The sequence below is a fragment of the Papio anubis genome, chromosome 14 (assembly GCF_008728515.1).
Source record: "Papio anubis isolate 15944 chromosome 14, Panubis1.0, whole genome shotgun sequence".
NCBI classification, from domain to species: Eukaryota; Metazoa; Chordata; class Mammalia; order Primates; family Cercopithecidae; genus Papio; species Papio anubis.
The window spans coordinates 25,616,697-25,687,934 of NC_044989.1; the positions used below are offsets into that span (position 1 = coordinate 25,616,697).

General features: G+C 48.6%; 1 protein-coding gene and 1 pseudogene across 1 annotated transcript; one reads left to right on the plus strand and one right to left on the minus strand.

Annotated features, from left to right (window-relative positions):
• Nucleotides 1-2,847: 2,847 nt before the first annotated feature.
• Nucleotides 2,848-59,627, minus strand: KIF3C (kinesin family member 3C). The gene is made up of 8 exons (XM_003908364.5): nt 57,259-59,627; nt 32,325-32,426; nt 31,524-31,646; nt 30,231-30,349; nt 27,851-27,967; nt 6,201-6,309; nt 5,553-5,725; nt 2,848-5,319 (listed from the first exon to the last, which is right to left on the minus strand). The coding sequence occupies exons 1-8, from the start codon at nt 58,801-58,803 to the stop codon at nt 5,226-5,228; spliced, it is 2,382 nt and encodes a 793-aa protein (XP_003908413.1). The 5' UTR covers nt 58,804-59,627; the 3' UTR covers nt 2,848-5,225.
• Nucleotides 59,628-70,227: 10,600 nt separating this feature from the next.
• On the plus strand, nt 70,228-71,138 carry LOC101014103 (annotated as a pseudogene).
• Nucleotides 71,139-71,238: the final 100 nt, after the last annotated feature.

Sequence of the window (71,238 nt, forward strand, 5' to 3'; positions counted from 1 at the left end):
CTGGCTGCCCAGAGCCCATTCAACTCCACTCCTACTCCCATCATCTTTTTTGAGAAATACTTTTATTTCCACCTCATCCCTCCCCCATCTACATCGTTACAGCCTTGGGACTCTTGGAGGTTTTGTTTGTACATCATATTCCCACCCACCTGACCCAAACTGCTAAATCAGAGTCCCATTCCCATGAATTTGGCATTGGGACCGAGATGCTAAGTCTCTCCGGATGGCTGGATCATGTACCCAGAGAGCTGCTAGCAGACGTATTTCTTACATCACGAACTGGAGCAGCTGAGGACAGAGTGCGAACCCCACACAGAAGGAGGTGTGATGAAACAGAGAGGGTCTTTGTGGTGTTTGAGTCCCTGGTACTAGGTCATTCCTGAGACCTGGGTCTGTCCTTGCCCTTGCGTGCGACAGCACGCCTCTGGGTCAGGCCAGCTTCAGTGATTCTTTAGCGGTGGCCAAGAATTCTAACTCACTCACCCCATCCATCCTAAGCCAAGGGGACAGAGGGTAGTGTTTTCTACACCCCAGCTCTAGGTTCTGAGAACAAAAAGAAGCAACTCTGTGGAGAGCAGGTGTCCAGTTTTGGAGGAAGAAGTGAAACATGGCAGTTTCCTTATCAACGAACTATCAACAAAAGACCAAGAGGCCTGGGTCAAGGGAGAGTTTCTACCCTCTGGCTGTTTCTGTGGGGCTCAAGAAAACCATCTGCTGTACAGGTGATCCCACTCCTAACGGAGGAGTGAGTGGTTTTGTGTTTTTTTGTTTTTGTTTTTTTTTTTGAGACAGAGTCTCACTCTGTCACCGAGGCTGGAGTGCAGTGGCACCATGTCGGCTCACCGCAACCTCTGTCTCCTGTGTTCAAGCAATTCTCCTGCCTCAGCCTCCCGAGTAGCTGGGATTACAGGTGCCCACCACCACACCCGGGTAGTTTTAAAAATATTTTTAGTAGACATGGGGTTTCACTATTTTGGCCAGTCTGGTCTTGAACTCCTGACCTCAGATGATCCACCTGCCTCGGCCTCCCAAAGTGCTGGGATTACAGACGTGAGCCACTGCACCCGGCCTGAATGAGTGGTTTTACAATAGGACCTCTAGGCAAGGGTCTGCAGATCTGGTCTAATGCCCAACCTTGCCCTTTGAGATAAATCACTCTGTCCTCTGTCCCTGGCTGTCACCACTTGGGAACCATGTATAGTGCCTGTCAGTTTTCCTGAGGCACACATGGGCTAGAGAAGTTAGTGTGGTAAAGAGGGCGAAACATGGGTTCTAGAGTCTGTAAGTCCAGCTTCATCACATACTGGGTCTTTAGCCAGTTAGTTAATTTCGCTTACTTCCATCTCTTAATCAGTCACCATAACCCTCTCACTAGGAGAATGAAATGAGTGTGAGTGTGTGTCTGTGTGTGTGTGTGTAAAGCATCTTACACAATACCTAGCAAATGCCCCCGAAGTAGCAGAGCCACTCCAGCCCTGTAACCCTGTTAGAGATCGGGGGAGAGCCTGGCAGAGACAGGACGTCCCTCCAAGAAAACCGTCAGAATAGTTGGTTTACTGCCTGATTTTTGCAGCAAACTTCAGTGCTCCCCTAGGAGTCAAGGTTCAAAGCTTTTTTTGTTCGTTTTTTTAGCAGTAACTAATTTTCATTTCCTGTAAGACCTCCACACTACAGAGAGCTAGTGGCTAGAACCCAGCAGGAGGGAAAAGAGGTCCTGAGAAGAGAGGATAAGGGAAGCTAGTCTTTCTTTTCTTTTTTCTTTTTTTTTTTTTTAAGACAGAGTTTCGCTCTTGTTGGCCAGGCTGGAGTGCAATGGCACAATCTCAGCTCACTGCAACTTCCACCTCTCGTGTTCAAGCGGTTCTCCTGCCTCAGCCTCCCGAGTAGCTGGGACTACAGGCGCCCGCTACCACGCCCGGCTGATTTTTGTATTTTCAGTAGAGACAGAGTTTCACCACGTTGTCCAGGCTGGTCTTGAACTCCTGACCTCAGGGATCCACCTGCCAAAAGTGCTGGGATTACAGGCATGAGCCACCGCACCTGGCCTAGTCTTTCAAGTTATTGTAATTCAGCACCCACCAGGGGCCAGGCACATCTATGTGGTTTACATGCATTCTTTCCTCCTTTAACCCCTTTGGTGGATCAATGACGGCACAGGGAGTATGACATCGACAGCTAATCTGGACACCACTGAGGCAGTTCTGAAATCTGCTAGTTGCTCAGAATTAACTGGTTGGGGACGACCAGCCTAGAACACAAACAGCTGCTGCCACAGCCCTGGCACAGACTTCCGACTAGTGCCTGGGACCTGCTCCTCAGCCCTATTGGGCAAACAGATCTCCATTTATTAAGCAACCAGTTCTTTTCCAAAGTGCTGATAACTACAGCTGGAATCCATATGCTCTTTTCTTCTTTTTTTTTTCTTTTCTTTTCTTTTTTTTTTTTTTTTTTGAGATGGAGTCTTGCTCTGTCACCCAGGCTGGAGTGCAGTGGCACAGTCTCGCGTCACTTCAACCTCTGCCTCTAGGGTTCAAGCGATTCTCCTGCCTCAGCCTCCAGAGTAGCTGAGATTACAGGTGCATGCCACCACACCAGGCTAATTTTTATATTTTTAGTAGAGATGGGGTTTCACCATGTTGGCCAGGGTGGTCTCAAACTCCTGGCCTCAGGTGATCTGCCTACCTCAGCCTCCCAAAGTGCTAGGATTACAGGTGTGAGCCACTGCGTCTGGCTGATACACTCTTGAGTCCCTACTGGAAAAACAAGGAAGAGAGAGAAAGGAGAAAATGAAAAAGGAAGGGAGTAAAAGAAGGAAGAAACAAAGGGAAGAGAAGGCAGGCAGTCAACTCCGTGACGATACTCATTCCTTTATTGTCAACTGTGTTGATTGGAACAGGGCTGGGGCCTGCAAGCTGCTGGCAGCACCCAGCTGCAGGTACATTTCAGCTCAACAGAGAGGCCTCCATCCTAAGCCAAGGGGACAGAGGGGAATGTTTTATATATATATTTATATATTACATATGTCCCGTATAGTCATATGTATAGAGTGACAAGAATGGGCCACTGCATTGTTAACTGTTGTCCTAAATAAAGACCATAGCAACACACATGAGAATTTGGTCCTAATCAAGGCCCTTACTTTGTCAATCAAATATTTGATACACCAAAAGGAAAAGGAGAGAAAGAGAGACAGAGAGACTGAGATCCAGCCACCCCTGGTGGCCCTGTTCCCAGCAGATCTTACGCTGAGTGTAGAGTGTCCCCTGTGGAGGTAAACACGCACACAAACACGCACACACATACACACGTACACAAAACCGCAGGCAGGAGCTCCTCCTCCGACCATACCTTGGGCCCAGCCCTCGGACTGGGGGTGCTGATTTGGGTATATTGTGCTATAAGACTGTGAGCAAGGAGTGACAAGACAATGCAAAGGCGATGTGTCCAAGTGATGAATGGGGTGATACGTGCTGCTTCGTCCACAAACGAGAAGGAGGTCAGTGGGAGAGGCTGCTCAATTCAGCCCTGGAGGTCCCCCTGCACTCAGGCCACCTGGTGGATCTCTACACACAACTCCTGTCCCAGCCACAGTCGAACCTCTGATCTGAATCCTGAGTCTCAAATAATCTCTTGGGCTCTGATGAAAATTGTGATTTCCTGGAAGGACAGGAGCAAATGGCAACTGGGTGGCTCAACCCTCTAGTCCGGTAATGAAGCAGAAATGACAGTGTCGCTGAGTTAAATCGGACCCAAGCTTGATCCTCAGAGCAGAACTTGAACGATGTAAGAAGGGTTCACTTCCTGAAGGAAAGAGAATAACCCCTGCCACCACCTCCCACAGCCCCCATTTCAGGCAGACTTGTCAGTCTCACGGCTTCACCCCAACGACAGCACTCTTTATATTCTAGGAGCTGGAGACTCACACTATTAGGGCACTTTGAAATCCTAACTCACTTGCTTTTGTTATTACCTCTTTACCCCTCCACCAAAATAAACACTTTAAAAGCCAGTCAATGAACATTAACCATTTTTTTTTTGGTAGAAATTTACTTATCACTTGAGATACCGGGAAACATTTTGGGCCATCACAAAGGAAGGTAAGGAGCATCCCCCAGGAACCAATTTGCATAACTAGTGAATAAAGGATCTATTTTCAACAAAATAATACCTTAAAAATGCAATTCAGAAACAGGGGTAATAGGCAAAGCTGGAAAAGATTGTGCCTGGGCTTCTGTTTCCTGTGACAGATGAAGGGAAAAAGCAGCAGATGTTAATATCTTCGTTTAGACAGGGGTAGAATGACGTTGACTCCTCCCTCTGTGAATGGGGTCTAGACAGCTGCAGGGAGAAATGATCAAAGCAGGCAGGAGCAGCCTCTCGAAAATGGGGAGTTGCCTTGAGGGCCTGTCGATCAAAATGACTCCTCAGAGGGGACAGAAACAAAGGGATTTGGTGGAGGGACTTCCGTTGATGACTGTTCAAGTTGTCTCAATTGCTGTTCCATTTCCTGCAGGTTCCAAGGTGATGGTCACTGGCTGGTCCACAGTTCCCATCCAAGGTGGGCAGAAAGCAGAGTCTGGGCAGCTGTGAGTTCTTGCCGAAGCTGAAGAGCATGAGCTATGTTGGCGAGGTTATTAATGTCCTTGAAAAGGAGACCAAGAGGCTGTATGAGGTTGTCTGAGGCTCAGAAAGTGGAGAGTAGGGCTGTGTCCACAGGGAGCAGAGGCCCAACACTGTCAGGATGTCTCTTGTCCTCAGGGAACACCAAGCAGTTTCCTAGTCCCAGAAAGTGCTCAGGGGCTGCTCGCCATCAGTGTGGAAGAAGATGGAGGTTATGGAGTACGGTGGGTAGAAAAGGGACTGTCTTCTCAGGCACTGGCTACCTTCCCTTCTGGAGGCAGCTGACCGGGGAACAAGCCTGAGGTCTGACTGGGGGAGCTCTCAAGTCAGAAGAAAAGGAGGCTATGCAGTGACCATGGTACGCCCAGACGGCTCAGGCGAGGGCATCTCCCCAACATGAACTGAGCTCCACGAATAAATAACATGAATTAAATAAAGGAGGCAAAGAAGAGCAGGCAGAGGCACTGTCTGCCAGATTCTCACCCCTGCACACACGCACACGCACATGCACGCACACACACACGCACCAAGCGGCAGATGAGATGAGCCGGGGTGGCTGCCCCATCCCAGGAGTCTATTGGATGGGCAGCCTGACGTGATGGTTGTCACTCATGGTCCGCCACTGCTGCGGGTTGCAGAGAAGCAGAGGCCAGGGAGGCATGTGTGGTGGAAGGTGGAGGCCTCTGAGGACTCTGGCACCTGCAGGGGAGATGAGGCAGGCGAAAGGGGAGGTTAGGGAAATGCAGGAAACAGGAAAGTAAGTCCTCTTCTTTGCCCCATCCTGCTGCTGCAGGAACCCCTCCAACATCCCCAGTCACCCCTTGCCCTTCCTGCCCTTTGGGCACCAGCAAAACCCTCTTTAGCATCACCCAGCCCCTGCAGTTCCCCTGCCTCCTGGGTCCAGTGCTGCCTTGGACCATGGAGGTACTGACCAGGATCTGGACTTTCGGACTTTAGACGTGGAAGGTCTCTCCAGAAAGCTGTCCAGCCGCATGAGCCTCTCCATGTGTAGCGCACGAGGGTCTTGTTCTTGGTCGTGAGAGAATTCCATCTCAAAGACAGCTGGAGGGGACACGTCCAACTCCAGAAACATTATATTTTCAGCCTGTGGTGGGAATATCATGCCAGAATTGAGCAGTGCCCGGTCACTGTGCCTTCTAGGGACACAGCCAGTCTTGGGTGTAGCAGGGCTGATGAGGTGGTTAGGGGAAACAGAGGCTGTGAGCATCCCCTCCCGTAGGCTCTTTTCTTTTTTTTTTTTCTTCTGAGATGGAGTGTCGCCCAGGCTGGAGTGCAGTGGTGCAATCTCGGCTCAATGCAACCTCTGCCTCCCGGGTTCAAGCAATTCTCCTGCCTCAGCCTCCCAAGTAGCTGGGACTATAAGGTGCCCATCACCATGCTCAGCTAATTTTTGTATTTTTAGTGCAGACAGGGATTCACCATGTTGGCCAGGCTGGTCTCGAACTCCTGACCTCAGGTGATCCACCCGCCTCAGCCTCCCACAGTGCTGAGATTACAGGTGTGAGCCACCTCGCCCAGCCTTCCTCCCATAAGCTCTTTCTCCCCTCTCCACTTCTTACCCTGTACCTGGGGTGGGACCCCATTGCCATGGCAACCCGAGCATACTGGCTGATAGGCCTCTTGTAGCCCACTGCAGATGTTGGCCGCTTCTTCATCTGGCTGTTATTGCTGTAGAGAAGAGGCTATATTAGAAAGGATTTCTGTGGAACACAAACAGCAAATGACATCATGAGGATCTAAATATCATTCAGGTAACCAGAAGGTCCTACAGACTGCAAGTTCTGGAATTTTCTTCTCCTTGTTCTAACACAGCTTGACAACTGAAGCTAGTGCAGTTGTCCCCTTCATCCGTGGTTTCGCTTTCCACAGTTTCAGTTACTGTGGTCTGAAAATAGGCAAGTACAGTATAATCAGATGTTTCGAGAGAGAGACACCACACCTGCATCACTTTTATTAGAGTATATTGTGTTTTTGTTGTTGAGATGGAGTCTTGCTCTGTCACCCAGGCTGGAGTGCAGTGGCGTAATCTCAGCTCACTGCAGCCTCCACCTCCCAGGTTCAAGCAATTCTCCTGCATCAGCCTCCCGAGTAGCTGGGATTACAGGTGTGTGCCACCACATCTGGCTAATTTTATTTTATTTTTTCTTTTTTTGAGATGGAGTTTCGCTCTTATTGCCCAGGCTGGAGTGCAATGGTGTGATCTCGGCTCACCACAACTACCGCCTCCTGGGTTCAAGTGATTCTCTGTCTCAGCCTCCCGAGTAGCTCAGATTACAGGCAGGTACCACCACGCCTGGCTAATTTTTTGTACTTTTAGGAGAGACGGGGTTTCTCCATGTTGGTCAGACTGATCTTGAACTCCTGACCTCAGGTGATCCACCCACCTCGGCCTCCCAAAGTGCTGGTATTACAGGTGTGAGCCACCGCGCCTGGCCTAACACCTGGCTAATTTTTGTATTTTTAGTAGAGACGGGGTTTTATTTTACCACGTTGGCCACGCTGGTCTCGAACTCCTGACCTCAAGCGATCTGCTTGCCTTGGCCTCCCAAAAATCTGGGATTTATAAGGCATGAGCCACTGCACCCGGCCTTATTAGAGGATATTGTTATAATTGTTTTGTCTTATACATCTCATGTACCCCATAAACATATACACCTACTACATACCCACAACAATTTAAAAAAATTAATAAAATTTAAAATAAACCTCATAGCATATATAGGGTTTGGTACTATCTGCAGTTTCAGGCATCCACTAGAGGTCTTAAAACGTATCCCCTGCCAGGTGCAGTGGCTCACGCCTGTAGTCCCAGCACTTTGAAAGGCCGAGACGGGTGGATCACCTGAGGTCAGGAGTTCGAGACCAGCCTGACCAACATCAAGACACCCTGTCTCTACTAGAAAGGTACATATTTACCAAAAGAGGTACATATTAATATTTCTTCACTCCTGTTGCTTTAAATTGTTTCTGCAGTAGAAAGGACTGATTGAAGGCTGAAATGAAATTCAGTCTTACTTTAACTTGTAGCTTTATATACTTTTTTTTTTTCAGACAAAGTCTTGCTCTGTCACCCAGGCCGGAGTGCAGTGGTGCAATCTTGGTTCACTGCAACCTCTGCCTCCTGAGTTCAAGGGATTCTTGTGCCTCAACCTCCTGAGCAGCTGAGATTACAGGCACACACCACCACGCCTGGCTAATTTTTTTTTTTTTTTTTTTTTTTGGAGATAGAGTCTCGCTCTGTCACCCAGGCTGGAGTGCCATGGTGCGATCTTGCCTCACTGCAACCTCCGCCTCCTAGGTTCAAGCAATTCTCCTGTCTCAGCCTCCCGAGTAGCTGGAATTACAGGCAGCTGCCACCGCGCCCAACTAATTTTTTTTCTATTTTTAGTAGAAACGGGGTTTCACCATGTTGACCAGGATGGTCTCGATCTCCTAACCTTGTGATCCATCCGCCTCGGCCTCTCAAAGTGCTGGGATTACAGGCATGAGCCACCGCACCTGGCCTAATTTTTGTATTTTTAGTAGAGGACAGGGTTTCACCATGTTGGTTGGTCTTGAACTCCTGACCTCAAGTGATCTCCCTGCCTTGGCCTCCCAAAGTACTGGGATTACAGATGTGAATCACTGCACTTGGCCATTTTGTTTTTTGAGTCACAGTCTCACTGTCACCCAGCCTTCGTCTTTTTTTTTTTTTTTTTGAAATGGAGTCTCACTCTGTAGCCAGGCTGGAGTGCTGTGGCACAATCTTGGCTCACTGCAGCCTCCGACCCCCTGGTTCAAGCGATTCTCATGCCTCAGCCTCTCGAGTAGCTGGTATTACAGGCACATGCCACCACATCCAGCTAATTTTTGTATTTTTAGTAGAGATGGGGTTTCACCATGTTGGCCAGGATGGTCTTGATTTCCTGACCTCGTGATCCACCTACCTCAGCCTCCCAAAGTGCTGGGATTACAAACATAGGCCACCATGCCTGGCCGGTAATTTTTAATTTTTAGTAGAGATGGGGGGGTTTCGCCATCTTGGCCAGGCTGGTCTCAAACTCCTGACCTCAGGTAATCCTCCTGCCTTGGCCTCCCAAAGTGCTGGGTTTATAGGCATGAGCCACTCTACCTGGCCTATTTTTCTTCATAGGAGTTAGCATAATAAAAAGGTTAAAAACTCAGGCTTGAAATGAAAAGGAACAAAGTTAGAAGGCTCACATTTCTCAGTTTCAAAATTATTACAAAGCACCAGGTGCAGTGGCTCATGCCTGTAATCCCAGCACTTTGGGAGGTCAAGGTGGGTGGATCACCTGAGGTCAGAGTTTGAGACCAGCCGGGCCAACATGGTGAAACCCCGTATCTACTAAAAATACAAAAATTAGTTGGGTGTGGTGGCACACGCCTGTAGTCCCAGCTACTCGGGAGGCTGAGGCAGGAGAATCGCTTGAACCTGGGAGGCGGAGGTTGCAGTGAGCTGAGATCCGGCCACTGCACTCCAGCCTGGGCGACAGAGTGAGACAATGTCTCAAAAAAACACACACACACACAAAAGCAAAACAAAACAAAAAAACTTATTACAAAGCTATGGTAACCAAGATATTAGAGAACTTGCATAAGACAAACATATAGATTAATGAAACAGAACTGAAACTCCAGGGCCAGGCGCGATGGCTCACGCCTGTAATCCCAGCACTTTCGGAGCCTGAGGCGGGTGGATTGCCTGAGCTCAGGAGTTTGAGACCAGCCTGGGCAACACAGTGAAACACCGTCTCTACTAAAATACAAAAAATCAGCCAGGTGTGGTAGCGTGTACCTGTAATTCCAGCTACTTGGGAGGCTCACACAGGAGAACTGCTTGAACCCAGGAGGCAGAGGTTGCAGTAGGCGGAGATCGCGCCATTGCACTCTAGCCTGGGTGATAGAGCAAGACTCCGCGAGACTCTGTCTCAAAAAAAAAAAAGGGCAAAGGATCTCAATAGATACTTCTCAGAAGATATACAAATGGTTGATAAGCACATGAAAAGATGTTCAACATTAATAGTCATATAGGGAAATCTAAATCAAAACCACAACAGGGACCTGGTGCGGTGGCTGACACCTGTAATCCCAGCACTTTGGGAGGCTGAGGCATGTGGATCCCTTGAGCCCAGAAATTTGAGTCCAGCCTGGACAACACAGCAAGACCCTGTCTCTACAAAAAATACAACAACAACAACAAAAAAAATTAGCAGGGTATGGTAGCACACACCTGTAATCCCAGCGGTTCAAGAGGCTGAGGTGGGAGGATCACCTGAGCCTGGGGGGTCAAGGCTGCAGTGAGCCGTGATCACGTCACTGCACTTCAGCCTGGGTGACAGGGTAAGACCCTGTCTCAAAAACCCCACAATGGATACCACTTCAGATCCACTAGAATGACTATAATTTAAAGACAGACAGTAACACATGTTGGTGAGGATGTAGAGAAACTGGAACCCTCACACACTATTAGTGAGAATGTAAAAAAAAAAGTTAAACATAGACTTACCATATAACCCAGCACTTCCACTACTAGGCATATACTCAAGAGAACTGAAAACATATTCATATAAAAACTTGTACACAAATGATCATAGCAGCATTACTTACGGTGAAACCCTGTCTCTACAGAAAAATAGCCAAAAAATGGAAATTACCAAAACGTCCGCCAAATGATATGTTGATAAACCAAATGTGGTATATTCATAGAGTGGAATATTACTCATCAATAAAAAGGAATGAAGTACTGATGAGTGTTCCAACATGGAGGAACCTTGAAAACATTCTGCTAAGTGAAAGAACTCAGTCACAACAGACTACATATTGTGTGATTCCATTTATATAAAATATCTGGAATAGGTAAAGCCATAGAAACAGAAAGTAGATTGGCGGTTGTCTAGGTCTGGGGAAAGGGGTTTGGGGGAGAATGAGGAGTAACTGCTAATTGGTTCAGGGTTTCTTTTTGGAGTGATGAAAATGTTCTGGAATTAGGCTGGGCGTGGTGGCTCACGCCTGTAAACCCAGCGCTTTGGGAGGCTGAGGCGGGCAGATCACCTGAGGTCAGGAGTTCGAGACCAGCGTGGCCAACATGGTGAAACCCTTTCTCTACTAAAAATACAAAAATTAGCCAGGGTTGGTGGCACACACCTGTAATTCCAGCTATTCAGGAGGCTGAGGCAAGAGAACTGCTTGAACCCAGGAGGCAGAGGTTGCAGTGAGCTGAGATTGCACCACTGCACTCCAGCCTGGGAGACAGAGTGAGACTCCATCTCGGAAAAAAAAAAGAAAATGTTCTGGAATTAGATAGTGGTGACAGTTGTACAACTCTGAATATACTAAAATCCACTACATTATTAAGCAGTAGAGCTAAAAAAAAATCCACCGAATTGTACACTTTAAAATGGTGAACTTATGATCAGTCAACTACATCTCAATAGAGCTGTTATTTAAACAATGAACAAACAGGCCAGCCTCAGAGACTCATGCTTGTAACCCCCACACTTTGGGAGGCTGAGGTGGGAGGATCATCTGAGGCCAGGAGTCTGAGGCTGTAGCGTGCTTGATTGTGCCAATGAATAGCCACTGCACTCCAACCTGGGCAACAGAGCGAAGATCCCAGCTCTAATTAAAAAAAAAAAGTTTTGGCTCACGCCTGTAATCCCAGCACTTTGGGAGGCTGAGACGGGCGGATCACAAGGTCAGGAGATCGAGACCACCCTGGCTAACACAGTGAAACCCCATCTCTACTAAAAAAAATACAAAAAAATTAGCTGGGCGTGGTGGCTGGCACCTGTAGTCCCAGCTGCTGGAGAGGCTGAGGCAGGAGAATGGTGTGAACCCAGGAGGCAGAGCTTGCAGTGAGCCGAGATCGCGCCACTGCACTCCAGCCTGGGAGACACAGCGAGACTCTGTCTAAAAACAAACAAACAAACAAAAAAGTTTATGGGCAGGCTCAGTGGCTCATGCCTGTAATCCCAGCACTTTGGGAGTCCAAGGTGGGCAGATCACCTGAGGTCAGGAGTTGAGACCAGCCTAGGCAACATGGTGAAACCCCGTCTCTACAGAAAATACAAAAATTAGCCAGTCATGGTGGCCTGCGCCTGTAGTCCCAGCTACTTGGGAAGCTGAGGCATGAGAATCATTTGAACCCGGGAGGCAGAGGTTGCAGTGAGCTAAGATCACACCACTGCACTCCAGCCTGGGCAACACAGTGAGACTCCGTCTCAAAACACACATACACACACACACACACACACAAATTTTTGTGTGGTTCTATGTAGATGCAGAAAGACTGCCACAATATATTAATAAAAGAGCAAATGGCCAGGCGCGGTGGCTCAAGCCTGTAATCCCAGCACTTTGGGAGGCCGAGACGGGTGGATCACGAGGTCAGGAGATCGAGACCATCCTGGCTAACACGGTGAAACCCCGCCTCTACTAAAAAATACAAAAAACTAGCCGGGCGAAGTGGCGGGCGCCTGTGGTCCCAGCTACTCGGGAGGCTGAGGCAGGAGAATGGCGTAAACCCGGGAGGCGGAGCTTGCAGTGAGCTGAGATCCGGCCACTGCACTCCAGCCTGGGCGACAGAGCGAGACTCCGTCTCAAAAAAAAAAAAAAAAAAAAAAAAAAGAGATGGGGTCTCGCTATATTGTCCAGGCTGGTCTCAAACTCCTGGCCTCAAGTGACCCCCCAGCCTCAGTATCCCCAAGTGTTGGGATTACAGGCATAAGCCACCACACCTGGCCAGTTTTAAGGAAATGCGTGTGTGTGTGTCTGCTTAGGAAAAAGTCTAGATATTCAACAAAATGTTGACAGTTATAATCTTTGAATTGTGTGATTATGGGTGATTTTTATTTTCTTTCTGCCTTTCTGCAATATCTGAAAAATTTTTTTACAATGAATATGTATAACCTTATATCTAATTAATTAGTTCAAACATCTACAGGAAATATGTATCTGTATGACTGCCATCCAGTTTTGTCAAGAATGCTGCTGTGAACATTTCTAAAGGTATTTTCATGTTTGTATTTAACATTTTCCCTGGGGTATGGATCCAGGAATGGAAGTGTTGCACTGTCAGGTATGCAAATTCTCAGCTTTACTTGATACTGTCAATTGCTTTTCAAAGTGATTATACTTATGAAAGTTTCCATTGGTCTACATCCTAGAGAGCTCACTGAGTGCTTTTTACTGTCAGCAATTTGGTGAGTGTGATGGATTATTAAAATACTTTTACTACCCTGAACGAAAACAAACAGCAAAAAGAAAGAAAAGAAAACAAGAAAGCTACTTCCATTTTAAAAAATAAAAGAACACAGGTTTTGGAGTAAGTCAGACCTGGGTTTGAATGCTGGCTCTGCCCCTTCAAGCTCTTTTACTTGGGGAGGTGGCTTACTATCTCTGAGCCTCAGATAGATCATCCCTATCATACAGAACTTCTGAGATTAAACAAGACAAGCACTTAGCACAGTATGCCCGCCACAGGGCTTAACACATGGCAGCTGTGATTATGATTTCTTTTCAGTTCTACTTGCTAATTTCAAGTGGGGATACAAATGAAATGAGCAAGGATAAAAGTCAAAAGGCGACAGTAGGAAGAGGAGAAGAAACAGGCCGAGTAACTCAAGGATAGGACATTCTGTCCTTGAACAGCAGAACAAGCTGTGCAGGGGCCCGCAGAACAATGGCTGCCTTCTGCAGCTGGCAGAATGGGAAATAACATTCTTGTGGTTTAGTTTATGACGCATATAAAAAGGTGCCGTCCCCCATTAGTGGTCCCTGCTGACCCTCTCGATAGATGAAAACAAGGAAAGATAAGGCTCCAGAAGCCCCAGCTGGGTCTGCAGCTGAGCTTACAGGATGCCGGGAGGCGTGTCTGTGGGGACAGGCAGCCTCAGTGGCAGTGGCAGCAAGGAGACAGTCCTGCTGCAGACGCTGCTGGAAATGCAGAGCCATCCCCTCTAAGAGGGGAGTGGGAAAATTAGGAAAACAGCAACTTATTTACAAGGTGCTTCTACACAGTTCATCTGAACTTAACAACCTCCCGACGTGTGGATAGAGCAAAGAAGACTGCAGCTCAGGGAGGTGCAGTGCCTCAGTGCCTTTTGTGTCCAAGGTCATGCAATTAGGGAGAGACTAGGAATCTGAATCTTCCCATATACTCCTTTTACAATTATTATTGGCCAGGCGCGGTGGCTCACAGCACGCCTGTAATCCCACACTTTGGGAGGCCGAGGCAGGTGGATTACCTGAGATCAGGAGTTCGAGACCAGCCTGGCCAACATGGTGAAACCCTGCCTCTACTAAAACTATAAAAATTAGCTGGGCGTGGTGGCAGGCGCCTGTAGTCCCAGCTATTCAGGATGCTGAGGTGAATCACTTCTACCCGGGAGGCGGAGGTTGAGTGAACCGAGATCGTGCCACTGCCCTCCAGCCTGGGTGACAGAGTGAGACTCTGTCTCAAAACTATATATATATATATATATATATAAATAAAATTATTATTTTGCGGCTGGGCACAGTGGCTCACACCTGTAATCCCAACACTTTGGGAGGCCAAGACAGGTGGATCACCTGAAGTCAGGAGTTCAAGACCAGCCTGGCCAATTTGGTCAAACCCCCCTCTCTACCAAAAATTCAAAAATTAGCTGGGCATGGCGCACGCCTGTAACCCCAGCTACTCAGGATTCAAGCCTAGACGACAGAATGAGTCTCGGTCTTAAAAAAAAAAAAAAGGCCGGGCGCAGTGGCTCAAGCCTGTAATCCCAGCACTTTGGGAGGCCGAGACGGGCGGATCACGAGGTCAGGAGATCAAGACCATCCTGGCGAACACGGTGAAACCCTGTCTCTACTAAAAAATACAAAAAACTAGCCGGGCGAGGTGGCGGGTGCCTGTGGTCCCAGCTACTCGGGAGGCTGAGGCAGGAGAATGGCGTAAGCCCGGGAGGCGGAGCTTGCAGTGAGCCGAGATCGCGCCACTGCACTCCAGCCTGGGCGACAGAGCGAGGCACGGTGGGAGAGAGGAAGAACGGGAAGGAAGGAGAGGGGAAAGGAAGTGATCAGACAGCCAGGAAAGAGAATGGTGTCAGCCCCTGAGATGGAGCTGAGAGATGACTTTTTAATATTAAAGGGAAAAAAAAATTATTGCTTTGTGAAATTTTTGAATTGGGCAACACCTCATTCTATGCCATAGAGTGGGTGTTCCCCACAAGGACTCTAGTATCGTCTCTCAGGAGGACACTGGGCCAGAACAGATGGGCCAGTGAGTGCCTTTGAAAGCTCAGGCGCTGGGAACAGGACAGAGGGACAGGGCTGGGTGAGCAGAGGATCAGCACAAATTGGCAGCCTGACCCAATAAAGATGCCAGGGCTATTCTGGGTGGCATGTGGGAGAGAAGGGTTGGGGGAAGGGAGTCTGTAATTGGGGCACCGACCTTCCCATCGACTCCCTCTTCTGCCCCAGGCCTACTTTCCATGATTGATCCTCTATAGAAAGCAGGTTGTGGCAGCCCAGAGCTGAGGCCTGGGTCTGCAATTATGCACCCCTCCCTTTAAGCACCCCTCCCAGCAGGGCCCCACAGCCACAATTATCCTGCGTGCAGTAGATCCGATGCGTTCTCCTAGGACCCTCCCTCCGTAATTGGCTACTATCATTTTTTTCCCTTTAATATTAAAAAGTCATCTCTCAGCTCCATCTCAGGGGCTGACACCATTCTCTTTCCTGGCTGTCTGATCACTTCCTTTCCCCTCTCCTTCCTTCCCGTTCTTCCTCTCTCCCTCCCTCCCTCACTCTGTCACCCAGGCTGGAGTGCTGTGGCAAGATCTTGGCACACTGCAACCTCCGCCTCTCAGATTCAAGTAGCTGGGATTATAGGTGACAGCCACCACACCCGGCTAATTTTTGTATTTTTAGTAGAGACGGGGTTTTGCCATGTTGGCCGGGCTGGTCTCGAACTCCTGGCCTGAAGTGATCCATCTGCCTTGGCCTCCCGAAGTGCGGGGATTATAGGTGTGAGTTACTGCGGCCAGCCTCGCCCTCTTGTTCTGAAAGCAGGCATCCGACATCATCGGGTGCGTTTCCTTCTAGTTCCTTCCTGTGCATTCAACACAGACAATCAGGCTTTCCTCTTCGATCTGGCTGCTTTGTCCTGGCAGGCTGTCTGTCCACCTTGTTCCACTGCCCCGCTTGTCTGAACTCTCAGCCTTCCCATTTCCCCTCCATGCTGTACCCAACCCGCCTGGGAAGCTGCAGCTGCTCACTGCTTCACACTGTCTTCAATTCCCACAGGTCTGAAGAAATGCAGGGACTCAACGCAGAGCTAGGAATGTTCTTACTGGAGTGAACTTTGCCTCTGTACAAAACCAGTTTAACTTTCTTTCCTGATTCTATTTAAAGCAAGAAACACTCTCTCTTTAAACCAAGAGGCAGAGCCCAGGCGAGGTGGCTCACACCTGTAATCCCAGCACTTTTGGGAGGCCGAGGCAGACAGATTACCTGAGGTCAGGAGTTCAAGACAAGTCTGGCCCACACTGAAACCCCACCTCTACTAAAATACAAAAATTAGCCGGGCATGGTGGCAAACCCCTATAAATCCCAGCTACTCAGGAGGCTGAGGCACAAGAATCGCTTGAACCTGTGAGGTGGAGGTTGCAGTGAGCTGAGATCATGCCACTGTACTCCAGCCCAGGTGACAGAGTGAAACTCTCTCTCAAAAAAATAAAAATGAAAATAAATAAATAAATAAAATAAACCCAGAGGCAGTTTAACAAAAAATCAACATCTAAAACAAAAACATCAAGTCAAACTGCCCTTGTAGGGCACTTCTAAGGGATAGAGGCAGGCCGGTTCCAGAGTCCCCATAATTAGAATATTGGCTTATCAGTATGAATACAACTCTTCATTGATCATCTCCTCTGTACCAGGCACAGGCCTGGAACCTTACATTATTTCATTTCAACCTCGACAATCCTGCACGGTACCTATTATCCCCACTTTACAGATGAAGAAATTTGGGTTCAGAGAGGTTAAAAAAATTTACTCACGGCCGGGCGTGGTGGCTCATGCCTGTAATCCTAGCACTTTGGGAGGCTGAGGCAGGCGGATAACCTGAGGTCAGGGGTTCGAGACCAGCCTGGCCAAGATGTTGAAACCCCATCTCTACTAAAAATACAAAAATTAGCCAGGCGTGGTGGTGCATGCCTGTAATCCCAGCTACTCTGGAGGCTGAGGCAGGAGAATCACTTGAACCCAGGAGGGGGAGGATGCAGTGAGCTGAGATCATGCCACTGCACTCCAGCCTGGGTGACAGAGTGAGACTCCATCTCAAAACAACAACAACAACAACAACAAACACTTATTCAAGGCCACTAGTAAGTGGCAGAGCAGGGGCTGGAATTCAGAATGTTCTTTTTTTTTTTTTTTTTTTTTTTTTGAGTCTTGCTGTGTTGCCCATGTTGCCCAGGCTGGAGTGCAGTGGTGCAATCTCAGCTCACTGCAACCCCCACCTCCCAGGTTCAAGCGATTCTTCTTCTACCTCAGCCTCCCGGGTAGCTGGGATTACAGGTGCCCACTACCACACCCGGCTAATTTTTGTATTTTTAGTAGAGACGGGGTTTCACCATGTTGGCCAGGCTGGTCTCAACTCCTGACCTCAGGTGATTTGCCCGCCTCAGCTTCCCAAAGTGCTGGGATTATAGGCATGGGCCACCACACCCGGACAAATTCAGAATGTTCTAAATCCAAAGTCTAGTCTCTCTCTACTGCACCACGATGCCTTTGAAAAGAATCTAGGGGCTGGGCACGGTGGCTCACGCTTGTAACCCGGCACTTTGGGAGGAGTTCACTTGAGCTCAGGAGTTCAAGACCAGCCTAGGCAACATAGTGAGACCCCTATCTCTACTAAAAATGAAAACAAATTCGCTGGGTATGGTGGTCCATGTCTGTACTGTGGTCTAAACTACTCGGGAAATTGAAGCAGGAGGCTCACTTGAGCTCAGAAGGTCAAGGCTGTAGTGAGCCATGATTGTGCCACTGCATTCCAGCCTGGGCAACAGAGTGAGACCCTGTCTCAAAAAAAGAAAGAAAAGAAAGAAAGAAAAGAATCTAGGGTGGCTGGGGTTACAAAGGTTAAAGGGCTAAAGTTGCAATGGAATTTTGTGTACTATAAACCACAGGGTATGGATACTGTCACATACATAACCCTTTAGAAGACAATTTTGTGGGGCTGGCACACACCTGTAATCCTAGCATTTTGGGAGGCTGAGGTGGGTAAACTGCTTGACGTCAGGAGTTTGAGACCAGCCTGGGCAACATAGTAAAACCCTGTCTCTATTTAAAAAAAAAAAGAAGACAGCCGGGCGCGGTGGCTCAAGCCTGTAATCCCAGCACTTTGGGAGGCCGAGACGGGTGGATCATGAGGTCAGGAGATCGAGACCATCCTGGCTAACGCGGTGAAACCCCGTCTCTACTAAAAAATACAAAAAACTAGCCGGGCGCAGTGGCGGGCACCTGTAGTCCCAGCTACTCGGGAGGCTGAGGCAGGAGAATGGCGTAAACCCGGGAGGCGGAGCTTGCAGTGAGCTGAGATCCGGCCACTGCACTCCAGCCTGGGCGACAGAGTGAGACCCTGTCTCAAAAAAAAAAAAAAAAAAAAAGACAATTTTACCTAAACACAATTAAAAATGAAGCCTAGGCCAGGTAAGGTGGCTCATGCCTATAATCGCAATACTTTGGAAGGCTGAGATGGGGGTATCACTTGAGTCCAGGAGTTCAAGACCAGCCTGGGCAATGTAGTGAGACCTCATCTCTACAATAAATAAAAAATTAGTCAGACATGGTGGCACAAGCCTGAGGTCCCAGCTACCCAGGAGGCTGAGGTGGGAGGATCACTTGAGCCAAGGAGGTGAGCCAAGATTGTGCCACTGCACTCCAGCCTGGGCAACAGAGTGAGACTTTGTCTCAAAAAATTAAATTAACTGGGCGTGGTGGCATGTACCTGTGGTCCCAGCTACTCAGGGGGCTGAGGTGGGAGGATTGCTTGAGCCTGGGAGGCAGAGGTTTCAGTGAGCCATGATGATGCCATTGCACTCTAGCCTGGGTGACAGAGTGAGACCCTGTCTCAAAAAAATAGAAAAAACTTAAATACAATTTAAAAATCTAGGTCGGGCACAGTGGCTCATGCCTGTAATCCTAGGACTTTGGGAGGCCGAGACAGGTGGATCACCTGAGGTCAGGAGTTTGAGACCAGCCTGGCCAACATGAAGAAACCCTGTCTCTGCTAAAAATACAAAAATTAGCTGGGTGTGGTGGCACATGCCTATAATCCCAGCTACTCGGGAGGCTGAGATAAGAGAATCTCTGGAACCCGGGAGGCGGAGGTTGCAGTGAGCTGAGATCACGCCATTGCACTCCAGCCTAGGCAACAGTCTATTATGAGAAACTAAAAATAAAAGGTCATACTTGTAAAATATTTATTGCTAGACCTAGCTGCAAAAAAAAAAAAAATTTTTTTTATTGAGACAGAGTTTCGCTCTTGTTGCCCAGGCTGGAGTGCAATGGCACGATCTTGCCTCACTGCAACCTCTGCCTCCTGGGTTCAAGCGATTCTCCTGCGTCAGCCTCTTGAGTAGCTGGAATTACAGGCGTGAGCCACCATACCTGGCTAATTTTGTATTTTTAGTAGAGACGGGATTTCTCCACGTTGGTCAGACTGGTCTCGAACTCCTAACCTCAGGCGATCTGCCTGCCTTGGCCTCCCAAAGTGCTAAGATTACAGGCCTGAGCCACCAAGCCAGTGCAAAAATATTTTTTAAAGTAACTTTAATATTATACAAGATTATGACTGTGGAAGACACCTCACCTTATCTTATTTTGTATCAACTAATGGCTACATAGAGATGGTAGAGAAAAAAGAGAAAGGGCTAGACTTCCAAAATAAGTTGATTAGGGATATTTCTCAAGAGTTGCCTGACAACTCCTGGTTTGAGAGAGAGGCAGCGGTCAGAGGGTGGGGTGGATGCTGAGAGCTGGAGTAGGTGGAAGGAGAATGTTTTTCGAACAGAAGCTTTCTAATGGGACAGCATGACTTTAGGTAATTTCTTACAAACGATGTTTTTTCCTCTCACTTTGAGCAGCTGTCAGTGTTCTCATCCCCAGAATGCCACAGGCCGAAATAAAGCAAAATATTCCACACTTGAGTTGAGCAAATGGAACAACGCCCTGATTAGTTAAATATGCTTTGGAGAGAAATAACTTTTCTGTTTGTTTTTTAGCCCTAATTAAGCGATGTGGCAAGTGGTGGGATCCAATGCTGATGAAAGGACCTTTTCTGTGGGGAGTGGAGAAATTTGTTTCACAGCTGCAGCCTCAGATCCCATGGTCCCTGAAATGAGGAAAGCTGCCTTGTTCAAGGACCTCCCTGCCCTCAACCTTCCGCCGTGAAATGAGGGACACGGGGCAGATGACCTCAGAGATCCAGGCCAGCAGCTCCCTGCCCCCTACTGTGCCCCACCAGGCTCTCTCTGCCAAGTCAGAATCACAACTGGGATTTCAATTACCGTGGAATTCTTTTTACTTTATTCTACCCATCCTGGCTTTAAAAAGAGTAATTTAAAAAACTTGTTTCATATAAAAAATCCTAGAACTGGCCAGGCACGGTGGCTCATGCCTGTAATATCAGCACTTTGGGAGGCCGAGGTGGGTGGATCACCTGAGGTCGGGAGTTCGAGACCAGACTGACCAACAGGGAGAAACCCCTTCTCTACTAAAAATACAAAATTACCCAGGCATGGTGGCGTACGCCTGTAATCCCAGCTACTCGGGAGGCTGAGGCAGGAGAATTGCTTGAACCCGGGAGGCAGAGGTAGTGGTGAGCCAAGATCATGCCATTGCATTTTAGCATGGGCAACAAGAGCAAAAATCCATCTAAAAAATAAAAATAAAAATAAAAAATAAATCCTAGAACCATTTTTACTTGCCTTTTCTATTTTTGTATTTTTTAAAGTTCTGAAATAAATATTAAATATTGCAAATTGCAGTCATCAGACATAGTGGACAGTTGCAAAAAAATGAAAAAGAAAAGAAAATACTATATTCATGATTACCTGTTCTCTCTCTCTCTTTTTTTTTTTTTATATGTAGTCTTGCTCTGTGGCCCAGGTTGGAGTGCAAAGGCATGATCTCAGCTCATTGCAACCTCTGCCTCCCAGGTTCAAGCAATTCCCCTGCCTCAGCCTCCCAAGTAGCTGGGATTACAGGTGTGATCCACCATACCCAGATACCTGATATTTCTTAATAACTGTTTTGAAGTAATTTATTTCTTGGAATTCTTTATTATATTAGAGCATTCTGTAATTACTGTTCATATAATTTGTATTTAAGTGTAGTAGAGAACATTGGTAAATCATAATTGCCTTTTTTTTTTTTTTTAAAGACAGGGTCTCACTCTGTTGACCAGGCTGGATGGAGTGCAGTGGTATAATCACGGCTCAGTGCAGCCTCAACCTCCTAGGTTCAAGCAATCCTCCCACCTCAGCCTCCCAAGTAGCTGGGAGTACAGGCATGTGCTAATGCCCAGCTAACTTTTTGTATGTTTTTATAGAGATGGGGTCTCACTCTGTTGCCCAGGCTGGTTTTGAACACCTGGGCTCAAGCCATCTACCTGCCTCAGTCTCCTAAAGTGCTGGGATTACAGGCATCAGCCACTGTACCTGGCCTATAATTGCCTTTTACCCTACCCAGATGTATTTGAATATTTTCTGTACATATGTTGTACTTGGTCTTTATTCTGAACAGGTAAAAACATATTCTGTATAAAACAGCATGGTTATGAATACACTTAACCATAATTTTGGAAAACCTTGTGAATCTATTTATAGCTTTAAATTTTCAATATAAGACTTTCAGGGAGGCCGGGCGCTGTGGTGCACGCCTGTAATCCCAGCACTTTGGGAGGCTGAGGTGAGTGGATCACCTGAGGTCAGGAATTCAAGACCAGCCTGGCCAATATGGCAAAACCCCGTCTCTACTAAAAATGCAAAAATTAGCCAGGAGTGGTGGTGGGCGCCTGTAATCCCAGCTACTCAGGAGGCTGAGGCAGGAGAATCACTTGAATCCAGGAGGCGGAGGCTGCAGTAAACCGAGATTGCACCATTGCACTCCAGCTTGGGCAACAAAAGCAAACCTCCATCTCAAATAAAAAAAAAAATGTAAGGGAACACTGTCCAATTGGTATTCATTTAGAAGAGTTGCCAACACAAACCTACAAATGCAATGTGGAAGCAACTATATGCAGATTTAAATTAATGGGTATAATGAGTGTGTATGTTAGGACTAATTCTTTGCAAAGAATCTTGGAAAAGAAAACACTATAAAAGCTGCTCTACTTTATAGTCTGGTAGTTAAAATCCTGTCCTTTCATAGCTGCAGCCTGGGTTCAATTCTTGGTCAGGGTAGTCCCTTTACAAAGGATAAAATTAAGGCCAGGTTCGGTGACTCAAGCCTGTAATCCCAGCTACTCAGGAGGCTGAGGCATGAAAATTGCTTGAAGCCAGGAGGCGGAGGTTGCAGTGAGCCAAGATAGTGCCACTGCACTCTAGCCTGGGCGACAGAGTGAGAATGTCTCAAAAAATAAATAAATAAATAAAAATAAAAAGAATAAAATTTAAGGCCAGTTGCATGCAGTGGCTCCTGCCTGTAATCCCAGCACTTTGGGAAGCTGAGGTGGGAGGATTAGCGTGAAGCCAGGAGTTCAAGACCAGCCCAGGCAACACAGCGAGCTATCATGGTGCCAATGCACCGCAGCCTGGGTGACAGATAAGACTCCATCTCAATAACAGCAGCAAAATAATGCAACTTAACATTATGGAGGTAAATTTAAAGCAAATAGCTTTTGGTTGTGCGTGGTGGCTCACATCTGTAATCCTAGCACTTTGGGAGGCCAAGGCAGGAAGATCACTTGAGGTCAGGAGTTCAAAACCAGCCTAGCCAACATGATGAAACTCTGTCTCGACTAAAAATACAAACAAATCAGCTGGGCATGGTGGTGGGTACCTGTAATCCCAGCTACTCAGGAGGCTGAGGCAGAAGAATTGCTTTAACCTGGGAGGCGGAGGTTGCAGTGAGCCGAGATCACACCACTGCACTACAGCCTGGGTGACACAGCAAGATTCCGTATCATAACATAAATAAAATAAAATAAAATAAGTAAAAATAAAGCAAATAGCTTCTGAGGAAAAAACAGAGTTTTCCAGTTTTCCAGTGGCAAAGAACTGATTCTTTTTTCACAACTTTCCCTGCTCAAGGACAGTGGGAGGAATCACAAAGAGGAAAGGTGGGGGCCAGGTGAGGTGGCTTGTGCCTGTAATCCCAGAACTTTGGGAGGCCAAGATGGGCAGATCACTGGAGATCAGGAGTTCAAGACCAGCCTGGCCAACATGGTAAAACCCTGTGTCTACTAAAAACATAAAAATTAGGCTGGGCATGGTGGCTCACGCCTGTAATCCCAGCACTTTGGGAGGCCGAGGTGGGCGGATCATGAGTTCAGGAGTTTGAGACCACCCTGGCCAATATGGTGAAACCCAGTCTCTACTAAAAATACAAAAATTAGCTGGGCGTGGCGGCACAAGCCTGTAGTCCCAGCTACTCGGGAGGCTGAGGCAGGAGAATCGTTTAAACCCAGGAGGCGGAGGTTGAAGTGACCCGAGATGACGCTACTACACTCCAGCCTGACGACAGAGCTAGACTCCATCTCAAAAACAAAAACAAAAAATTGGCTGGGTGTCGTGGTGTGCACCTGTAATCCCAGCTACTTGGGAGGCTGAGGCTAGAGAATTACATGAGTCTGGGAGGTGGAGGTTGCAGTGAGCTGAGATCGCACCACTGCATTCCAGCCTGGGGACAGAGCAAGACTCCATCTCAAAAAAAAAAAAAAAAAGAAGAAGAAAAAAAGAAAGAAGGCTGGGCACAGTGGCTCACGCCTGTAATCCCAGCACTTTAGGAAGATGAGGCAGGGGGATCACCTGAGGTCAGGAGTTCGAGACCAGCCTGACCAACATGGTGAAACCCTGTCTCTACTAAAAATACAAAAACAATTAGCCAAGCATGGTAGTGGGCGCCTGTAATCCCAGCTACTGGGGAGGCTGAAGCAGGAGAATTGCTTGAACCCAGGAGGTGGAGGTTGCAATGAGCTGAGATCACGCCATTGCACTCCAGCCTGGGCAACAAGAGCAGAGGGCTTTTAGGGACATACATTAGAACCCTTTAATAAAGAGCACAAACTTGCCTTTAAAGCAGAAGATCAGGGTAAAAAAGACAATGGGCTAGAAATTGGCAACATTACACAGTAAAGAAGGATCTGTATTCTAGCAAGCTTCTTCCTTTTTAAAAAGTTATTATAGGGGCCAGGTGCAGTGGCTCATGCCTGTAATCCCAGCACTTTGGGAGGCTGAGGCGGGCGGATCACGAGGTCAGGAGATTAAGACCATCCTGGCTAACACAGTGAAACCCCATCTCTACTAAAAATACAAAAAATTAGCCGGGCGTGGCGGCGGGCGCCTGTAGTCCCAGCTATTCAGGAGGCTGAGGCAGGAGAATGGTGTGAACCTGGGAAGCGGAGCTTGCAGTGAGCCGAGATAGCACCACTGCACTCCAGCTAGGCAATACAGCGAGACTCCGTCTCAAAAAAAAAAAAAGTTATTATAGGTATCTACTGTAAAAATTAAAGTATGCTGTTTTAAGGTAGCTACTTTTATTTTTTAAATCTGTGAATGGTTTTTCTCAGCATATACAAACCATTTTACTCTCAAAAAGGAGAAAAGTTTATGTATAAAAAAATATGGTGGAAAGTTCATATCCAATTGTAAGTAAACACTGCCACTAGGTGGAATTTTCATTCTTTCTATGTTTATTTAAATTTTCCATAATGAAAACATTGCTTGCAACTGAAGTAAGGGTTACTTAAAAGGAAGAAAGTAAATTAAAAAAAATTTTTTTTAGAGATGAGGTCTCATTCTGTCTCCCAGGCTAGAGTACAGTAGCATGATCCTAGCTTACAATAGTCTGGGCTCAAGCAATCTCTCTGTCTCAGCCCACAGAGTAGCTGGAATTACACACATGAACACCTGGTGGAAGAAAGCAAACTTTTAAAAACATTAAAAAAAAAAATTAGCTGGCCATGGTGGCAACTGCCTGCTGCTTCAAGCTACTCAGGAGGCTGAGTGGGAGGACAGCTTGAGCCCAGGAGGTCAAGGCTGCAGTGAGCTGTGATCACACCACTGCACTCTAGCCTGAGTGCAGACAGAGCTAGACTCTGTCTCAAAAATAATACAAATAAATAAATAACAAAAATAAGGAGTGGAAGTCCAGGCTGGGTGGGGAGGCTCATGCCTGTGATCCCAACGCTGGGAGAAAATGGGAGGAGGATCGCTTAAGCCCAGGACTTCACGACCAGCCTAGGCAAAAAAGTGAGACCCTGTTTCTACAAAAGATAAAAAATTTAGCTGGTGTAATGGTGCATACCTGTGGCCCCAGTTACTCAGGAAGCTGAGGCAGGAGGATCACTTGAGCCCAGGAGCCCAAAGCTGCAGTGAGTTATATACTCCAGCCTGGGTGACAGTGTGAGATCCCAACTCAAGAAAAAAGAAAGCAAGAAAGCAAGCAAGGAAGTAAGGAGGGAAATAAAGAAAGGAAGAAAGAGAAAGGAAGAGAGAGAGAGAAAGAGAGAAAGAGAGAAAGAGAGATGAGGTTTCACCATGTTGGCCAGGCTGGTCTCGAACTCCTGACCCCAAGTGATCCACCTGCCTCAGCCTCCCAAAGTGCTGGGATTATGGGCGTGAGCCACCACCACACCCAGCAGAAAGAACTTTTCTTTTCTTTTCTTTTTTTTTTGAGATGGAGTCTTGCTCTTGTTGCCCAGGCTGGAGTGCAATGGCATGATCTTGGCTCACTGCAACCTCTGCCTCCCGAGTTCAAGCGATTCTCCTGCCTCAACCTTCCTAGTAGCTGGGATTACAGGCACCTGCCACCACACCCAGCTAATTTTTTTTTGTATTTTTAGTAGAAATGGGGTTTCATTATGTTGGCCAGGCTGGTCTCAAATTCCTGACCTCAGGCCATCCACCTGCCTCAGCCTCCCAAAGTGCTGAGATTACAGGCTTGAGCTACCGCGCTCGGCTAGAAAGAACTTTTCTAAGCATAAGATAACCCTTCAGAGTGAAGCCTCACCAGCATCTAACTCCGGCAAATGACACTGGAGCAGTGGTTTTCTAGCCTGCCTTCAAATGCAGAATCACAAAACCTAAGACCTGGGATCCTTTAAATCAGACTCTCTGGAGCCCAACTCACAGGTATTCTAGCTGTAGCCAGGGTGGAAAACCTCTGTGATAGCTGATGCACTATTGAGAATCTCTACCTAGATTGGAAAGGTGGATTGTAGGTGTAAAGTGATACCATTGAAAAGTCCTCTAGGCCGGGCGCGGTGGCTCAAGCCTGTAATCCCAGCACTTTGGGAGGACGAGACGGGCGGATCACGAGGTCAGGAGATCGAGACCATCCTGGCTAACACAGTGAAACCCCGTCTCTACTAAAAATACAAAAACTTAGCCGGGCGAGGTGGCAGGCGCCTGTAGTCCCAGCTACTCGGGAGGCTGAGGCAGGAGAATGGCGTGAACCCGGGAGGTGGAGCTTGCAGTGAGCTGAGATCCGGCCACTGCACTCCAGCCTGGGTGACAGAGCGAGACTCCGTCTCAAAAAAAAAAAAGAAAAAGAAAAGTCCTCTGTTCGTGTGCTTGCCACTTACAAACTTATGTGGTATCACCTTAAGTAAAATCAGCCTTTAAGAAAGATCAAATAGGCATCTAAGCTGTAGTTGTTGAAAGAAAAGAAAGAAAGAAAGAAAAGAAAGAAAGAAAGAAAGAAAGAAAGAAAGAAAGAAAGAAAGAAAGAAAGAAAGAAAGAAAGAGAGAGAGAAAGAAAAGAAAGAGAGAGAGAGAGAGAAAGAAAGAAGCCGGGTGCGGTGGCTCACACCTGTAATCCCAGCACTTTGGGAGGTGGAGGCGGGCGGATCACCTGAGGTTGGGAGTTCGAGACCAGCCTGACCAACATGGAGAAACCCTGCCTCCACTAAAAATACAAAATTGGCCGGGCATGGTGGCACATGCCTATAATCCCAGCTACTAGGGAGGCTGAGGCAGGAGAATCGCTTGAACCTGGGAGGCGGAGGTTGCGGTGAGCCGTGATCGTGCCATTGCACTCCAGCCTGGGCAAACAAGAGTGAAACTCCGCCTTAAAAAAAAAAAAAAAAAAAAAGAAAGAAAGAAAGAAAGAAAGAAAGAAAGAAAAAAAGAAAAGGAAGAAAGGGAAAAAAAAATAACCAAGTAGGCATCTGATGCTTCAGTGAGAAGCTGTAGACCTCTTGCTAGCTACCCATTCCAGATTTGGAGAGACTCTTGCCCTATTTTAACATTAATGTTCCCAGGCTAGAGAGAGCAAAGAATCTCCAGGAAGGTGCATTGGTGTCTGGCCTCCTAAGCACTTCTCTCTATATATTTGCAATTAAGGGCCCATGGCTCAGGCGGGTGAGGCCTCACTCTGTTGGGATGTTCTTTATGGCCACCAGCAGAGGGAGCTGCACACCCAGCCAAGGGCCGCAGCTGCACCCAAGGGCTAGGACGTGGAAAAAGGTGGAAATGCTGAATCACCCGGATGAGCCAGCCCACTGAGATTGGATCACAGCTCTATCACATCATGATCTGATTACTTATTTCCCACTGGACTGTGAGCTCGGACCATATCTAATTTATCTTCTGTCTCCTGAGTCTTGCACAGCATCCGGCATACAGTAGCCCTTGGCAAATATTAACTGTGGTTGCTATTTCGGGCATCTGACAAATGAATATTCACCAGACCTGGCCATGTGTTAGCATTCGCTAGGATTGTCAAGAGGCTGAGATGTTCTTCCTCCCTCCCGAGATCACTCACAAGGTATTTTCTGCATCCCAGATCAATGAGACATTTTTTTCCCAGAACACCCTTCCATCATAGAGACCCCTACAAATTAAACCATGAGAAATTCCTCCCCCTTCGGCATCCTCCCCATCTTTTCCCCAATCCACAAAACATCTGTCTCCCTGCAAGCAGGGCCTCAGGCCCCTCACCAGTCCCAACCTGGAGTGGACCCACAAGTCCCTCAGCCCAGATGGCTGGGTTAGAGACTCACACGCCGGCTGGCACCAGTGGCTGGAACTTCCACTGCTCCTCCTCACAGTCCAGGAAAAGCCGGTTCATGATCTTGTTCTTCTCTTCCGGGGGGATGAAGTTCTCGATGATTAGGTACCTGAGAGCAGGAATGAAGGAGCGATGGGAAACTGGGTGAGTGAGAGACCACAAGGTGCCTGTAAGGGGTTTAAGGATTAGAAGCAACAAGCCAAGAGGCAGAGGGGGACAGGCGCGGTGGCTCACGCCTGTAATCCCAGCACTTTGGGAGGCCGAGGCGGGCGGATCATGAGGTCAGGAGATCGAGACCATCCTGGCTAACATGGTGAGACACCATCTCCGTCTCTACTAAAAATACAAAAAAAAAAAATTAGCCGGGCGAGGTGGCGGGCGCCTTTAGTCCCAAGCTACTCGGGAGGCTGAGGCAGGAGAATGGAGTGAACCCAGGAGGCGGAGCTTGCAGTGAGCCGAGATGGCACCACTGCACTCCAGCCTGGGTGACAGAGCGAGACTTCGTCTCAAAAAACTAAGTTAATTAATTAATTTATTTATTTATTTTAAAAAAAAGAGGCAGAGGCAATGTGGAGGTGGGAAAATCAAGAAGTTAAGCAGAAAGGATCCCTACAGAAATACTGCAGCTTGAAAAATCACTGCTTCTAATAGGTACACAAAAATAGAAAAATGAATAACACTATTATTTGATAGCATAATAGGGTGACTATAGTCAATAATTTAATTGTATATATGTGTGTATATGTGTGTGTACATACATGTGTGTATATATATGTGTGTGTGTGTGTGTGTATATATGTATTTTTTTTTTGAGACAGTTTTGCACTTGTTGCCCAGGCTGGAGTGCAATGGTATGATCTCAGCTCACTGGAACCTCTACCTCCGGGGTTCAAGTGATTCTCCTGCCTCAGCCTCCCGAGTAGCTGGGATTACAGGCACACGCCACCATAGCCGGCTAATTTTTGCATTTTTAGTAGAGACAGGGTTTCACCACGTTGACCAGGCTGGTCTCAAACTCCTGACCTCAGGGGATCCCCCCGCCTTGGCCTCCCAAAGTGCTGGGATTACAGGTATAAGCCACCACCCGAGCCAATTGTATATTTTAAAATAACTTAAAGAGTGTAACTGGATTGTTTGTAACTTGAAGGATAAATGTTTGAGGCGATGGATACCCCATTCTCCATGATCTGCTTAGTTCACATTGCATGCCTGTATCCAAACATCTCATGTGGCCAGGTGCAGTGGCTCGCACTTGTAATCCCAGCCCTTTGGGAGGCCGAGGTGGGCGGATCACCTGAGGTCAGGAGTTTGAGGTCACTCCAGGGTGGATGACACAGCAATATTCCATCTTCAAAAACAAAAAATCTAATGTATCCCACAAATATTAATATATACACCTACTATATATGCATACTATATACTTACACTATATACATTTTTAAAATAATTTTTATTTATTTTTTTTTTTTGAGAGGGAGTCTTGCACTGTCGCCCAGGCTGGAGTGCAGTGGCCGGATCTCAGCTCACTGCAAGCTCCGCCTCCCAGGTTTTTACGCCATTCTCCTGCCTCAGCCTCCCTATAGCTGGGACTATAGGCGCCCGCCACCTCGCCCGGCTATTTTTTTTGTATTTTTTAGTAGAGACGGGGTTTCACTGTGTTAGCCAGGATGGTCTCGATCTCCTGACCTCGTGATCCGCCCGTCTCGGCCTCCCAAAGTGCTGGGATTACAGGCTTGAGCCACCGCGCCCGGCCTAAAATAATTTTTAAAACAGATTTAAAAATAATTTTTTTTTTTTGAGTTGGAGTCTCGCTATGTTGCCCAAGCTGGAGTGCAGTGGCTCCATCTCAGCTCACTGCAAGCTCTGCCTCCCAGGATTACATCATTCTCCTGCCTCAGCCTCCCAAGTAGCTGGGACTACAGGCGCCCGCCACCACGCCTGGCTAATTTTTTATATTTTTAGAGCGGGGTTTCTCCGTGTTAGCCAGGATGGTCTCGATCTCCTGACCAGGTGATCCACCCGCCTCGGCCTCCCAAAGTGCTGGGATTACAGGCGTGAGCCACTGCGCCCGGCCCTAAAAATAATTTTAAAAAAATTTAAAATCACTGCTTCTTATGCAAAGATGACAGCCTCAGGGCCTTCAGAGTTAATTTTGGCCAGCACCTAGCGTCCGTTTTGAGGGGTTCATAAAATACAGGCAGGGAGGTAGAAGAAACTCCAGCACGTGGGCCCATCCCTCAGCCCTCAGACGCATTTTGTTCCTAAGGGACTCATGGGAGAGGAGACAGTCAGGGTGCGGCCTTCGGGAAGGAGAGGCCTGAGTAATGATGGCTGGCTGTGGGACCGGGGAGGAAAAGAGCTGCGGGCCCTACTTGAGCTTGAGTTCGCGGGTCTGCTCGTTCTGCGCCTCCTCCAGGTCCTGCCGCACGCGGATGTACTCATCATGCTGGTCCTGGATCTCCGCCTTCACCGCCTGCAGCTTGGCGTAGAGCTGGATGGGGACAGGTGCCACTCAGAGGCTGCTTGGTGTAGCAACGAGGCCCCAGTCACTCAGCCTGGGCCGCTGGGCTGCAGGCTCGGAGTCTACTGACTCAGCCCACGATGAGGCTGGGGGTCCTTTTCTTTACTCCCTGCTGTGCCCAACTCACCACGAATTGGGCTGGGCTATTTAAAGGGGTGCCCCGTCCTCCTACACTGAGGCCTGTGGCCATTGCCTGCTCTTTCTCAGCTGCTATCAGCATCGTGGAGTGTTCAAACGGGAGGGGACCCCAGGGACCTTTTGGTCCAATACCCTCCTTTCACAGATGAGGAAGCCAGGCACAACCTTGCTCAAGGTCACACAACCAGCAAATAGAAGAGCCGGAACTGGGACTCAGGGCCCATTTGGAGATCAAGGGCTCATTTGGAGACCCGGCTCAGGGAGCAGGAAGCCTGAAAGAGTTTGGAAGGTGACTCCTCCCACTCCAGTCTCTTCAGGGGCTCTCAAAAGTGGGGTGTGGAGGCAGCATGGCCATCCTGCTGCTCTCCAAAGCCGCTGAGGGCTGGGTCCATGGTAACTGCCTCAGTGGCAGTGCCTCTGTCGGGCCTGCCCCAGGGCAGTCACATCAGCCACCCCAAAGGGTCTCCAGGTTTCTCCCAGAATCCAAGCTGGAGCTCTGCTGCTTCCTGCCCTAGACTCTCCTCACATGTACATGTCTTTCCCTTGCTACGGGCTTTGCAGGGTCCTGGTGAGCGGCTATTCTCATCCCTTGACATGGCCTTGAGGGCCTTATGCTCCCCGCCTGAGCTTCCTGGGGTTCCAGTCTCCTCCTCAGCCTCTCTGTATTCCCCTGGCCCTGCTCCAGGCCCAGCTATCCCAACTGTGACTCACTGGTGACACTGAATGGGGAAATCACCCAGGACCATAAGGATGGTAACCCTGGATACTGCAAGTGACAGAGTTTGCAGCCTGTCACAGCCCACCCTGGCCCAGGAGAAAAGGCTCTACTCCACCCCCAGCCCCCGCCTCCTGCCTCCCCCTGCTATTCACTCCTGAGGCCCAAGCCATGTCACTCAAGGGTTCAGCAGTTCCAGCTAAATGGGGAGGAGTCCCTGAAGCAGACACCCTTGGGCAGAGACTGCTGGGCCTCCAGCACACCTTGACTGGTCCTACTGCAGCGTCTCACCTTCTTGAGTTTCTTGGTTTTGACCTCCACCTCCTGCTGCAGGGACGTGTAGGTGCCCCGGAGCTCCATGGTCTCCTCATCCCGGAGCATCATCTCCTGCTGCATCTCCCGTTCACGACGTTTCTAGGCCAAGGACGGACAGTGTGGCTCAAAGGAGCAGAGCATACCCAGGAGGGCCAAGAACGCTCATGGGACTGGCTCACTCTCCCTGTGTCGGGACCTGGCTTCACCATGGCCCATGGCCCACATCCACCGCTCCCACCCAATCCTGCAGAGCCCCTGGGAACCCGCTTCTCAGTTCCTAGGGCCATGCCTTTGCCAGGCTCTGCACCACGTGGATGGAGACTCCATTCCTAAGAGCTGGCCTACTCCAGGGGTGTTAGTCACACAGATGGAGGCACATCACACTGCCTTCCAAGCTGCCTCACCCTCTCCCCAAGTAGTGTAACAGTTTATTGGTAAGACCAACAAATTGTGGTTCTTGATGATTTAGGGAAATAGTCATACAGTTGGCAAAGAACTCGCACCACCTTGTGGAAGGCCCAGGAATTAGCACCAGGTGGCTTGTGGAGGCTGACGTCATGGAGAGCTATCACGTCCTCTCACCCACCAGCTAGCAGTGCCCCTGCCAGAGGGAAGACCGTGGGCTAGTAGACCTGTGGGACCCAGGGTGGCATATCTGAGATTCTCAGCACTGTAATTCCAGAGATCCAGAGTCCACCATGGTTTACTGCCCTACACCTCCCAGATATGAGCTGCAGGCCACGCTCTCCAAGGGGACCTGGCACCTGGCGGCCCTACCTGCTCGGCAATCTCCTGCCTCTTCAGTTCCAACATCTTCTGCTGCTCGTTGGTGTGATCCATGATGTTCCTGCCCCCGATGAGGAGCTTGCTCTCCATGGCCTGGGGACACAGAGGGGTTGGGAGGTGGGCTTTGCAAAGGCTCCACAACATTGCCAGCTGGAGAGATTTTGCTTCCCTGCTCTGTGGTCCTTCTGGGAGTGGACACAAGATGTGTCCCAGATGGGGCCTTGTGGCTTTCAGGGAGAATGGAGTTTTCCCCTCCAGCATCTCAGGTCCCAGTGCAAGGCTCTCATTGTCAGCAGGACCACTAGGGAGGCAGAGAGGGTGCCCCTCGGGGATGTAGGGCACCTGATCTGTTTGCTTTGGATACACAGGAAAGGTTGGTTCACCAGGGCTAGGAGGAGGATGGGGGTGGCAACCTAATCCTGGCAACCAGGACCCAGCTGGTGTTGAGGATTGGGAAAGATAAGATATAGTCACCAGGTAGCCCAGCCCTTAGCTAACTGGCTTCCAACTCAGGAAGACAGCTCTCAACACAGGCAGCAGGAAAGCGTCTAAATCTTCAGCTGATGTGGAAAGCAGAAGAAAAGCCAAAGGGAGCAGACTGCACAGCAAGAAGGAACAGCATGGGCTCAGCACAGCAGGAGCTTTGGAGAAGGCCAGGAAGACTTGGTTCTGCCCACTTACCTCGAGGCTTTGGGCAAATTATTCCCTTCAGGGCTGTCATCTACAATACTGGAACACTGCCTATGTTCCAGGATGACTGGCAAACATTTGCTGAGCACTAAGTATCTGTTAGATACTGAGCTAAGCCTTTAACACCATGGTTTCCATCCTCCCCTAAGAGGGGCTATTCCCCTCCCCATTTAACAAATGAAGACATTGAGAATGGCCAGCCTAAGGCCATGCAGCTATTGAGTAGCAAAGAGGAGAGATTTGAACCCCACACTCCCAGCCTCACTCTGCGAAAGCCCCTAGTCAGTGCTTTGGAATCTGAAGCTGAAATAATGTCAGATTTGTGTAAACTGTGACTACATAAAATGTATTTTCAAGAGGGTGCTGTCGGCAGCCTCTCGAAAACTATTCTGGTTTGGGGGGTGCCTGATTTGAAATTTTAGAAAATGAAAATAAAATAAGAAGAACGTGCTCTCCCAGGGTACCCAGTTGTCCTCTGACTTCATCACGGGCCTCCTGGAAGGTTGAAATCACCTTGAACCAGTGGAAAAAGCTGGCTGCTTTTCCACTGGAATTTTTTTTTTACCCAGTGGAAACAGCTGACCTGCCTGAGGGATCTCAAAGCAGGGGGTGCTGTCAGACTTGGGGAGCAGGAGACCACCTGTAAGAGCCACATCACTGGGAACACAGCCGGACAAGGGTTAACAGTCGCTTTCGGGAGGTCAGGGACTGGGCTGTGTGAGGCTTTGTCATCCAAAGACGCTGAGCGAAGTTGGGGCAGCCAGAGAGGCACGAGCCTCACTCCAGCCCCACATAGCCTCAGAGACTCAAGGCGGGCTTTGAGCCCTGGAGGCTGTCCGTGCTGCCACACTGCAGCTGCCTGTGCTCCTGGTTAATGATCTCCTCACTTACCCCATCGCCTCGTCACAGACCTAAACCCATCCTAGGCTCCTCCTTCGCACTCCAGGTCAGCATTTGCAGGACCGTGAGAGGGAAGAATCCCTTACACTGCACCCTCAGCGACTCACCGGCCTCACCTCATCCCTGCCCTGCCTCTCATCCACTGCATCTGGCCAGTGAGTCAAGGCCATCAAACCAGATCCTCAGTGTGGCTCCCACCACCCGCTCTTTTTCATTCTCACTGATAGCTGCTAACTTCATTGCAGCCCCCACAACTCTCCTGGACCACTGCTGTGGTCTCCCCGCTGCTTCGGTGTCCTCTTCCACCCCTCCACCACATGACACCCAGGCGGATCCACTAAAAACACAACTCTGGGCTGGGGACGGTGGCTCACGCCCGTAATTCCAGCACTTTGGGAAGCTGAGGGGCGGTGGATCACTTGAGGTCAGGAGTTCGAGACCAGCCTGAACAAAATGGTGAAACCCCAGCTCTGCTAAAAATACAAAAATTAGCCGGGTGTGGTGGTGCGCACCTGTATTCCCAGCTACTCAGCAGCTACTCAGGAGGCTGAGGTAGGAGAATCGCTTGAATTCGGGAGACAGAGGCTGCAGTGAGCCGAGATCGCACCACTATACTCCAGCCTAGGCGACAGAGTGAGACTTCATTGCAATAAAAAAAAAAAAGCACAACTGTGAATGGTTGCTCCACGGCTTCAAACTACTGAATGGACCTCCATTCCTTGTAGGATGAAATCCAAGGTTGGCTGCAGTGACAGGCCCCAGGAGCTGGCCTGGCCTCCCAGGCTCCTCTCACCACTCATGCTCCAAGTGTGCTCTGCTCCCCAGCCTCACCAAAAGAATTCCAGCTCCCTGAGGGCCCAGCACGGTGGCTCACACCTGTAATCCCAGCACTTTGGGAGGCCAAGGTGGGCAGATCACCTGAGGTCGGGAGTTCGAGACCAGCCTGACCAACATGGAGAAACCTCATCTCTACAAAAATACAAAATTAGCTGGGCGTGGTGGCACATGCCTGTAATCCGAGCTACTTGGGAGGCTGAGGCAGGAGAATTGCTTGAACCCGGGAGGCGGAGGTTGCGGTGAGCCGAGATCATGCCATTGTACTCCAGCCTGGGCAACAAGAGCAAAACTCCGTCTCAAAAAAGAAAACAAGAATTCCAGCTCCCTCAATGTGCGATGGCATTTCACAAGCTCCTGGGTTCCTCCTCCCACTCCACATCTAACTGGAAAACTGCTACTTACTCTGCAAGACACACTTTGACCACTGGGAAATTTTCCCTGATTCCCTCGAAATTGCTCTTTCGAGCCCCCTCAGTAACCAGGCCATATTCCTCCTATTTCTCATAATAGAATCATTATTCATTTACATGCTGTCTCCCCCTGTGAGCTCCGTCAGGGCAGCAGTCATATCTTACTCATATCTCAGAGCCCCTGGACTTAGCTCAGTGCTTGGCAGATAACAAGTGCTAAAATACGTATTAGATGAACCAGACAGAATCCTTGGGGGTTGTCCCAGAGCGGGTTCCAGGTCCCTTCCTTGGGCGCTCGCTCTCTCTCTTTTTTTTTTTTTTGACAGTCTCGCTCTGCTCTGTCGCCCAGGCTGGAGTGCAGTGGTGCGATCTCCGCTCACTGTAACCTTCACCTCCCAGGTTCGAGCTATTCTCCTGCCTCAGCCTCCCACATAGCTGAGACTACAGGTGCGTGCCACCACACCCAGCTAATTTTTGTATTTTTAGTAGAGAAGGGGTTTTGCCATGTTGGCCAGGCTGGTCTCGAACTCCTGACCTCAAGTGATCTGCCCGCCTCGGCCTCCAAAAGCGCTGGGATTACAGGCGTAAGCCACTGCACCCGGCCACCTTGGGCTCTCTTTATCCCAGTTTCTCCTCCTCCCATTCATCAATCCACACTCACTGTCACGGGGCCCGATCATCTGGGGAACCTGGCAGGAGGGGTGGGGTGGGCGTGAGAGAAACGACAAGCAGCACACGGAGGAGGTCCCTACTGTTGTGGACCACGGATACCTGATCCCGTGACGCTGGGTCACAGGTCTTCGGGAGCCTGCTGTCTGGCGTGGCCTCCGAATCTGGGATACACGTGTCCATTTCAACCCTAAGACCTTTCACTTCCCCAGCATTTTATGTGACTCTAGCATTCTTTATTCTTTGACACCTAAAGAAACTTGTTCTCAAATTTCGCTGCATGTTAGAATCACCTGGGGAGCTTTTTTAAAATTCCAGAGCCAGGTGTGGTGGCTCATGCCTGTGGTCCCAGTTGTTTTGGAGGCTGAGGCTGGAGGATTGCTTGAGCCAGGGGTTCAAGATCAGCTTGGGCAACATAGCAATGCCCTATCTCAAAAATAAATAAGCAAATCAAATAAAAAATTCAGACCTAGTGAATCAAGATCCATATTATACTGAGATTCCCAGGTAATTTGGATGCACATGAATGTTTGAAAAGGACTGCTGTAAGGGGCATGCATACTATCAGCACTGTCATTTTTCCAGTGAAAGCCCACAGAGGTTATGTAACCCATCCAAGTTCACATCACGGCCCCCTCAGTAACCAGGCCATATTCCTACCATTTCTCATAATAGAATCATTATTCGTTTACATGCTCTCTTGCCTGTAAGCTCCCTCAGGACAGCAATCATATCTTACTCATATCTCAGGGTCCCTGGACTTAGTACTTGGCAGATAACTATCTGTGAGCTTTCACTGGAAAAAATGATAGTTATATGCCTCTCATTAAATTTAAATGGAGATTCAGCTGAGCAGGATGGCTTATGCCTATAATTGCAGCACATTAGGAGGCTGAAGTGGGCGGATCCCTTGAGTCCAGGAGTTCAAGACCAGCCCAAGCAACATGGCAAAACCCGTCTCTATAAAAAATATAAAAATGGGTTGGGCACGGTGGTGTGGGCCTGTGGTCCCAGCTACTCAGAAGGCTGTGGGGCTGTGGCAGGAGGATCACTTGAGCCTGGGAGGTTGAGGCTTCAGTGAGTTGAGATCACGCCATTGCACTTTAGCTTGGGCGACAGTGAGACCCTGTCTCAAAAAAAGAAAGAGAATTAAAAACAAAAAACTTAAATGGAGACCCGGCCCAGACCTGCCTGGCTCCAAAGCCCAAGCTCTTCCTATTGCAGGGGCTGCAGTGACTCCTTTAGGAAGCAGAACCTGCTAAAGGAAAGCAACATGTTTCCGGCAAGAGGAAATGGTGTCTGACTAATCTCCGAGAGTTCTTTCAGAATGGGATGGAATGGGTTATCACAGCACACGGGGAAGCCAGTGACCAGAACTCTGGAGGCTAAAGCGCTCCTGGCAAGGCTGCACATCAGAGGTTATTCAAAGTTACACGGGGAGTGAGAAGATGGAGAAAGGGGAAGTGAACTAGGGAGAGGAAACAGAAATAAACAGGTATTTCTCTGGATGGAAAGGCGCTCAAGTGTGAAACAACAGGACTAATCTCTGAAGCTGTGCAAGAAGGAATGCATGGGTGAAATACCCAACCTCACAGACACCCCCAAGTCCTCCTAGGTGGTAAAGTACAAGAGAATTTCTAGCCTATGTAAGCTGACAAAAAATGGCAGATGAGCCATTTTTTTGTTGTCAATTACAATTTTACATTTTGGGGAAAAGGAATCCTAACTCTACTAATTAAATGATAGCCATGGGCAATCAGTTGTAAGCCCTAAAAAGGGGAGGAGGAGGAGGAGGAGGAAGAGGAGGAGTAACACTCCATTGTTCTCAGAAGACACTGGCTGAATATGCTGCCACAGCTAAAAAGTCAGTAGCATCTGCCCAGGCACCATCATGAAGGCTTTTTGGAAACAAAACATTATACCCTCATATAAAACCATGATGCGGCTCAATAGGGAGTACTGTGTGTAGTTCTCTTACTGCATCTCCAGAGACATAAAGGAGAGAGAAGATCAAGAGAAGGGAGGCTTAGGCCGGGCTCAGTGGCTCAAGCCTGTAATCCCAGCACTTTGGGAGGCCGAGGCAGGCAGATCACGAGGTCTGGAGTTCGAGACCAGCCTGGCCAACATGGTGAAACCCCATCTCTACTAAAAATACAAAAATTAGCTGGGCGTGGTGGTGCACACCTGTAGTCCCAACTACTTGGGAGGCTGAGGGAGAAGAATCCCTTGAACCCAGGAAGCGGAGGCTGGAGTAAGCCGAGATCACATCATTGCACTCCAGCCTGGGCAACAGAGCAAGACTCTGTGTTAAAAAAAAGAAAAAGAAAAAAAAAAAGGGAAAGATGGCTGAAGCCATCCCAGGGCTATTATAAGAGACTTTAAAATACAGAACTCAGCTGGGTGTGGTGGCTCATGCCCGTAATCCCAGCACTTTGGGAGGCAAAGGTGGGTAGATCACCTGAGGTCAGGAGTTCGAGACCAGCTTGACCAACATGGTGAAACCCCATCTCTACTAAAAATACAAAAATTAGCTGGGTATGGTGTCACGTGCCTGGAATCCCAGCTACTCGGGAGGCTGAGGCAGGAGAATCACTTGAACCCGAGGTGGAGGTTGCAGTGAGCTGAGATCGTGCCACTGTTACTCCTGCCTGGGTGACAGAGTGAGACTCTGTCTCAAAAAAATAAAAAATAAAAAGACACTCTTTGTTCTGAAAAGGCAAAGAAAAGTTAAGAAGATAAGTCTGGAAATGAAACAATCAAAACTGGGGGTGAAAAGGAAAGATCCAGGCTTTTCCAATCCATCCTGGCACGTAGAGTAAGAGCTCACGCCTTGAGGTTTGACAGCAGCAGTTTTTAGGACAAATGAAAGGGAGTTTTACTGTTTACAGAAGGTAATACATTTACGAAATTTGTTACTTCAAGAGTTAACCCTAGAGGAAATGCTTACCAGTCTATTAAAGAATTCTGGGGACACGTTTTTAACCCTTTATTGTCTTTCTCTCCTTTCAGGAAAAAAGAATTGCACAAATATCAAAATCACCATAGAAATAAAATGAGAAATGCCACATATTCCCTACCATGGCTACTTGGTGTCTTTCATTTTCCCTGTTTTTTTTTTTGTTTGTTTGTTTGTGTGTTTTTTTGTTTTTTTGAGACAGAGTTTCACTCTTGTTGCCCAGGCTGGAATGCAATGGCGTGATCTCAGCCCACCACAACCTCCATCTCCTGGGTTCAAGTGATTTTCCTGCCTCAGGCTCCCGAGTAGCTGGGATTACAGGTACGCACCACCACACCTGGCTAATTTTGTATTTTGTAGAGACGGGGTTTCTCCATGTTGGTCAGGCTGGTCTCAAACTCCCGACCTCACGTGCTCTGCCTGCCTCAGCCTCCCAAAGTGCTAGGATTACAGGTGTGAGTCACTGCGCCCAGCCCTTTTTTCACCTCTATGGACATATTATAAACACAAGTTTATGTCTTGCTATTTTCAATTTACCTAATATATGTATACACACACACACACATATGTAGATACACATGTATATGTATATATACGTATATGTACATGTATATATAAGTATATAGATACACATGTATGTATACATATATATGTGTGTATATATGTATATGTGTGTGTGTGTGTATATATATATATTTTTATATATATATATTTTTTTGAGACAGAGTCTCACTCTGTCACCCAGGCTGGAGTACAGTGGTGCAGTCTCAACTCACTGAAACCTCCCGCCTCCCAGGTTCAAATGATTCTCCGGCCTCGGCCTCCTGAGTAGCTGGGACCACAGGCACCCGCCACTATGCCTGCCTAATTTTTATATTTTATTGTAGAGACAGGGTTTTGCCATGTTGCCCAGGCTGGTCTTGAACTGCTGGACTCAAGGGATCCACCTGCCTCAGTCTCTCAAAGTGCTGTGATTACAGGTGTGAGCTAATTTTTTGCTTTTTTAGGTAACTTTCTTAGAAAGAAATTTCAGAAGAGGACAAAGGGTTATAAACATTTTGTGTATCTTGAAACATATTGTCAGTTATCATTCTAATGACTTAAACTACTGCCAGCAGTAAATAATGGAACCATTTTTATTACAGCATCATAGGCATGAAGTATTATTATTATTATTATTTGAGACAGAGTCTCACTTCGTTGCCCAGGCTGGAGTGCAGTGGTGCGATCTTGGCTCACTGCAACTTCGGCCTCCTGGGTTCAAGCAATTATCCTGCCTCAGCCTCCTGAGTAGCTGGGATTACAGACGTGTACTACCACACCTGGCTAACTTTTGTATTTTTAGTAGAGACGGGGTTTCGCCATGTTGGCCAGGCTGGTCTCGAACCCGTGACCTTGTGATCTGTCCACCTTAGCCTCCCAAAGTGCTGGGATTACAGGTGTGAGCCACCACGCCTGGGTCCGCATGAAGTATTATTATTATTTTATTTTTATTTTTTTTTATTTATTTATTTTGAGACGGAGTCTTGCTCTGTCACCCAGACTGGACTGCAGTGGCGCGATCTCGGCTCACTGCAAGCTCCACCTCCTGGGTTCACGCCATTCTCCTGCCTCAGCCTCCAGAGTAGCTGGGACTATAGGTGCCCGCCACCACGCCCAGCTGATTTTTTTGTATTTTTTTAGTGGAGACAGGTTTCACCATGTTAGCCAGGATGGTCTCAATCTCCTGACCTCCTTATCGCCCGCCTCAGCCTCCCAAAGTGCTGGGATTACAGGCGTGAGCCACCGTGCCCGGCCATGAAGTATTACTATTTTTAAAATTTGTTATGGCTAGGCACAGTGGCTCATACCTGTAATCCCAACACTTTCAGAGACCGAGGCAGGTGGATTGTTTGAGGCCAGGAGTTCGAGACTAGCCTGGCCAACATGGCAAAATCTCATCTCTACTAAAAATACAGAAATTAGCTGGGCATGGTGGCACGCACCTGTAATCCCAGCTACTCGGCAGGCTGAGGCACAAGAATCGCCGGAGGTTGCAGTGCGCCGAGATTGTACCACAGTACTTCAGCCTGGGCCACAGAGCAAGACTCTATCTTAAAAATAAAATAAAATAAAAATAAACATTTGTTATAATAATAGATACAAAATCGAGCCTCTGCATTCATTTTATATTCTCCATACTTTTTTTTTTTTTTTTTTTTTGAGACGGAGTCTCGCTCTGCCGCCCAGGCTGGAGTGCAGTGGCCGGATCTCAGCTCACTGCAAGCTCCGCCTCCCGGGTTCACGCCATTCTCCTGCCTCAGCCTCCCGAGTAGCTGGGACTACAGGCGCCCGCCACCTCGCCCGGCTAGTTTTCTGTATTTTTTAGTAGAGACGGGGTTTCACCATGTCGGCCAGGATGGTCTCGATCTCCTGACCTCGTGATCCACCCGTCTCGGCCTCCCAAAGTGCTGGGATTACAGGCTTGAGCCACCGCGCCCGGCCATTCTCCATACTTTTAAGGTGGCCTTGTGGAGGCCTGAGCTTTCCTTTCCCAACATACTCTATATTGTGTTTTTAAAATCTTTTTGGTGATTTTTCTTTTTCTATTAGAGACAGGGTCTTGCTCTGTTGCCCAGGCTGGAATGCAGTGGCATGATCAGAGTTCACTGCAGCTGCAGCTCCCGGGCTCAAGAGATCTTCCCACCTCAGCCTTCTGAGTAGCTGGAACTACAGGCATGTGCCAGCATGCCCCGCTAATTTTTTTGGTGATTTTCAAGTGAAGAGATGAACCTCAGATTCAAAACGAAATTCTTTGTTTATTCAGACCCCACCCTCCCCAGCTACCCACACCTAGGCCCGAGTCCTCCTCACTCAAAGGCTACCACCTCGCCCTGTTCCTGAAGCCACCTGGACACTATCAGGCATACTTTGAGCTGCCAGTCAGGCCTGGGGTCTGATGTATTAGCCAAGCAAGACTGCTGAGTCCCCAAGTCCCAGCCCTCCTTCCTTCCTCTTCCCCATTACAGGAGTCTCAAGACCAGCTCCCGGGCTGGTTTCTGCCCATCTTTTTCCGTGTTGGATCTCCTCTGTGGACCTAGAGCTCTGCTTCACAATGTCTCCTGCGGGCTGGGCCCTGGGCTCCAGGAAGAGCATCCTGGACGATGACTAACTGGCCACTGTCACTCCACCCATCTGCCCAATGCCCCTGTGTTTCTCTGCCAGCCCTGCCGGGACCCAGCACAGACGTGGTCTGAATGACAACTAAATTTGCCTTATCAGTCACTGGCCAAGTCTTGCCCACTTGCTCAAACCCACACTCTCAGCCAAGCCTGGCTGACAGACCAGTCTTGTGCTGGGAAGAGGGGGCTGGCTCTGGCATGAAATCTGTGGGTGGGCCTCAGTCCAGGTGCAGGCTCTCTGCTCCCTCCTTCTCCCCAGTCTCAACCTATGTTGTCTGCTTCACTCCCATGCTCGGAAATATGTCACGCATGATATTCTTTTCTTGGCTTAGAAATAGATTTTTTTTCCTTTTCTTTTTTATTTCCACATTTGTCTGAGGATACCAGTGGCCATCTCCTCCTTTCTCTCAGAGATCTCGAGCCTTTTCTTTTCTTTGAGACACAGGATCTTGCTCTGTTGTCCAGGCTGGAGTGCAGCAGTTCACTGCAGCCTGGACGTTCCGGACTCAAGAGATCCTCCCACCTAAGCCTCCCAAGTAGCCAGGACTACAGGCTCGTGAGCCATCACACCCGACTAATTTTTTAAGAGATCCTTAACCATCACTTATGAGGGCGGGGAGGGACAGGGATGCCTGAAATCCCTGAGCCCAGTTCAGGCTAGAATATACCAAGCAGGGGACGTGAGAATGTGGAGTTCCTAGTCCTGAAGAGAAGTTCCCTGAAGCTCTCAGCCATTCTAGTCAATGCTTCTTTTGTAATATTTCAGAGCAAAAGACTACAGGTGGGTGGGCCTGGGGACAGGACTGCATTTGGTTCTGCTGATTCTAAACAAGCCAGTGTAACTAAAAGGCCAGCAGAGGCTATGGGGGTGGAAAAGACAGGGCTGGGAGCTGCAAGGCACCATGGTCTCACGCTTGAGAGATGGGTATGAAGGGCAGGGTAACCAAGGGGACTTTGGGAATCATCAACCCCAACCCCCATGCCTTATAGATGGGAAACTGAGGCCTAGAGGTGGAGTCCTCGAAGCCTGAGTCTCCTAATTAAGCACTCTTTGTCTAGCTACTGCTCTTTTTTTTTTTTTTTTGAGACAGAGTCTCATTTTGTCACCCAGGCTGGAGTGCAGGTGCATAATCTCAGCTCACTGCAACCTCTGCCTCCCAGATTCAAGCCATTCTCCTGCCTCAACCTCCTAAATAACTGGAACTACAGGTGCCTGCCACCGCGCCCAGTTAGTTTTTGCATTTTTAGTAGAGATGGGGTTTCACCATGTTGGCCAGGCTGGTCTTGAACTCCTGACCTTAAGCAATCCGCCCACCTCAGCCTCCCAAAGTGCTGGTATTACAGGCGTGAGCCACCGCGCCCCACCTATCTAGCTGCTCTTATATTGACTATGTGCTTTCCAAATAACTTCCCAATTTGATTAGAGCCCTGATTCCAGGTATCAGAGGCAGGTCAGCTGCTGTGACAACAGCCAGGTCACTACAGGGTCAATGCCAGCTTGTAGACACAGCTGGGGGTACTCAGAGGCTCACCTTTAACTATTCCAAGAGCAAATGGAGTGCAAAACCAGAGCAGGGACAAAGGGGGCCCCAGTACTCATAAAGCACTGACGTGGAAAGCCAGAATGGAGACAGCCAGGCCCAGTCAGTCACTCTTCTGGGAAGATAGCATCAAGTATGATTTTACCAGGACAGATAAGCCAAACAGGCTCTGCCCTGCCACTGCCACCTATCTGTGACATTCTGCAGGAGACAGGAGTCTCAGATGCAACTGGCCATGTGCCTCGACTGGGTTAACTCCTTTTTACCTTAATCGTCCTATTTAATGCTCACAAAAACTTATGAGATAATGGTTATGATCCCCATTTGACATAAAGGAAAACTAAGGCCCAGACAGGTAAAGTGATTTGCTCAAGGTTTGGAGCCAGTAAATGGCAGAGTGATTTTTGACCACCACTGCCCTAACTCCAAGTCCAATGTCCTTTTCTTCGTTCCATGGCTTTCTTCCAGGTTCAGACAGGAAAGCACCTTGGAGAGAAGCAGCATTTGGTATTTGTACCTTTGCCAACTTAGGAACCATCAGGAAAGCTCAGAGCCTCCTTGCTTTCTCTTTTGGCTGAAATAGGCAGGGCTCTGCTGCTGATGCTTCTTCCTGTGTGACTCTTATGGGGGTCTTTGAGATAAGTGGATTAGAGCTCTTAACTGTGTGCTGGCAGGGAGGTTGTCAGGATCCTAGAGTCCCAGAGAGAGGCTAGAAACGCTGGAAGAATGTTCGTGGGAAGGGTCCCTGCACACGTTCCATGGTGGAATGACATAAAGAGTGGCTGGGTGTGGGAGTCAGGGTGCTCCAGTCCTGCTACACACTCTGCCACTCTCTTTGCTACAAAACCTAGCTCTTCAGCCCTCTGGACTTCCACTTCCTCATCTGTAAAATGGGGAGAATACCTGCTACCTTTCAGGCCTTGGGTAAGAACAGCAAGTTGGGCTGGGTGCAGTGGCTCACGCCTGTAATCCCAGCACGTTGGGAGGCTGAAGCAGGCAGATTACTTGAGCCCAGGAGTTCAAGACCAGCCTGGGCAACATAATGAGACCCCCATCTCTACAAAAAATTTATTTTAAAAATTAGCCAGGCGTGGTGTCGTGCGCCTGTAGTCCCACCTCTGTAATCCCATCTACTTGGGAAGCTGAGGTGAAAGGATTGCTTGAGCCCAGGAGGTTGAGACTGTAGTGAGCCGAGATTGCACCACTGCACTCCTGCCTGGGTGACAGAGTGAGACCCTGTCTCAAAAAACAAAATAAAACAAAAAACAGAAATAAAACAAAACAACCAGCGAGTTTGAGAGTAGGTGTGAAAGTGCTTGGTAAGTGATAAAGGATGCCCAAATGTTAGTTGTTACTCGCTGTTTTGATATCTGATTGGTATTTTACCCACCACTTGCCACAAAGAACAAAAAACAAAACAACAATCTGAACAGACCCTGCTTCCATCTCTTAGAAAATATAGCCACCCCTACCTTCACAGACCTGTTTCTCCTTTTCCAGCTCCCTGATTGTACATCGTGAGGAGTCAGCAGTAAGGGAAGAAGAAATGAAAGAGACAATGGGGAGGGGATGAAGAGGACCATTTTCAGATGAATAATGCTATTTTCAATGATTTCCTGCCCTGGGGGACAAAGATCAGGAGACTGAGTCTGAGTCTTCGCCTTGGATGGCTCCAAACAGAATAAAAATGACAAACGGTTCAAGTGCTAGGAATTTCCTTATTAAGAAGAAAGAACAATTTGAGATCAGGAAAATACTGGCCAAGGGATGAGGTGAGCTGGACTGCAGTCTTGTACTGGACAAGGCAGGGATGCCCAGAGTGCTTCAGCTCACCTTGAAGAAAAGCAAGAAGGAAACTAATCAGCCCTTTTGCTTTAGTGAGAAAACCACGGGCCCCTCAGATCAATGCTTATCTTCACCTTTCCACCCTATTTCCCTCACTTATTTGTGGCTTTCTAGAGGGTTTCTCTTCAGCAAATCCAGACAACAGAATGTTCCAGTGTCAGAACTGGATGAAACTAAGGACGTATATAGTGTAGTGTGAGCAGTTTACAGATGAGGTGCAGGGCCCAGAGGGCTTAGGTTAGTGGTCCTTGGTCACACAGCCTCTAGGATCCCAGTCAAGGCTGGGCCATTCTTCTCTGTCCTTCACTGTCCTTCATTCAGGCTGATTTCTAACCCTGGCCTGCTTCCAAGGTGAATCAGCAAATGGTACAGAACGCATGGCATCATCTTTTTTTTTTTTTTTTTTTTTGAGACGGAGTCTTGCTCTGTCACCCAGGCTGGAGTAGAGTGGCGTGATCTCGGCTCACCGCAACCTCTGCCTTCCGGGTTCAAGCGATTCTCCTGCCTCGGCCTCCCGAGTAGCTAGAATTACAGGCATGTGCCACCACACCCAGCTAATTTTTGCATTTTTAGTAGAGACGGGGTTTCACCATGTTGGTCAGGCTGATCTTGAACTCCTGACCTTGTGATCCGCCTGCCTCGGCCTCCCGAAGTGCTGGAATTCCAGGCGTGAGCCCCCGCGCCCAGCCAGGAATCATCTATTGGTCATTCCTTACAGCTTGTGGGAGGGAAAGTGACTTGTCCAAGGTCACAGGATTACCAATAACTGAGTTTAAGTGAGCATTATTATCAACCCTGGATTTTCCTCAATTATTCACTACCTTTAAGCAAATCTTCCAACTAGGCATTAACATATATATTTTACATTTCCCCCCGTCTTTTTTAAACCATAGAACCCTGACAAAGGGCTTTTTCCTTTAAAAAATTCAGATTACTTTTTGTTTAATTTTTTTAAAGTGGGTGATGGGTGCACCAAAATCTCAGAAATCACCACTAAAGAACTTATCCATGTAACTAAAAACCACCTGTTCCCCCCAAAACTATTGAAAAAATAAAAAATAAAAATAAAGTCCCAGATGATTTTTTTAAAGTATTATATGCTTATTGTGAAAAATAAAATAAAAAGGTATAAAGTGAAAAATAAAAATTCCCCTCCATATTAAAATCTCTAGCAATAACCATTATTGCGAGTTCTTACGATTCCTTCCAGAAATTTAAAGAATTTAAAGACGAAGTTAACTATATCTACTGATTTATGTCCTTGGCCATGGTTACTTAAAAAGATTTGTTGGGCCTTTTTTTTTTTTTTGAGACAGAGTCTCACTCTATCGCCCAGGCAAGTGCAGTAGCGTGATCTTGGCTCACTGCAACCTCTGCCTCCTGGATTCAAGTGATTCTCCTGCCTCAGCCTCTGGAGTAGCTGGGACTAAGGCACATGCCACCATGCCCAGCTAATTTTTGTATTTTTGGTAGAGATGGGGTTTCGCCATGTTGGCCAAGATAGTCTTGAACGCCTGGCCTCAAGTGATCTGCCCACCTTGGCCTCCCAAAGTGCTGGGATTACAGGTGTGAGCCACCGCACCCGGCCAAAGATTTGTTGATTACACGAGCGAATGGTGGTGGGCTGAGGTTAGAAGGTGGGGGTTTGCGTCATACAGAAGGACAAAGATGAGTTAAATATCTCAGGAGACAAGAGTTCCCACTGGGGCTTATTAGTCAGGGATCTGGCATAATCCCTCCTGTCTGAGCTGGCATTACGGTGTGGAAGTGGAGTCAGGCAGACGTGGGCTCATAACTCTGGCCCCACCGCTTTCTAGGTGTGCAACCCTGGAATGTTCATTCCTTAATGTGCCTCAGTTTCCTCACTGGTCAGATGAAGATTCATGCTACTGTGAGGATGAAGCAAAATGATACACATAATGAACACATCAGGCCAGGCGCAGTGGCTCATGCCTGTAATCCCAGCACTTTGGGAGGCCGAGGCAGGCTGATCACCTGAGATCAGAGAGTTTGACACCAGTCTGGTCAACACGGCAAAACCTCATCTCTACTAAAAATACAAAAATTAGCCAGGTGTGGTGGTGGGCACCTGTAATCCCAGCTACTCGGGAGGCTGAGATAGGAGAATCGGTTTAACCCAGGAGGTGGAGGTTGCAGTGAGCAGAGATTGCACCATCACACTCCAGCCTGGGAAACAAGAGTGAAACTCTGTCTCTCACATACACACACACACACACACAAAACACATCAGAGTGGTTGGCATTAAGCATGCATAGAAGAAATGGTAGCTATCATTATTACCATCACTGTTATTTTTCTGCTGGCCCACCTGAAGAAAGAAGAAAGCCTGCACGTACATTAGCTAGTGCTATAGAAATAGCTCAGCCTGGCGGGGTGCAGTGGCTCACGCCTGTAATTCCAGCACTTTGGGAGGCCGAGGCGGGTGGATCACAAGGTCAGGAGATCGAGACCATCCTGGCTAACACAGTGAAACACCATCTCTACTAAAAATACAAAACATTGGCCGGGCATGGTGGCAGGCACCTGTAGTCCCAGCTACTCAGGAGGCTGAGACAGGAGAATGGCGTGAACCTGGGAGGCGGAGCTTGCAGTGAGCTGAGATCCTGCCACTGCACTCCAGCTTGGGTGACAGAGCAAGACTCTGTCTCAAAAAAAAAAAAAAAAAAAATTAGCCGGGCATGGTGGCGGACACCGGTAGTCCCAGCTACTCGGGAGGCTGAGGCAGGGGAATTGCTTGAACCCAGGAGGCAGAGCTTGCAGTGAGCTGAGATCACTCCAGCCTGGTGACAGAGCAAGATCATATCTCAAAAAAAAAAAAAAAAAAGAAAGAAAGAAAAAAAAAATAGCTCATCCCAGGGCCTGGGACTCTTCTGTTGAGTATATCTGGGAGGAACATGAGACAACTACAGAGTAATTTTTTAGTATGAGGTGGAGTTAATGCCCAGGAATTTCTCAGGATATTAAAAATTCTAGATATACCAAACAGCAAGTGTGGGTGTCCTATAAGGTCTGAGCATGAGGGTGTGCCTTGTACAGCCTCTACAGCTGCAGAGCTGGATCTGTGGAAAGAGAGACCATTTTGTTTTATTTTCCTTTTTTTGAGTTGGGGTCTTGCTCTGTTGTCCAGGCTGGAGTGCAGTGGCAAGATCAAGGCTCACTGAAACCTTAAACTCCTGGGCTCAAGCCATCCTTCCAGGTCAGCCTCCTGAGTAGCAAGGACTACAGATGTGCACTACCATGCCTAGCTTTTTTCTTTTTTCTTTTTTTTTTTTTTTTACTTTCTTGTAGAGATGGGTTCTGGCTTCGTTATCCAGTCTGGTCTCAAACTGCTGGCCTCAAGTGATCCTCCCACCTCAGCCTCCCAACATACTGGAATTTCAGGCATGAGCCACTGCACCTGGGGAAACATTTTCTTATTCATTCAAACATGCCACCTGGTTCAGCAGCTCCAGAAGAGGTGCCCCAGACTGGCCAGGAGCAGTGGTCTGGCAGAGAAAAGTGCCCGTCTCTATCTGAATTCCAGACCTTTCTTCCTACTCTTCAGAGCACAATGAGAATATTATCAAAGCCACTTTATCCAATCTTGTGCTCTGCGGAGGCTGGAAATGACTCAGGGCAGTATGATCACACCCTCCTCCAGCCAACACGTAGCACGAGAAACCTGACACTGGACCAAAAGGCCCGCTGAGCCTCAATGTCACTTGAAGCCCAGAATCTCAGATGGAAATCCATTAGAGTCATATACTTTCCACTAGTCAAATCTTTATGTTACAAAATGCCCCCAGAACTCAACAATTCTGTTAACGGACCACACCCACCAGGGATGAGAAGGAACACAAGACACTGCTCTCACCAACACTAAGAGGTCACGGACTGTGACCTGGATCCACACCCAGCTTGGAGTATGGGTCACTTGTTATCCGAAGGCTTCTTTCAAGGGTCTGATCATACAGGACTGAGCTGATCACGCAGCCCTACAAATCTCAGAGTGTCTGGCATGGGGCTGGTGTCCTTGGGGACATGCAGATGGAACCAGATCAGCTTTGTGGTAGTCTCTGGAGACTGGAGATAGCCCTATTTGAAGACTAACATTAAGATCAGGACAGTGGAATGATGCACAGAATTTAACTCTCTCCACTACAGCACTTCCTCTCCCAATCGAGGTTTCTTCTCCCCAAAAACCCTGTCATCCACACCGTTATTTACCCGCTCTCCCTCCTCGCCTGTTTCTCTTTCCCCTCTTTATTGTCCCTCTCTATTTCTCTCTTGCTTTTCTCCTATTTTCTCTCTTTCTCTCTTCTCGTCTTCTCATTGTCTTTGACTCTTCTCTAACTGGTTATGACAGAGAGCTGAAAAAATCCTCTATTACATTATTGTTTGAATTCATACTATATTAAAATTTAAACCTTCTGGTCTTAATTTTCAGAAAGCTAAATATTTTCTATTTTGCTGTTTAAAAAATACCATTTTAAACAATTAAGGGCCTTTAAGAGAAAGGGATTTTGAAGATCATCTGGTTCAATGGCTTTTCTGATACATCAAGCCCTTAGAGCACCATTGACATTCTGTCTCTCCTTGAACACTTCCAGGGATGGGAGCCCATGACTTTATTGGGACATGATTGATGTGTAAAAAGCTGTACATATTTAGGCTGGGCACAGTGGCTCACGCCTGTAATCTCAGCACTTTGGGAGGTCGAGGCAGGTGGATCACCTGAGGTCAGGAGCTCGAGACCAGCCTGGACAACATGGTGAAACCCCATCTCTACTAAAAATACAAAAATTAGCCAGGTATAGTGGCATGCACCTGTAATCCCAGCTACTGGAGAGGCTGAGGCAGGATGATTGCTTGAACCCAGGAGGCGGAGGTTGCAGTGAGCTAAGATCGTCCCACTATACTCCAGCATGGACGACAGAGTAAGACTCGATCTCAAAAAAAAAAAAAAAAAAAAAAAGCCTGTACATATTTAATGTATACAACTCAGTGAATTTGGAGACAGGTATACAACCATGAAACCATCACCACCATCAGGGCCACCTATTTCTTCTTGAAACAGCCCAATTTTAACTGTTAAAAAGATATTTAAATTAAGCTTAACCTGCTTCCATAATTCCTACTCCCTAGTTACCAGGAACAATCCAGGACACAAAAACAGTGCAATCAGCAGAAGGCTAGGGAGGCCCATGTTGGTCTCAAAGGAAGGGGTAGAACAGCTGGCTGCAGGGTTTTCCTATAGGAATAACTGGCTTGGGCAGGCAAGATAAAAGAGATGCACTGCAGTCAGACTCTGAAGGGCCTTGAATGCCAAGCTAAAATGTGATGTGTTTAACATATCAGGAAGGTGGCCAAGTGAAAACATCTATTAGGAGGTTTGACATAGCAATAATAATTATTTACTTAACACTTGTGTGCCGGAAACTGTACAAAGTGCTTTCTGTTCATTATCTTAATTCTTTATTTATTTATTTATTTTTTTTGAGACAGAGTCTCACTCTGTCGCCAGGCTGGAGTGCAGTGGTGTGATCTCAGCTCACTGCAACCTCTGCCTCCCGGGTTCAAGCGATTCTTCTGTCTCAGCCTCCTGAGCATCTGGGACTACAGGTGTGCACCACCAAGCCCACCAAATTTTTGTATTTTTAGTAGAGACAGGGTTTCACCATGTTGTCCAGGCTGGTCTCAATCTCTTGACCTCGTGATCCACCCACCTCGGCCTCCCAAAGTGCTGGGATTACAGGCATGAGCCACAGTGCCTGGCCTTTTTCTTTTTTTTCCTAGAGACAAGGTCTCGCTATATTGCCCAGACTCTTGAATTCCTGGGCTCAAGTGATCCTCCTGCCTCAATCTCCCAAAGTGCTGGGATTACAGGCATGGGCCACTGCGCCCAGCCCTTGTTTAATTCTTTCAATAGCACTGTAACAAAGATACTATTACTATCCCATTTTATAGCTAAGGAAACTGGTACTCAGAGGTCTCAGAACTGGTAAGTCACTAAATCCAGACCTGGCTGACTCTGATGCTCATGCCCTGAACACAGCACTTCATATAAGGCCAGCAGAGAGACCAGAGAGGAGACCTCGACCTGGGAGTCATTTACACAGAGGGAGAGAGTATCAAAAATAGGGGTAGGGCTAGGTGCAGTGGCTCACGCCTGTAATCCCAGCACTTTGGGAGGCGGGTGGATCACCTGAGGTCGGGAGTTCGAGACCAGCCTGACCAACATGCAGAAACCCCCATCTATACTAAAAATATAAAATTAGCCGGGCCTGGTGGTACATGCCTGTTATCCCAGGTACTCGGGAGGCTGAGGCAGGAGAATTGGTTGAACCTGGGAGGCAGAGGTTGTGGTGAGCCAAGATCGCACCATTCCACTACAGCCTGGTGACTCCATCTCAAAAAAAAAAAGATGAGACCTAATCTCCATTTCCAGTCTAGGACTTGCTTCTTTTTTTTTTTTTTTTTTTTTTTTTTGAGACGGAGTTTCACTCTTGTTGCCCAGGCTGGAGTGCAATGGCGTGACCGCAACCACCGCCTCCCGGGTTCAAGCGATTCTCCTGCCTCAGCCTCCCAAGTAGCTGGGATTACAGGCGTGAGCCACCACGCCCGGCCATAGGGCTTGCTTCTAAACTCCACTGGCCCATCTCCAGCTGCCCACTGGACTCTGTCACCTCAAATGTGACACATCTACAACAGCTCCTATCAGTTTTCTTTTCTTTCCTTTTTGAGACAGGGTTCCACGGTGTCACACAGGCTGGAGTGCAATGGTGCGATCAAGGCTCATTGCAGCCTCAACCTCCTGGGCTCAAGTGATCCTCCCACTTCGGCCTCCTGAGTAGTGGGGACTACAGGTGCACACCACCATGCCTAGTTAATTTTTTGTATTTTTTGTCAAGACAGAGTTTCTCCATGTTGTCCAGGCTGGTCTGGAACTCCTGGGCTCAAGGAATCCACCCACCTTGGCTTCCCAAAGTGCTGAGATTACAGGTGTGAGCCACCATGCCCAGCCTACTCCTCATTTTTCAGCATCTCCTCAGGAACCAGTTCCCAACCTGATATTCCTAATTATTTTAAGACTAAAAGAGCATCAGATTTTGTGTCAAGTCCAGTTGGGTTTACATAGTTTTACTATACCAACCATGTGGCCTTGGGTGAGTTATTTCACCTCAGTGGAGCTCCAGTTTCTCATCTATAAAACGAGAACAAGCATGGCACCTTTCTTGGAGGGTGCTCGTGTGGATGAAACGAGATAATCTGTATACAGTATAGTACTTGGCACAAAGCAAGTGCTCAGTAAATGTCATTATTATTGCTGTTACTGTTGTTGCTCAGGCTTGAAACATTCTCTCTTGCATTGAAGGTTAATGCCCCTGCTGAGGGGTGGGAGAAAGTGGGACCCTCGAAAGGGACAATACAATTTCAACACAGTCCACACATCCCTCTGGCTTCTGGGGCTGCTTCTGCAGGTTCTCTTTTCTACATTCACCACAGAGAGAGTGGGCTCCAGCCAAGACCCCCAGCTCTTCTCCCTCCAGACCTACTTATTGGGGATCACATCCGATGCTGTTGTTTCTACCTGTCTTCAATTTGTGCCTGCATTCTCTATCATCTATACACCCACACTCTTTTTTCTCTTTAAGTAGCTAAAATCAAAGTTTTAGGAATCATCTAGTCCAACTCCTCAAAAAAATCAACTTTAAGCCAGACACAGTGGCTCACACCTGTAATCCCAGCACTTTGGAAGGCCAAGGCAGGGAAACCACGAGGTCAGGAGATCGAGACCAGCCTGGCCAACATAGTGAAACCCTGTCTCTACAAAAAATACAAAACATTAAGGCCGGGCGCGGTGGCTCAAGCCTGTAATCCCAGCACTTTGGGAGGCCGAGACGGGCGGATCACGAGGTCAGGAGATCGAGACCATCCTGGCTAACACAGTGAAACCCCGTCTCTACTAAAAATACAAAAAACTTAGCCGGGCGAGGTGGCAGGCGCCTGTAGTCCCAGCTACTCGGGAGGCTGAGGCAGGAGAATGGCGTGAACCCGGGAGGCGGAGCTTGCAGTGAGCTGAGATCCGGCCACTGCACTCCAGCCTGGGTGACAGAGCAAGACTCCGTCTCAAAAAAAAAAAAAAAATACAAAACATTAGCTGGGCATGGTGGCGGGCACCTAATCCCAGCTACTAGGGAGGGTGAGGCAGGAGAATTGCTTGCATCTGGGAGGCAGAGGTTGCAGTGAGCCGAGATCATGCCACTACACTCCAGCCTGAGCAACAAGAACGAAACTCCATCTCAAAAAAAGTTAATTTCAAAATTAAAGCAGTCATTTAAAAATTGTCTTGCATGATTACATTTGAGTAAAGTGGGCCTTCTCCCAACCAATCTACATGTGTTCACCTGTCCTTATTGCAGTATGGACACTGAGCACAAACATCTGGGTTTTCACTGCGCAGTACCAAATATTCAAGGTTTTCACTGTGCATTGTGGGCCTGTGATGTTACCTATTCCTCCTACCTCACAGGCCTAGTATGTTATCAAGTCCCCACCAGCATTCCCCGCCCACACCCTCCCTCCCCTAGACACTACATAAGTATAAATTGCTAATGATTACTGATAAACAGGGTGCTGCTCACAATCACAAAGTCTCACATATTTGACCACCCAAACATCCCCTAAGGCCCACAGTAAACATGAAAGGAGATTCCAAGGAGATAGGCATGGTGTTTGTGCACAGTGAGGGGAGAACAAAGAGAACAAGGAGCCTGGGAGGTGGCAGGCAGGGAGAGCTGGCGAGACAGACTATGAGATGAGTCAGAGAGAGTGAATGAGGGCACTGGGTCGCATCAACTACCGCTTAGCTGCCCCCAGAGGGTGGCGTGAACTGGAAGAAGGGAATGGGAGCTGGTGGGGGAAGAAGTGGAGTTGATGCCATAACTCAGAAAGTGGTGACAGGAGTGAGCTGCAGATGGGGAGCCTGCCTTGTGAAACCTCCTAGACCTCTCCTGCCTGGCTCTGCTCCCAGCAGCTGCAGGGTTATGGCAAGGCAGCCGGGATGGCAGGGTAAAGAAGAAGTCAAACTAACAACAAAGATGTCTGTCCTGGAGATCACTGGACCCCAGCTTGGTGGACGGAAGCCACCCCGTGGCTGCTAATGCCCTCCATGTATTTGGTGCTTTCAACTTATTTCAAATGCCCTCATGCTAATGATCTCATTTAATCCTCGGCACAACCCTGGGGAATAGGCAGGGCTGGGATTGGTATATCTCTAACATGCTCCTCCCCTCTTTACCCTGTAGATTCCTCAAGAACCCTCAAATTGTTTCCACCAGCCTAGAAACATCCAACACCGGACCAGGTGGTGCCTTGGGGCTATGAGGAACTTGGGTCCTCTGTCTAGGTTCCATTCTGGGTTGCTGGCTGCTGATTGTCCTAGGCTGAGTGTGATGAGAAGTCACAGGATATGGAATCATTCCTGTCGTGGAATTTCCCAGGCACTCCTCCTCCTTTGCTTCCATCTGAACACCTGGTACATAATGACTGTTTCACCCACTCCCCAGGAAGCAAGGTCAGTCTTCTCCTCCTCATTAGGTGAATGGAAGCCTGAGGGCTGGAGAGGCAAAGGCCGTTGCCCTGAGTCACACAGTGAGCAAACATGGAGGCATCTGAGATGCTTGGAAAGAGCACAGGGCTGGGGGCATCAGAAGGCCTGGGTTCCAGTCCTGGCTCTGCTGCCTATCACCCAGGGTCACGAGCTGATAAGACACTCACTCCACCTCCCCAGGCTTAGTTTTCATAACTGTTGAATGGAAATAATAGTACCCACCCTTGGGGTTGTTGGGAGAATTGAACGAGATTAAGATGTCAAAGTGTTATATAAAAATGAATTACTCTGATTATCAACTAGCACAGGTAACATTAGGACTCAAGCAATGGAAAGAGGCTGGGCTCTTCCATATATAAAGGGGCTAGGCTCTCCTCAACTCACCTGTGTGGCCCTGGGCAAGTCCAGGCCTCAGTTTTCCAAAGCTCCTGCCAACTCTAAGACTGTGATATTTTGTGGGCTACACCTCTGGTGCAAGAATTCTGGTGTTGGCCGCCCTGATCTCTTGGCCGTTCTATCATCTGTGCCCCACACTGCTTTAGAACCAAGGATCTCACTGAGGGAAACTGGTCAGTTCCCAACAATGGAAACCTTCACCCCATCCCTCAGGCAGCCAAAGTGTGTTACTGCATTTTCCTCCCTTCTTAGCCTTTGTTGCCTCCCAGCTTTCAGGGATTTCTTAGCAAAATCAATGGCAGATTGACCAGGTAAGCAAACATTGGATTCCCTCCCTCCTAGGGAGGGCTCAATCTAACGGCCCTGCCTCTAATATCTTGCTTCTCTCAGGATGTCCCTAAAGGTTCCAGGCCCCTGATCCTTTCCTTGAGGAAACAGCTCAGCATAACTCTTGCTGGGCTCAAAGAAGTGAATTAAATATTAAATATGTAAGGCCAGAGCCCCTGCTGCAGTCACGCATTCCCAAAACAGACAATGGCATACAGCTCATCTGTCACTGTTTCAGTGGCTGTAGGCTGGGCCCCCCTGCTCCCCAGCCCACATTCCTGAGAAGGAATAAGAAATGACAATGTTTTGCTCTTCCCAGCAAGCTCATGGCTTCCTGTGTCCTTCCTTCAACCCCTAGTGTTGAAGGCTCCAGGGGCCTGGAAATGCCTGGAACATTGAGTTGTGGCATCCCAGCAATGAAATTTAATAGGTCTATGACTGGACAGGCAGGGGCCTCTGTAGTTAGCCCCATCAGGGCCTGGAAGGTCCTGGGGGGTAGGAAAGAGCTCAGGAAGGATGCTGAGGTTCTGACATCTCTCAGGCTCATGGGGAATTGGATATTAACTGTGATGAGGCCTCGGGGTGGGGGTCGGTTGGTTTACTGCTCAGATTAATATAGGCCATAGAATTGTCAGATAGGTAGAGCCTCAGAGATCACCCAGGCCAACGCTCTATTTTACAGAAAGGTAAACTGAGGCCTGAGAAAAGAGAGAAGCAACTTACAATGAGTCACTCGATGAGCTGTAAAATAGCTAGGCCAGTCTCTTGCTCTCTGGTATAGAGTTTGGTGCTTTTTCCACCCTACCTTCTGCATAACCCCCAAATCGCCTTCCTAATGATAGCAAGCAATGGCCACTGCACTGTAAGCCCCAGGGGACCATTTTCCCAGGGAGCAGAATCTGTTCACGGTCCCACTTTGCCCAGCTAAGCACTGAAACAGCATGAGGTCCATGGGTTCCAGCTCAGCTCTGCCACTTCATAGGATGAACCTTGGTCATGTCACTTCTCTGAGCTTTAATTCTTCACCTCTGAAATGGGGATTTCAGAACTGTGACCCTGGATGGCCAAAGGATCAAATGAGATCATGTATGGATCATATATGTGGAGCATTTTGTAAACTGAAGTACTAACCAAATGATATTATTAAAACGATGTGAGGTTTGAAGATGCTGCAGACGGAGGAAGTCTCAGGGGAGGAGGCTGTGAAGGAACGAGAATCCACATTCACGAGAGGCTGCCTGGCCATCCCACAGACCTGACTGATCCTGAGGCCACCGGCAGGAAATGACCACAGCAGGTCAGACCACCCCAAGCTCACTGGCTTGAGAGACCGCCTGTCCGCTTTGCTTCATGTGTGTGTGCACGCGCGTGTGTGTGTGTGTGCCTGTGCATGTGCCTGGCAGTCCGGTATCAGAGCAATTTGCCTGGCTGCTCTGGGGGCACATTTGGCAGGAGAGCAGTGTGTGGTGCTGAGGGAGGACCTCTGCTTCAGGCCAGGTCACAGACTCTCAAAGAAGAACCTCCCTGCCAGGATCCCCTGCAGGGACTTCTCAAGTGCCCGGCTCCTCTGGGGCCCTTACCTTGTACTTGGCCGCAAGCAGCTCTGTGGCCTGCTGTTCCCGCCGCAGGTCCTCCAGCATCTTCTCCTTCTCCTCCAGCAGCTTCTGCTTCTCCTCGCTCACCAGGCTGCGGTCATCCTGGATGGCTGCCTTCTCCTCCTCCAGCCGCTCCTTCTGTTCCTGCAGGTAATTCTCCATGTTCTTCTCCAAGGCTGACTCCAGGATGGGCTGGGGCGGGCGGTTGTTGTTGATGTTGTCATCCTCCTCTTCTGCCACCCAGGCCTCAATCACCGGGCCCTCAGGGTACCCAGGCGGGGCGGACACGGCCTTCTTCCTGCGGCTGCTCTTCCTCCGAGGCCGCTTCCCCAGCATCCCCCTCTTCTCCAGCTGGGCCTTCAGGCGGGCAATCTCCTCTTGGAATTCCCGCAGCAGCGTGTCCTTCGGGTCCTCATTCACCCGGGGCTTGTTCTTGATGTTCTTGGCTCGGTTGGCAAAGCGCAGGGTGGAGAGGCTCTCATCGTAGCTGTGAGAAGCTGGCCCCAGTGTGGCTACCATGATGGTCTTGGCATTTCCCCCTAGGGAGTCCTGGAGCAGCCGGGTCAGCTTGGAGTCCCGGTAGGGAATGTGGGTGCTCCTGTTGCCCGCCAGGGCAGCAATCACGTTGCCCAGGGCAGATAATGAGAGGTTGATTTTGGAGGCTTCCTTAGGCCTCTCTCCACCACCACTGCCACCACTGCCTCCACCGCCACCACTGCCACCCGAGGATGGTGTGGCTGCCCCTCCCGCTGTGTTGGGGCCTGCCTTGTTCTGCCTCTCACTGCCAGCCAGGTCCACGAGGTTGAGCTTGCCCACTCGGATGTGGTCCTGGCCATCAGAGCCACGCTCGCTGCACTCCACGGTGATGATAAAGATGGCATGGGAGCGGGAGCTGACCTCATTCATGTGGGTGCTGCCCACAGCCCGGGTCTGGTTCCCCAGGTTCATCACATGTTCAATCTCCTTGACATTCTTGGTGACGAAGGAGGAGAGGTCCTTGATGTAGACGCCCGTCTCAGGGTTCTCTTTCAGCTCTAGCCTCTTGCCCGGCTCCTTGGAGAGCAGGTCTCGAATCTCTTCCTGGTAGATCTCCAAATAGGAGGCCCGGACCAGGTACTGTTGGTTCTGGGAGCGGGAGATGTGGGTGAAGATGTGCTCAAAGGCGTTCGGGATGACCCCGCGCAGCTCGGGCTCCACCCAGGTCCCCTGCATGGTATAGGTCTTGCCAGTGCCCGTCTGGCCATAGGCAAACACCGTGCCATTGAAACCCTGGAGCACGGAGTCTATCAGGGGCCTCACGGTTTCATCATACAGGTCGGCCTGCTTGGAGCTGGCATCATACACAGCGTCAAAGGTGAAGGTCTTGGGCAGCTCCCCCGGAGCGGCGCGGGGGTTCCGCAGGGTCACCTGGCCCAGTTTCACGTCCATAGTAAGGATCTGCTCGTGACCAGCAGCCTCCTCCTTCCTGCTGAGGGGGCGGCACCGGGCCACCACCTTGAGGGCCTCGCTGGCCTTGGTCTTACTGGCCATCTTGCTGCTCTGACCTTCCTGCCCCCAGCCCCTCCGCAGCCTGGGCAGTCCTGCTGTCCTGCTCGCTAGGTCGGGATCAGCGGGGCCGGCCCAGTCCCCAGGCGCCGCTCTTCAATCCGCATGCAGCCTCCTAGGGTGGGGACGCTGGGAGGTGGCCCCAACGCTGCTGCAGTCCGGGCCTCCACCGCTCTCCGGTCCTCTCTGCACCGGCTGGGAGGTGAATTAGGCAGAATCGCCCAGCCGCCGCGGAAGGAGCGCCTGCCGAGCAGCGGTGCCCGGAGCCCGCCCCATGCCGGAGCAGAGGGAGCTGCTGCCGTAAACAGCTTCGGCAACAATGAGATAAAGGAAGAGGAAAATGGGATGGGGGTGGGCAGCGAGCTGTCTTCTCCTCCTTCCTCTAGGGATCCATAGCGTGGGCTGCCGGTCGTGGGCGGCCGGGGGTCCCAGGCCTCCCGAGGGCAGAGGCTCACCTGGAGTCCTCCCCGCAAGCTGGGGGATCATTCATTGCAGCCAGCGCGGCTGCTGCTGCCTCTGCCTCCGCCTTCCCCGCCGCCGCCACTGGAGAATGAGAGAGAAAAACAGAAGGGGATGGGGCGGAGCAGCGGCAGCAAGAGTGATGTTGCCGCCGCGCTGCGGCCCCAGCTAAGCCTCCCGGCTGGGGTGGGGCAGGGGGCGGGGCCGCGGGGCGGGAGGCGCGAGCCCGGCGCGGCCCGGGTGCTGGGCACAGGGGCGCATCGCCGTGTCTGCACCCCCGCCGACCGCTCTGGGATGACAGGCTCCGGTACCGACCCAGGTCCTGCGCCCACCAGTCGGGTGCAGCGCAGCCACCGCCCGTCGTCACCCCACCGAGCCCGAGCATGCCGGGAATTGTAGTCCCGCCTTTGTTAACCGGGTTTTGGCAGGTTGCTAATGCCTTTCCCGGTCCCCCAGTCCGGGAGGCGCCTCCCTCATCGGCATGCCACCCCTTGAGTGACTGCTGAGCTTGCACCACCCACGCCTGGTCCCTCCGAGCCATCATCCTCGGACACCCCCCTGCTCCTGCCTTTCTGCCTGCAAATGGGTGCGCGTCACCCCTCCCTGTCAGGGTGTCGCCAGGCCTCCTGGAACCGAACTCCTAAATGTTCCTTGACTCTGTCCTTTCCTCCCCCTGTCCCGGTCTACTTCTGGCCTTCCTCTTCTCTCTGCTGGAGCCGCCTTCCAGCTGATTCTCTGGCACCTCAGGTCCGCACAGGCACCCGGGGCCCCCTCGCTCCTCCTCCACTGCCTTCCTTGTGTGAAAGCCTCTCCATCTTCCGAGTTCGCAACCTCACCTCCACTACTCCTCTATAGAAAAATCTGTGTTCCAGACAGCCATTTCTTCAGTTATCCAGCGCCTGCTGAGTCCCAGGCCCCATTCTAGGGTCTGGGTTCTTCCTGTCCTCAAGGAGTGCACATTCCCGGAACCTGTTTTGTTTCTTTAACTTGCTTTGCTGTGCAGCATCTTTGTGCTTTTGCCCAGAGGCCTTATCACCCTTCGGCACTTAGTGCCCTGCCACTGGGGCAGTTCAAGCACCTCCTCCTCCACGAAGCCTTCCCTTAGCAATTTTTTTTTTTCCTATAGTGAAAGAGGCACAGAATTTACCTAAAACAAAACCTGGATTGAAGTTCCAGTTCTGATGGCCATCCAACGGAGTGGATATCACTCCCCTTGTTCCAGCCTTAGTTTCCTCGTTTACTTTTTTAAAAATTCGAGGCAGGAAAGAAATAATTAACAACTACTTCGTGGAGTGGTTGGGAGGCTCAAATGAAATAATGACTCATGAAGTACTGTACTATGAGAAGTCCTGCCCTGGCTTGGATTGCCTGACAGCTCCTGCTTCCTTGAGTATCCTGGATAGACCATGTCTGTGCTTTTAGTGTTCCTCTATGGGAGTCTTAATCTTTTGTTGTTGTTGTTGTTTTTCCTGTAGAATACACATCAAGTGTAGTTCCACAAGGCCAAGGACCAAGCCAGAGTCCTATCCATGGTCCACTCTGCAGAGGGCAGTTGAGTCCGTGAACTGAGCCCAAGCTGTCCTTACTCTCCATATAAGATCCAGATTGAGAGGTGCTGTTATCTGAAACCTGGAGACCCTTCTTTACAGAGATACCAGAAGAGTCTTTCCACAAAACATTTCCAAACATGTTATCCTCTAGAGGACCCAATTGTTTAGTGTTCCAACTCAACAAAATTTACCTCCTTAACTCTTCCCCATCCCAGGACTTGAGTGTGAGCTGGACTAGAGGCTTGAGACTTAGCTTGCCCACTTCTGAACTTCCCTGGCCTCCCTCCACCCTCTCCTTGATTAAGCTCCACTGCTTATGACTAACTTGGCTTTTGGACCCATTACCAGGTGAGGTTTTGGCTCTGTAGACTAACCCCTCTTGGCTCTCACAACATGATTTCTGGATGGAGCCTTTAGTTCTTCAGTTATTTTCTGGTTGCATTCGGTTTTGGGTTTTGAATACCCTTTCTCTGCTTAGGCTAATGCATCTGACACTGCGGCACTGGATAAAAGTGATCCTCACTCTGTTCTTCCCACTTGATGTCACCACCTGGCAGGGGACATACCCAGATCCTCTTGTGTGAGTGGGAGATTGAAATCCCATTGCTTATAAGATATGTGATCCTAGGCCGGACACGGTGGCTGACGCCTATAATCCCAGCACTTTGGGAGGCCAAGGCAGACAGATCATGAGGTCAAGAGATCGAGACCATCTTGGCCAACATCATGAAACCTCATCTCTACTAAAAATACAAAAATTAGCTGGGCGTGGTGGTGCATGCCTGTAGTCCCAACTACTCCGGAGGCTGAGACAGGACAACCGCTTGAACCCAGGAGGCCGAGACTGCAGTGAGGCGAGATGGCACCACTGCACTACAGCCTGGTGACAAAGCAAGACTCTGTCTCAAAAAAAAAAAAGATGGGCCGGGCGCGGTGACTCACGCCTATAATCCCAGCACTTTGGGAGGCTGAGGTGGGTAGATCATGAGGTCAAGAGATCGAGACCATCTTGGCCAATATAATGAAACCTCATCTCTACTAAAAATACAAAAATTAACTGGGCATGGTGGTTCATGCCTGTAATCCCAGCTACTCGGGAGGCTGAGACAGGAGAATGGCGTGAACCCAGGAGGCTGAACTTGCAGTGAGGCGAGATGGCGCCACTGCTCTCCAGCCTGGCAACAAAGCAAGACTCCATCTCAAAAAAAAAAAAAAAAAAAAAAGATGGGCTGGGCACGGTGGCTTACGCCTGTAATTCCAGCACTTTGGGAGGCTGAGGTGGGCAGATCACGAGGTCAGGAGATAGAGACCATCCTGGCTAACACAGTAAAACCCCATCTCTACTAAAAATACAAAAAAATTAGCTGGGTATGGTGACGTGCGCCTGTAGTCCCAGCTATTCGGGGGGCTGAGGCAGGAGAACGGCATGAACCCAGGAGGCGGAGCTTGCAGTGAGCCAAGATCGAGCCACTGCACTCCAGCCTGGGCGACAGAGCAAGACTCCGTCTCAAAAAAAAAAAAAAAAAAAAAAAAAAAAGATGTGTGATCCTGGGTAAATTATTTAACTTCTCTGAACAGCTATTTTTTCAGTGGAATGAGTGCTTACATTGGCCAGGTGTGGTGGCTCAAGCTGTAATCCCAGCTATTCAGGAGGCTGAGGTAGGAGCATCACTTAAGCCCACAAGTTCAGGGCTGCAGTGAGCGATGATTGTACCACTGCACTCTAGCCTAGGTAACAAAATGAGAACCTGTCTGTGAAAAAAAAAAGAATGCTTACCTTACACACCCGGATTAAGTGAGATAATGTATGCAAAAACTCCTACGACATAGGAAGCACTCCAGAAATAGCAGTTTTCTTTTCTTTTGTCCTTTGCATTCAAGGCTGTTCACTTCAGCGTCTCCATTTTCACCACTGTCTTCATTTTTCCTTCCTCTTACACACTCAAGTCTCCAGCCACTCTGATTAGCTTAAGTCCCCAAACACACCCCACTTTTTCGTGTCTCCTTGTCTTTGCTCATGCTGCTCCTCTGCCCGAAATGTCCTTTGTTTTTATTTCAATTAATTTATTTGAGAAGGGGTCTCACTCTGTCACTGAGGCTGCAGTGCAGTGGTATGATTATGGCTCACTACAGCTTCAAACTCCTGAGCTCAAGCGACCCTCAGCCCCCTAAATAGCTGGGACTGCAGGAGTATGCCACCACATCTGGGTAATTTAAAACAATATTTTTTTAGGCCGGGCACGGTGACTCACACCTGTAATCCCAGCACTATGGGAGGCCGAGGCAGGTGGGTCACGAAGTCAGGAGTTCAAGACCAGCCTGACCAACATAATGAAACCCTGTCTCTACTAAAAATACAAAAAATTAGCCAGGCGTGGTGGCACGTGCCTGTAATCCCAGCTACTTGGGAGGCTGATACAGGAGAACCCCTTGAACCCGGGAGGTGGAAGTTGCAGTGAGCCGAGATCGTGCCAGCCCGGGTGACAGTGCAAGACTCCATCTCAAAACAAAACAAAACAAAACAAACAATACTTTTAAAAATTAGCCAGGTCTCACTATGTTGCTGAGGTTGGCCTCAAATCCCTGGACTCAAGTGATTCTCCCACCGTGGTCTCCCAAAGTGCTGGGATTACAGACATGAGCCACTGCATTCAGTCTTCCTAACTTTGTCTATTTCTGTCTACATAGCCTCAGTTTCTACTCATTCCACTGCTCAATCTCATATGGCTGACCCAGTGCGGTGGTTCACACTGTAATCCCAGAACTTCGGGGGGCCGAGGTGGAAAGAGCATTTGAGGCCAGGTGTTCTAGACCAGCCCAATCTCAATTAAAAAAAACAAACTTAAATGGCTTCTCCTCCCACTACGCAACAGAGACCTCTCTTACCAAGGACATCAGTGAGTTCCAGTGCCACCCTCTAGTGTCATTATAGCTTATGGCTTCCATTATTGTCTGTATAGTTCCTAGATTTGTATCTCCAGTCCAGACCTCTCTTCTGAGTTCTAAACCTCTATATCCGACTCTGTAATGGCTGTCCAGGTACCTGAAATTCTACTTGTTCACACTGAACTCATTATTCTCCCCTCCAAAAATATTACCTAGCTCTGTAAATAGCACTTCCTTCACTCTCAAAGTGTCCACTGGAATATGAAATTCTGCCAACTCAACTTCCTGCATATTTCTCAGATTTATCCATGTATTTTCTACTTCCATAGTGGCTATCATGACTAAGCCATCATATTCTCTAGTCTGACCTCCCACAGTAGCCTCCAATCTGGCCTCTCTGAATGGGGAGATTCAGAGTATGCTCTTACCCCTATGTATTCATTATTTATTTATTTTGAGATGGAGTCTTGCTCTGTCGCCCAGGCTGGGGTGCAGTGGGTGATCTCGGCTGCAAGCTCTGCCTCCTGGGTTCATGCCATTCTCCTGCCTCAGCCTCCCGAGTAGCTGGGACTACAGGCGCCCACCACCACGCCTGGCTAATTTTTTTTTTTTTTTTTTGTATTTTTAGTAGAGACGGGGTCTCACCATGTTAGCCAGGATGATCTCGATCTTCTGTCCTCCTGATCCACCCACCTCAGCCTCCCAAAGTGCTGGGATTACAGGCGTGAGCCACCGCACCCAGCCACCCCTATGCATTCATTCTTTAGAATGTAATATTTTTGACCGGGCGCGGTGGCTCGCGCCTATAATCCCAACAACCTGGGAGGTTGAGGTGGGCGGATCACCTGAGGTCAGGAGTTCAAGACCAGCCTGGCTGATGTGGTGAAACCCCATCTCTACTAAAAATACAAAAATTAAGGCCGGGCGCGGTGGCTCACGCCTGTAATCCCAGCACTTTGGGAGGCCGAGGCGGGCGGATCACGAGGTCAGGAGATCGAGACCATCCTGGCTAACACGGTGAAACCCCGTCTCTACTAAAAATGCAAAAAATTAGCCGGGCGAGGCGGCGGGCGCCTGTAGTCCCAGCTACTCGGGAGGCTGAGACAGGAGAATGGCGTGAACCCGGGAGGCGGAGCTTGCAGTGAGCCGAGATCGCGCCACTGCACTCCAGCCTGGGCGACTAAGCGAGACTCTGTCTCAAAAAAAAAAAAAAAAAAAGAAAATACAAAAATTAACCTCGTCTCTATTAAAAATACAAAAATTAGCGCACGCCTATAATCCCAGCTACTCAGAAGGCTGAGGCAGGAGAATCACTTGAACCTGGGAGGTGGAGGTTGCAATGAGCTGAGATCGCGCCATTGTACTCCAGACTGGGTGACAAAAGTGAAATTCTGTCTCAAAAAACAAATAAACAAACAAACAAAAAAGAAAGTAATCTTTTAAAAACATCTATCTGGCCAGGCACAGTGGCTCATGCCTGTAATCCCAGAACTTTGGGAGGCCAAGGCAGAAAAATGGCTTGAGGCCAAGAGTTCAAGACCAACCTGGGCAATATAGTAAGACCCTATCTCTAAAAATATATACATTGTTTAATAGCTAGATGTGGTGGTGCATGCTTGTATTCCTAGCTACTTGGGAGGCTGAGGTGGGAGGACCCCTAGAGCCCAGGAATTCAGGGGTGCAGTGAACCATGATCACACCACTGCACTCCAGCCTGGGTGACAGAGCAACGCCCTGTCTCTAAAATAAATAAATAAATAAGTGTAAAAATCAGCCAGGCGCTATGGTTCATGCCTGTAATCCCAGCACTTTGGGAGACCAAGGCAGGTGGATCACCTGAGGTCAGGAGTTCAAGACCAGCATGGCCAACATGGTGAAACCCCATCTCTACTAAAAATGCAAAAAATTAGCCAGGTGTGGTGGCACAGGCCTATAATCTCAGCTACTTGGGAGGCTGAGGCAGGAAAATCGCTTGAACCCGGGAGGCAGACGTTGCAATGAGCCGGGATCACACCACTGCACTCCAGCCTGGGAGACAAAGCAAAACTCCGTCTCAAAAGGAAAGTAAAACTAAAAACACCTATCTGATCATGTCACCCCATGCTTAAAAAGCTTCCAGGCCAGGTGCGGTGGCTCACGCCTGTAATCCCAGCACTTTGGGAAGCCAAGGCTGGCGGATCACGAGGTCAGGAGATCAAGACCATCCTGGCCAACATGGTAAAACCCCATCTCTACTAAAAACACAAAAATTAGTTAGGCGTGGTGGTGCATTCCTGTAGTCTGAACTACTCGGGAGGCTGAGGCATGAGAATCACTTGAACCCGGGAGGCAGAGGTTGCAGTAAGCCGAGATCACGCCACTGCCCTCCAGCCTGGGTGACAGAGCAAGACTCCATCAAAAAAAAAAAAAAAGCTTCCAATGCTTCTCATTGATTTTTTTTTTTTTTTTTTTTGAGACATATATATAGTTACAATGACCTTCTTCAGCTCCCTTCCAACTTCCTGTCACAGGGCCTTTACACATTGTGTCTCTGCTTCTAGAATATTTATCCTCACCATCTCTGCCTAGATACCTCCTTTTCATCCTTCGGATTTCAGCTTGAATGTCCCTCCCTAAGGATACTTTTCTTGATTTACCAACCTAGGTTATGTCCCTCTGTAATAGGTTCTCAACCTTCCCTGTGCTTTCCTTCATAGAAATTAGTACAAATAGGCCGGGCGCAGTGGCTCATGCCTGTAATCCCAGCACTTTGGGAGGCCGAGGCGGGTGGATCACCTGAGGTCGGGAGTTCGAGACAAGCCTGACCAACCTGGAGAAACCCCATCTCTACTAAAAATACAAAATTAGCTGGGCCTGGTGGCACATGCCTGTAGTCCCAGCTACTAGGGAGGCTGAGGCAGGAGAATTGCTTGAACCTGGGAGGCAGAGGTTGCAGTGAGCCGAGATTGTGCCCCTGCACTCCAGCCTGGGCAATGGAGCAAGGCTCCATCTCAAAAAAAAAAAAAAAAAAAGTTATTTTTCCACAGGGGATTCCCGTTCCACCACCTTCTTCCAGTGTGGTCCCAGTGACAGCCACGGTAAGATTATACAAAGAAGACAGAGTTCACTGTTTGGTAACTCTGGGGTCTACAAATATTCAAATACAAGTAATTCAGATTTGGATGTACCCTACAAAAACCAAGTTCTGGCCGGGTGTAAGGGCTCACACCTGTAATCCTAGTACTTCGGGAGGCTGAGGCAAAAGGATCCCTTGAGCCCAGGAGTTTGAGACCAGCCTGGGCAACAGAGGGAGACCCTGTCTCTTAAAAACAAAAACAAAACCAAAAAAACCAGCCAGGCGCGGTGGCTCATGCCTGTAATCCCAGCACTTCAGGAGGCTGAGGTGGGTGGCGAATCACCTGAGGTCAGGAGTTCAAGACCACCCTGGCCAACATGGCGAAACCCCATCTCTACCAACATGGCGAAACCCTGTCTCTACTAAAAATACAAAAATTAGCCGGGCATAGTGGCGCGAGCCTGTAATCCCAGCTACTCAGGAGGCTGAGGCAGGAGAATCACTTGAACCCAGGAGGTGGAGGTTGCAGTGAGCCAAGATTGAGCCACTGCACTCCAGCCTGGGCGACATCTCAAAAACAAAACCAAAAACAAACAAAAAAAACAAACCAAGTTTGGCCAGCAGAGGGAGACATGACTATGTGACAAAATTACTGGATAACCTCCAATTTCTGGGCTATCAATCATTATGCAATTACCTAACTATATGAGTTATTACCTAACTATAGGAGTCTACCAAATGCGTCCAAGATTGATTTCTCATTGCGCCTCTTTCACCTGCAGCTTCCTGTCTACAATCTCTGCTGTAATTTCTGGTGAACAGGATTTGTCAACCTAAATAAAGAAATAATAGAAAAATCTGAAAATTAAGACTCTGGATATTATAAAAAGAACAGTTCATAGTTGTTCACCTTTACTGCGAACCTCATGGGTGGGTCACAGATGTTTTATCCAATCTTCACATTCACTTACCTGGTAGTGGCTGCACTGCAACTTGAGCCTAATTCCTCCCACTTGAAAGCCAGTGTTTTTCCCACCACCCTGTCCTAAGCCCTGAGGCTCAGCCCTCAATCCACCCCTACCTGGTCTAACTCCACCTTCCTCTTTCAACACGCCCTGCCTCCTCAGTAAAGACCTGCGTCCTCCAGATCTAGGGGCCTCTTCCTTTCCTTACCTTCTGTGGCAATGTGTATGATGGGCAATTACCTTCTGCTTTTTTAAATGGTGCTATCCATCCATCTACGAATATACCCTGTCTCCCCACCTTGATTTCTTCTAATTTGCTATAAGTAAGTTTCTTATTCCAAAAGTAATTTAAGAACATTTTAAAAAGAGTTTTGACCAAACTATATATAGAATTGTCTCAATTTTGTTTTAAAGCATCATACATGTTGTTGATTCCTCTTTCTCTTACCCTAAATGCAATTCATCAACAAATCCTATTCCGGTTCTACTTAGAAAATCTGTTGATCCTGATTCCAAAACTCTCCATGCTACCACCACTACCCTCTTAGTCCACGCCACCTACATCTCTCACCTGGAGGCTGCAATAGTATTTTAACAGGAACCCCTGGTTCCACCCTTATCCTCCTACTCTCCCTCTGCGACAGAACAGCCAGAGTCTTCCTTCGGAACTACACATCAAATCATCCTACCTCCTCTCCATCCTCCAATGACATCTCATCACTCTCAGAATGACAACCAGGCTGGGCACACTGGCTCACGCCTGTAATCACAGAACTTTGGGAGGCTGAGGTGGGCGGATCACCTGAGGTTAGGAGTTCAAGACCAGCTTGGCCAACATGGCAAAACCCCATCTCTATTACAAATACAAAAAATTAGCCAGGCATGGTGGTGCACACCTATAATCCCAGCTACTTGGGAGGCTGAGGCAGGAGAATCACTTGAACCTGGGAGACGGAGGTTACAGTGAGCCGAGATCATGCCACTGCACTCCAGCCTGGGCAATAGAGAGAGACTCCATCTCAAAAAAAAAAAAAAAAAAGAATGAAATCCAAAGTCCTTGTTGGGGCACATATACCGTACTCGATCAAGCTCCTGGCACTTCTCCTGTGTCATGTGTTCCTATTCCCCCCTCCCCTCACTCTGATCCAACAACACTGGCCTCCTTGTTCCTCAGTCCTGCCAAGCACCTTCCAGCTTAAGGGCCTGCGCACTCGCTCTTTCCTCTGCCTGCAAGCTGTCTCTCCCAGCGCCTCACCCGGCTTCCCTCCCTCCTGTCATTCTCTTGTATTTGCAAATGTCATCTCCTCAGAGAAGCTTTTTTGTCCATGCTTCCTAAAATACTTCTTTGTCACTCCCTATATTCTTACTCTGTTTTGTTTTTCTTCACAGCACTTATCACAATATGACATTCTAGATATTTCTTTATCTGTTTATGCTTTCTTCTTCCCATTAATGTGCAATGAGATAATTTCTCCCAGTGCCTAGAAATATGCCTGGTTCAGGCTGGGCACAGTGGCTCACGCCTGTAATCCCAGCACTTTGGGAGGCTGAGGCAGGCAGATCATGAGGACAAGAGATCGAGACCATCCTGGCCAACATGGTGAAATCCCGTCTCTACTAAAAATACAAAACTTAGCTGGGCGTGTTGGCGTGCGCCCGTAGTCCCAGCTATTCGGGAGGCTGAGGCAGGAGAATTGCTTGAACCTGGGAAGCAGAGGTTGCAGTGAGTCGAGACGTGGCTCCATTGCACTCCAGCCTGGGTGACAGAGCGAAACTCCATCTCGGAAAAAAGAAAAGAAAAAAGAAAAGAAATATGCCTGATTCATGATAAGCCCCCAGGAGATATTTGCTTAATGAATAAATGGTGAATTAAGCTGTTAATAGTTTTCACAACCATCTTTTTTTCTTTTCATTTTTTTTTTGTTTTTTGTTTGTTTGTTTGTTTGTTTTTGAGACAGGGTCTCACTCTGTCACCTAGACTAGAGTGCAGTGGTACAACTACGCCTCACTGCAGCCTCGACCTCCTGGGCTCAGGTGATCCCCCCACCTCAGCCTCCCAAGTAGCTTGGACTACAGTGCCACTGCACTTGGCTGATTTTTTTTATTTTTTGTAGAGATGAGGTTTCACTATGTTGCTCAGGCTGATCTCAAACTCTTGGACTCAAGCAATTTGCCGTCCTTGGCCTCTCAAACTGTTGGGATTACAGGTATGAACAACCGTGCCCAGCCATAACCATCATTTTGAATAGTTGCTTAACTTAATGTATTTTTTTTTTTTTTTGAGACGTAGTTTCGCTCTTGTTGCCCAGGCTGGAGTGCGATGGCGCGCTCTCGGCTCACCACAACCTCCGCCTCCCGGGTTCAAGCGATTCTCCTGCCTCAGCCACTCTAGTAGCTAGGATTACAGGTAGGTGCCACCACGCCTGGCTAATTTTGTATTTTTAGTAGAGATGGGGCTTCTCCGTGTTGGTCAGGCTGGTCTCGAACTCCTGTCCTCAGGTGATCCACCCGCCTCAGCCTCCCTCAGTGCTGGGATTACAGGTGTAAGCCACTGGCCTTAGTAAATTATTTTGTATTGTGAAATATTGGGTTGAATCACATGAATTCTCATTTTGTAGGTTAATAATGACTGCATATTGACTTCCGTCCAGATCGCTTCATATCTGCTAAGTGAACCTTACAGGTCCTTCTAGATCCTGAAGTGGATTAGGTGCCACTGTTGCTGCTCGTTTGAATCCAGAACTGTAACCAGACATGGGACTGGAGGACGAGCGAAAGATGCTGACCGAATCTAGAGATACAAAGAAGGAGGAAGAAGAAGAGGAGGAATTAGTGTTTCTACATCAGGATCCCCTAACAACAGTGAGAGAGCAATGCGAGCAGTTGGAGAAATGTGTAAAGGCCCAGGAGCGGCTGGAGCTCTGTGATGAGCATGTATGCTCTCAATCACATACAGAAGAGGATTGCACGGAGGAGCTCTTTGACTTTTTGCATGCAAGGGACCATTGTGTGGCCCACAAACTCTTTAACAACTTGAAATAAATATATGGCCTTATTCACCCCAGCCTTCATCACCTGGGCATCAGGATATTTCCTTACGGTTTTGGATATGCCATTTGCTTCTTATTTGTGTAACTGTAAGTTCACATGAACCTCATGGATTTTGGCTTAGTCTGGTAGCTTCTATGTAGTTCGTCTTAATAAAGTTATTTCATCTTAATAAAATTCTGTGGTCTGCGATCTGCAAAAAAAAAAATGACTGCATATTGGCAATTACACATAGTTTAATCAAATAAAACACATTCAGAAAGGTGCATGGTACATAAACACATGGCTTAAAAATTATTATTATTTGAGATGGAGTTTCACTTTTGTTGCCCAGGCTAGAATGCAATGGCTCGATCTCAGCTCACTGCAACCTCCACCTCCCTAGTTCAAGTGATTCTCCTGCCTCAGTCTCCCAAGTGGCTGGGATTACGGGTGTGCACCACCATGCTCAGTCAAT

What these genes read in the sequence shown, in the direction of transcription:
- KIF3C (XM_003908364.5), bottom strand. Translation starts at nt 58,803, where the DNA reads ATGGCCAGTAAGACCAAGGCCAGCGAGGCCCTCAAGGTGGTGGCCCGG. An exon ending in AAACCAAGAAACTCAAGAAG is followed by an intron (nt 30,350 to 31,523) that starts GTGAGACGCTGC and finishes GTCCCCATCCAG; the next exon opens with CTCTACGCCAAGCTGCAGGC. An exon ending in GTCCGAAAGTCCAGATCCTG is followed by an intron (nt 5,320 to 5,552) that starts GTCAGTACCTCC and finishes TCTCCCCTGCAG; the next exon opens with GTGCCAGAGTCCTCAGAGGC.